Below are 71,680 nucleotides of genomic sequence, written 5' to 3' on the forward strand. Positions count from 1 at the left end.
GGGGGAGCTGTGGGTGCTTGTCTGGGTCTATTATAGTATAGCGCCATGGCCTGATCCATAGAGTCATCGTCCGATGGATCCTCATAAGGGGGCGGTGCAGGACCTCCCTTGGGTTTCCTAGAGGCTTTCTTAGGAGGTTTTATCATAGGCATCTGGAGAGCCGGGGAATCCTTCAGAGTAGTGAGGATTTGGTATACGACCTCAAAAGCCTTTAGGTAGTCCAATTGGCGGGGTCTTTCCTCAAGTAAGTGCTTCTTTAGAGCATTCAAACGATCCTGGTTGAAGGATCCCTCCGGTGGCCAGCGGAGTTCAGATGTCATTTTTTCAGTAAATGATGGCCAGGTGTTTTCGCAGAGTTCTTGCAACTTCTGCCTAGATAATAATTCTGAGCCCGGAATCTCTTTCCAGTGATCTAGTACAAACTCGAGGGGGGAGTCGGGTTCCGGCTGGGCAAAAGAAGGCTTGCAAGAAGCCTTCCTCCCAGCGGAAGTACGACTGGGCTTCGAAGCCTTGGCGCCCATTGTTCCTTGGTTTTAAGAGGAACCTGGGGTTTTGGAAAGAGGGAGGGGAGAGATATCTCAGTAAAACGGGAATTTCACAAAGGGGAGTGGGACAGAGGGGTTTTCTAACAGCAAATAATACACAACGTTGCAATAATCTAGCCTGGTCCCTTGCGTTCACTAGATCGGCTAGCGGGGCGGCTGACCAGGGGGATCTACACTAAACTACCTCTTTCCTTTCCTCTTTTTTTTTCTGGAGCTCCCTTCCTCTTCCTTTCTCTTCCGTGTTCCTCTTTTCACTATTCCTTCTCACTGTTCCTATTTCTCATTTCCCATTTCCACCCGTGCAAAATAACCCCACGCCTGGCAACCTCCTACCTATCATCAACAGCTAAGGAAGGGAGCCCTACTGGACGCCTGCCACTGCAGTGCCAGATCGGGCAGCCCTTTGGATAGAGTTTAAACGGTCCGGAAAAACCTCCCTTGCGTTCGGAAGCGGGCTCACGCACGACCAGCGTGTTTTACATGGCCCGACCGGGGCGGCTGAGGTCTGGGATAGTGCAGAGAAGTCCTTTGCCCCTTGGCAGCTGGCAAAGTAGAAAAAGAGCCCAGTCCCTTGCGTTCGTTAGACCAGCTAACGGGGCGGCTGACTGGGTATTGTAGGAAAAGAGATAGAGCTCAGAACTCCCCTTTTCGAGTCGAGCAGTGGTCCACTGGACAGACCAAGAAACAGTCAAGAATTGATAGGTAAGAAAGCAGAGTTGCGGTTGCCAGGATTTCCTCCCCCCTTCCCACACACACCAGTGCACTGGATTTATACTTACGCGTCTTCCACTGCGATCCGCTGGATCGTTGAAGACGAAGCCGGCTGAGCTTTGCCTTTGCTCCCCGGTTGGCTCCCCTTGGGACCTGCAATTACCGCCCGGAGGATGGCCGGAGGTCCGATGGGGTCTCCACGGGAGAAGAGGGTCCCGATGCCGGCTGAAGACTCGATGGGGTCCCCGGCCACCACGGGAGAACGCAGATCCCGGGTTTCGGCACCAAGACTGTTACGGAAATTACCGGGTCGAGAAGGCTCAGCTCCCGGTCCTACGGAGGAAGCCCGTGGTTCGCTGCGGAGGCAATGGAGACCAGCCGGAGATTGGAGCAAAAGCAAAGGAGTTTATTGCGCAACAAGGTTCAGGAGGATCCGAACCCCGAACAAAGGGTGTCCTGGACTTTTAAAAGTTCCCGCGATAGCCCAGAATACATAGCGAAATACATCACAGAAACGTCAGAGATGGGAGGGGAGAGAGGAGGTTACAGTAAAATTTACATAGGGGAAAAACAAGTTTTGCATATCAGGAAGGATGGCAGGAACCGGTGAATGGATCCAGGGTGGGTGCAATACACATTGAAGGTTTCTTCTGCGTCAGGACAATAGAAAGCTCCTAGGAGGATGTCTGCTGCCATGGTAGCTGATGGATGGGTGCTTGACTGGATTATCGGGAGGGGGCATCTCCTCCTGCGGACGTGACTCGCTGCTTAGGGGATTATGAAAGCCACTAAGTGGAGAGTCCAAAAATTATGCAGTATTGAAATAATATACTTCTGATGATCGGAGGATGGCGGGGACCGAGGGGTTAAAAGGTTATTTTACAAGGAGCAAATAGACACCCGAACCAAGCAAATCGGACACTGCGTTCAGGAGTTGTGGATTTTTACAATAATAAATACTTCGAGCTGTCAAAATTGGGCCACCCAGCGTCTAAATTGTCCATTTGATACATTGTTGCAAGTTATAATTAATAGTTTCCTCAACTGGTTACATTTTGGTTTCGATTCCATTGTTCTCCCAGCAGGGAGCCTGTCAAAACCCACTTAGTGTTCAGTCAAGCGTGAAGGTGATGATTGAATCATAGTAGCTGACCTGAACGTTCCATTTTGCAGGCTGAGCTGGATGCATGCTCCTGATTGGTGGGTTTCCCGTTCATTGAGAAAATGGAGACCAGCGGAGCGCTGTTTGACAGAAGCGCTTTTCCAGAGGCTTTTTCGGAACGCAAATTGGGATTTTGGGGAACCCTTCATCACGAGGGTTTTATGTGGTGCTTGTGCGACATGTGAAGTGTAGGGAGATGGACATAAAAAGGGGGAAAGAATGCCCGCTCATCGTCGGGCTTTTAGTGAGTTCACGAGTCCCGCACTCGCTACCGGGGAGGCATAGCGGTGGGGGAAGGTGGTGGCGGGTAAATTTCCCTATCAGTGGCTTACGTTTTCTAGCTGGATGGGAGCTAGTTTGAGGGGAAACTGCATCCAACAGCAGCATTTCTCAAGAGCCTACTAGATACAGATGGGCTGCAGCTAACATCCCATGTACACGGCAGCAAACACCAGCGTTGGGAGCATGCTGGAACTGCAGTAAGCTGTAGTGTGTACACACCAGTGACTTGCAGGCTGTCTTGGTGGTTTCCCTTAAGGAATTAACCCCTGCCCAAGTGCAAATTGCCTGCTTAACATGGACACCCCAGAAATCCAATCCAACTGGCCTCTTCCAATTTTCCTACAGTTTTTCTTAAGTGCCGAAAACCCAACTGCACTAGTTGTGGACAACCTGTTTGTTAAGCATTCATCCTTACTGGTTTACACAGCAAAGGTTTTAAACTTTTTGGGGTTCCTGGCTCCCTTGACCCAACTACATTATTTCTGTGGCACCCCTATGGGGCTCAGGAGCCCAGTTATGTCATTCCTCACCTGCAGAGTCGGCAGCCCCTCGCCCCCTTTCAAACACCCTCCCTTGTGGAGTGTTCCCTTAGCCTCTGCTCTTCTCCCCTATCCTTGGGAGTCCTCTGGACAGCTGCAGCTGCCACCCTTGTCTCTGAGCTGCCTCCCCCCCCGCCCCAAAGAGAGGTGCCTCCATACACTGCCCCACAGGGGCCTAGGAAGCAGCCCCTGGCCAGCCCCCAGAGGCACCATTCGCCTGGGGAGCTTGTAGCCAGGGCTGCTGCAACAAACAGCTGTGCAAGCCTTTGGAAGCCAGAGGCGAGAGAGGGTATTACAGGAGGAAGGTAAGGAAAGAGAGACAGAGGCCAGTGTTACACCCCTGACCATCATTCAAGGCACCTCAGGGTGCTATGGCACACCTGTTGAAAAGGGAGATTAGATGGTGGTGGCTATTTAATGAGGATTTATTCTGATTTGATGAGGTTAGATGTATCAAAGCAAGTTTTATCCCACACTCTCCCGTGCAATTTTCCTTTCCTTATCACTATAGCTTATCTCTATTGCAGGGGTGGCCAGCTCCCAAGAGACTGCAATCTACTCACAGAGTTAAAAACTGGCAGTGATCTACCCCCCCTTTTTTTGGGGGGGGGTTCAAGTCAAAGTTGTTGAGTTTTTTCAGGGAGGAGGCAAAATGTTGAGCTTTTTTAGGGGAGCCACAGTTGTTCAGCTTCTTTGCGGGGAGCCAATGATCTACCAATGATCTACCGCAGACTTCCAGTGATCTACCGGTAGATCATAATCTACCTGTTGGACATACCTGCTCTATTCCAAACTCAGTTCCAGAGAGGGGCTATTGCCAGTGGAACCAGACCCAGCGTGGCAGAGGGAAGTCAACCTTTAAAACAGAGGTTGTTTGTTTGTTTTTTGGCCACTGTGACTTTCACTGGGTTACTAGGTCACAATACTGAGCTAGATCGAATTTGGAATAGGGGTAGGTTTCCCCCCTGCTCCACTCCACACTCACCATGCCCCTTGCATAGCCTCAGAATGCCCATTTTCCCAGATTTACCCTGGCCTTGCCTGAGCCAGCTTCAGCTCAGCCCTGACTGAGCCAGGATGGAGGGCTTACGCTTGTGTATCTCTGGCTGAACCAGAGACCGCCTTATTCCAAACCCCTCCTCATCCCAGTGGATTTTGGGTCTCTGTGCTGCTCCCTTTGTCTCTCCTGCCCACAAAGCTGTAAATAGCTGGGGCTGAATGGGAGGACTCATATTGCATGACTGAAAACTTGTCTGTTGATCATTATTGTGTAAAGTAAACTGATGTAGATGGTAATATTTGCTTCCTAATGAAAGCAACTGTGAATGAGATCAGACAGGCAAGGGGCTCAGCCAATTTAAGAAATGTGTTGTTGTTTTTTAAATAGTTGCCCCAATTAAACAGCTGCTCTGACCTTTAAAGGTCTTGCACCTTTCTCAACATGCAAAAATCACACCTCAAATAGACTACTGGTACAGGGTACTAAGGCTGCAGTTCTAACCCTGCTTTGCTTGGTACCGGTAAGTCCTGCTGAATTCAAGAGAACGTGCCGGGTAGCCATGGTTAGAATTCAACCATTAGAGATAAATCCCAAATGTTTGTTATGCCTTTTGTTTTATTTCTCAGCCTAGAGGGTGTTCTTCACCTTTCCAGGTCCATTATTTTTTGTATTTAAAATTCAGATTGAGAAACAGTTCTTCGTGTAATGTGCAGAACGGCATGGTAATCAGTCTTGCCCAAGCTTCCCATTTATGGAGCCCAACAAGCAGAATTATAAAAGTCCAAAACATTGCCAGGGCTTTTCAGTCTTGTACATGTACATATTTTCCCCTTCTAGAGGTAAAAATAGTTTGATCGTGATTGTTTGCTTTACCTTTTGAATAAACTGACTCTAAGGAAGGGCATTTGCTGGAATACCAAACAATGACACAGAGCTGAATTTATTTTGTTTAATCTCAATTTTACTATGAATGTTTTTTGCAGTTGGTTAGTTTGTTGCATTTATATGCCACCTTTTTCTCCAAGGAGCCCATGGTTCTCCCCTTCCTAATTTAATCCACACAACACTCTATGAATGACTGTCCCAAGGTCACCCAGTGAGCTCTGTGGCATAGCTGTCAAGTTTCGGATTTGAAAATAAGGGATCAGCAGTCTCACCTATCCCGGGGACAGTCACATGTCAGTGGTGGGCGGAGCCAGAAGCAAAAGTGGGTGGAGCAGCAATGTAAACTCCAAGCGGGCTCGGGCTCGGAGTGGAGCAAAGAGGAGGGCAGCCATGTGCTCCGCGTGATGGAGCCCCATCGTCTTCTTGTCTGATCCCATCAAAACAGGACAGGAAGCAGCAGCTGCTCAAAGGCAGCCAGGCTCCGCCCGCCAGCTAACCCTATTGGCCGGCTGAGGGGCTTGGCAGCAACAGATAGGGGTTGATGCAGGGGGAGGAATACACCCCCCTGTAAGCGCAGGAAACGGCTCCCACTTGCTTTGAGGGCTGAGGCTTTTCTCTCCAAGTAGGCAAGGTCTTCCCACCCAGTCCCTGGCCAGCAGGGGAGGAGCTGCTTCCATTAAAAATGGGAAATTTAAGGGAAATAAAAAATAAGGGAGAGCAGCGGGAAACTGCTTAAAATAAGGGAGAATCCCGGGGGAAATGGGATACTTGACAGCACTGAACCCTGGTCACCCAGATCCCAGTCGAACACACTGGCTCACACTCATTGTCAAAGACAAAATCCAGGTTCATGATGAATTTGGCATATTGGTTCACCTATTTGGTTGGCACTGAATGAACAGATGAATGGGAAAGCTCAGTTAACCTTTGATAAATATGTTCCTGAAAACTACTTTTTCCTAGCTACTTCTAGTTAAGGTTCTTCTACAGGTATAGGACAGTATATAAATTCTAACAACAACAACAACAACAACAACAACAAAAATAGGGATTTTCATAGAATCATAAAATTGTAGAGTTGCAAGAGACCCCAAGGGTCATCTAGTCCAACCCCCTACAACGCAATTCTAATGTATGCAATTTCAATCTAAACATGAAAAAAGTTAATATTTATAATGAGTAATAATTGTGGTAGTGGACAAACATAATACTTTTGAATCACATGCCAACCAATGTTGTCCCCGACTGAGCCACGTTACTGGTCTAGTATGAATCAGGCAAACCATTTCCTGTTGTCTGAGGTACACAAAGGCACCTCAAAACTTCCTTTGACTTACTCACAGCAGAATCCAAGGCTTGTTTACTCTGAAGTAAGTCACACCAGGTCTGTGCACACTATACCTTTAAAGCACATTCAAAGCACATTTCTCCCCTCAAAGAATTCTGGGTACTGTAGTCTGTAAAGGGTTGCTGGGAATTTTAACTATCTGAGGGGTAAACTGCAGTGCCCATAATTCTTTGAGGTGGGGAAATGTGCTTTAAAGTTATAAGCATAAAAACAGGCATCAATTAATTAAAATACATCTTAAAATTAATTCAGACAAATTAAAATCTGGACAAATGGCAGTTATCAGGTTAAGATTGAGAGCGGTTAATACTTGCCAGGACCAACTATTTTCACTGGTCATATAAGGACCTGTGAACAGGCTGGGAGGCCTCCTTCATGCTTGTTCTTATACAAAGGAAAATAGGTCAGACTGCACCCTGGCCAAAGGCCTGGCGGAACAGCTCCGTTTTGCAGGCCCTGTGGAAAGATGTCAAATCCCGCAGGGCCCTGGTCTCTTGTTGGAGAGCATTCCACCAGGCCGGGGCCACAGCCGAAAAGGCCCTGGCTCTGGTCGAGGCCAAACAAGTAATGTGCTTCTGGTAAAGACATTCTCCCCTTCTCTCTGGTGTGTACAGCAATGTGCAAATGCCACATGAAACACAGCAGGGGGGTGGGGATGACAACCTTGCTCAGGTTTTAAGTTGCTAATGTGATGCTGGGCTGCTTTGTAGCAAATCTGCTATATCAGAAACCATGTATTTTATATTTTAAAAAAATTAATTAAAAGCTGTGAGCTCACAGGTAAAGAAAAACCTGCATGCTTACCCGCAACAAACTTCAGTTTCCTGGCTTGGAATGAAACACACATTTGTTAAAAATTCTTTTTGACTGCCGTTATGTGCAAAACTTACTTTTTAAATAAATAAATAAAATTAAAGATGCATGCACAGATAAAACAAATACCTGTGCTCATGCTGACAACAAACCTCAGGTTACTGGAACTTATGGTGAACAGGGAAGTACTAATTGAGGAAAGGGAACAACACACAGTATTAGTACATCCCAGCAAGCACTTCCCACTATTGTGGATGGGAGACATCAAGATGAATTACAGAGGTATAAAACTGAAAGCGTTCATGCGCATAGGCAACCACTTCAATAGTTACTCTCAGTTTTAGAAAAGAGGTGTTAAACATTGAATCTTAATGGCTCAAAATATGAGGCAGCATTTGGAGTTTTGTCAAAAGACCCTACAATAGGTATACAAAGTTTGGCAAACTGGGACTGTGTTGAGGAATTCTTTAAAGAAGAGATAGGGAACTTGGGTCCTCCAGATGTTGTCTGTGCTAGGTGGCCTAGGCAATGATCAGGGATGCTGAATCCAATTAGGTTTTGCTCAGAATAAACCCACAATAATTAATTAGCCTAAGTTAGCCATAGCCATCAATTTCAGTGGATCTGCTCAATCTAGTGTTGGATACAATCCTTGGAATCCAATAATGTTCTGAGAGACATCCCTACTTTAAGATCACTGGTCCATCATAGTTAGCCAAATGTGAGTTGTGTTACCTGGGATTTTCTGCTCACTAAACAGCAGTGGTTGTCCATGCCAAGAACAAAAAGGAATACATGCATGCTTGACACTGAATAACAGTACCGGCAGGCTTGTTTCCAGCATACCAGAGCATAATTCAACAATAGCTGTCTAACTTTTCAAAAATATTATCCCTGTCATGCTGCCAAGGCCATTGTATGGGTTATTTGTGAACCTTTCAGCCAACTTACCCAGGGGCTGTAACTACATAGATATTTGACTTTTCATAAACCTTTCCGTTTTGCTAATGAATCAGTGCATCTTGTTCATTCTGGTTCTTCGCCTTCCCTACCACTCTCTGCCCACCCCCTCCATTCTTCCATCTCTTGTCAAGTTCCATTCCCCCTTCCTTGGGTCACGCCAGATTTCAGCCAAATAATCCATGTTGATGAACACTCATTAACTATAGCCTGCTTGAAAAGGGCCTCATTACAGGGCTGTTTCAAGTTACACCAAAATCCTTGTGCAAACAATGCTCTTGAATGGAGCATTTAGTGATTAACTCTTTCAAGCTAGGATTTGGAATGTCCTAATATTAAGTGTCAAATGACAATGCATTTTGCACAATGCCAATGTGGGGTGTTGGATCAGGATGTTTTGCATTGTGGACCGGTGAATATAAAAGGATGATGGGAATACTTTAGGCAGGATTTCGTGTCACTACTATTGTCACTCTAGAAGTGGTTGGTCTAGTATATAATACTTGGAGCCTTAGTCTGAAATATTTATGATGGTACAGGAGCAGATTGGTTTCTTCCAGTCTAAACACACATTCTGTACATTGGGATATGTGACTACTAACATGTTTGGTGTTGAGAAACAGCTTACAGGACCAATGGAGGGCTTAACTGGGAATCAGGTCCCTGGTTCCAAAACAAAGAGACATACAATGGTTTGGCCCTGGATCAGTTTATTATATGTACTCTGGACAAGACTAGTGTCCTGACCTGACCACAGAGTAGCAGAAATTTCCAGCCCAAGACGTTTGGCTCCATTATAACCAGGAGCTAAGGTACAACTTTAATATTGGTAACTCACAACTCACACCTTTAACTTATGCACATTCAGTTTTACATGCTTGGCAATAAATAAATAGGGGGGCAGAAAGTGGGCAGGCGTCTGGGGGGGGGGGGAAGACTTTGGCAATCCCATCCACCACTGACCCCAATGTGTTTTGACTATATATATGTGATTTTTTTTTTTTTTTTGCTTTACACACTAGCCCCAGAAAGTAACCCCAGCGTAAGTTGAGAGTCGCCTGTTCAGTTGTTTGCACAAACGAATCTCGATAATTACTTATACATGCACGCAAAGAACAAAACCTTGGCTGCAGTTACTTCCTGAATTATCATCCTGTGAGTTTGGGTGTTGTAGAGCAGTTTGTGCCATTGAGATTCCCAGAGGACCATGTTTAATGAAATGCTTACTTTGCTTCATGAACTGAGAGCTTTCTTTGATGGTTTCTTCCTGGGAGGAAACATCCTCAGAGATCCTAGTGGCCGTTAAGGCCAATTGAGGAAGGTGATTCATAGCAGCAGTCTTCAGGACTTAGCTGCTTATCCATTCTAAGGTGGACTATGAGGGTCAGGTAAGAGGCCTAGGCCAACATGTCGAAGATAAGTAAACCAGCAGGTCCATCTGTCCTGCCAACTTGCCATGTCTACAGTAAATGTTGGTTTTCCTTTTCAATGTGGACAGTGGGAAGATTGAAATACTTAAAACCATGCAAACTATTCAAACTAAGTATAAACAGAATGTGCTTTGTTGATGCAAATATTGCTTGTGGATGCAAATATATATATAGATATATTCGTTTAATGAGGGATGCATACAGCATGTAACATTTTCTCTTGCAATATGTTTCCTCCATGGGTCCCTGATATATGAATTTCTATTGCTGCCTAATAACCTCCAGTGACCATAATACTTGTTCACACTTCCACCTGTTCCATGCTTAGAAAACATGGGTCCAAGGGGCTTTCCAACTGTGCTTTCTAGGCACAGTTTCTAGCACTTTCTCCCTTGCCCTGCTCCTTTCCCAAGGAAATCTCCTTCTTTAAGTGCTAAATCGGAGCAGACGTCAATCCAGAGAAAACCGAATTGGTGTTTCCGCTAATTGAAATCAATAGATTTAAATATATGGATGACCAACCTTAGCTATTACCCATGTTCCAGCGGTGGGCTAATATATACCTGTTGACATTTCCCCTTGTAAACAAAAGTCATGTCTTGTATTAGACCTTGCAATCTTAATGTGCATTCTCATGAAACACAAGAGACATAGAAGTTTGTATTCCTAACTCAGCCTGCAAGCTTTGAGCTACACAAAATAGTTGAGACTTAGCTTGTTGGCTATAACACATTCAACTGAGATTTGCCATACCCCCTTGTTTTATAGACAAAAAATCAATTGTGCTGATTCATTAGAGGGGGGAACTCAGAAGCCACAGAAGAGTAATATAATTTATTGCAGGGGTGGAAGAACCAGTTGTTTTCCAGATGTTTCTGCCAACAACTACCACCATCCCTAACAATGGGCCAATTCTGCTGGGGCTGCTATCAGATTGAATCCAAAAAACATCTGAAGGGTTGAGGTTCCACACCTTATGTTTATTAGGACCAACTGCAACACCACAAAGTAGTGAGCAAGCTTTTGAATTCATGGCTTTTATCTTTTCAAAGGATGAATGGTCATTCCTTCTCTGTCCCAGTAGGCTAACCAAAAAAAGAAAAGAAACTGCTTTGCATCTAAAGTGGTTTAACAGAATGTGCAGGACCAATCTTCCACATGTCCATGCAGGAGTAAGCCCCATTGTGTCCAGTGGGAGGCCTTACTCACTTAGGTGTGCTTAGGATTGCAGCTTTACCTGCCTGTCTAACTCTTCCCACATTCCATCTTGTTGCCAACTTCAAAGGTTTCGCTTTGCCATCATGCCTTGAAGCCTCTTTTGCTCTCCACCTTCCTTTGCTGTTTTCACTGAGTTGTGAAGCATTATGGGAGCTGAAAAGCTTGCTCTTTACTCTTGCGATGTTTTAGTTGGTGCTTTGACTGGTCCTGTTCATATATAAAATTAGTAAAAGTAGTGCAACGCTTTTTAGAATTTTCTTGCACTTGGGAGGGAAGGTTGTTCCTTTTGGGCAATTTTTTTTTTTTTAGTGGCACGAGGGTCCTATGATGCTGAGGTGTTTCTCTCCCTGAGCTTCCCACAAGGCGGGTCCTTGTGCGGATGAGTTACCCAGACAACACTTTTAATTGCTCTTTTGTGCTCACAGGCAGCATGGTTGAAGTGTTGTAAAAGACACACCCACACTCTCCATGCCTTATGGGCAAGTGCCATTTAAAACCAGTTTCGTTAGACGGGCTTCAATCAGCTGGACCTTGTACAGCTTCAGCTAACGCACTGATATTAAAAAGTTGAATAAATTAAGGGTCACTCTGAGGGGGCTCGAACCTAGGTGTTAAAACAGCATCAAGCTCCTTCGGTAGGGGTATGCCATACTTTTAAGCAAACGCACAAAAGGATTTGGGATGTAAGTTGTTCATTTGGCCATCAAATCAGCTTTATTTTATGCGTGGCCAGCCCCAGTCCACGGGTCTACTCACTTCTGAGGCGTGCTTTAATACTGTCGACAAGTTTTGTAGGAGACGAAACGACCTTAATCCGAATCTTGTGGCGACCATGTGGAAGATGAAGTGGTCGTGAATTCGGATTAAAGTCGGCGAAACGCGGCGGCGTGGGCTTTCTGTAGGGGCGGGGCGAAGGGAGGAGGGGCGAAGCCCTTCAGTAAACCCTTCGGGGAGAAAAAGATTTCTAGTAATAGGGCGCGCCGTGCCTCTCAGCGTCAAATATATATATAAATAAAAATTATCCTGTTCCTGTCATTTGCACATTGACGTTCTCCTAACGCGAAAGCTACGGCAGCCGCGGTTGAGCCTCCCTTCCTCAGCCTCACTCGGAGAATGACTGAGCAAAGCGCCCCCTCAGCCTCCTCGCCAAAATGGAGCGAGCTGAGGCGGGGGGGAGGATGTCACGCCGCCCTTCCCTTCCCCCCCCCCTCCTTTGACGGAAGGTACCAAGCCCACACTGAAGAAAGAGGAGGAGGGGAGCTGCTACGGGGCGAGTGGAACATTCCAAACGGTTGAAATGACGATCTCAGGGGGGAGGGGTTTTTTCCCCCTCGGCGGTGACCCCGCCCCTTTCCTCTCCTCGGCCGCCTCGGCTCCTCCGCCCGCCCCCTTTCCGTGGCCAGGACAGAACCTCTTCATCCTGGGGGAGGCGGGGGGAAGGATGGGAGGCGTGCCCGGGCGGCGGTGACGTCAGCGCGCCTCTGCGTAAGAGGCGGTCCCCCCGTGTCGGCTGCCGCAGTAGCAGCGGCTTAAGCTCCAGTTCCCAGGTTGCCTCGCGGCTCCATTTGAGCCCCATCTTGAGCGAGGGGAGTGAGCAGTTTGAATTTCAGCTCCTTCGGCACAGCGTTGGAGAGCGCAGCGCGCACGGACTTTAAAGAAGGGGGAGGGGGGAGAGAAAGAAGAGAGTGTGAGGAGGAGGAGGAGGGAAAAGGGCCCGACCGGCTCCTCCTCGCGAGCCGCTCCGTCGTCGGCGCAGAGAGAGCAGAGGGAGCCGCGTCTAGGAGGCCCGCCCGCCTGAGGGGGCCGCTGTGAGCCGGGCTGGTTCCTCCCCCCTTTTCCTTCTCTCCTCCCGAGAAGATGCGTCTGGTGCTGATCTCCAGGTAGACAGCGGAGGCAGGGCGGCCTGCGCCTCACTTGCGTTTGCCGGCTCCGGCTGCCGCCCCTCTTCCCCGAGACCCGACGGACGGACAGCGGACGGACTAGCGGCCTTGGGCCCGCCTCGGGGACCGCGGGTCTCGCCGGAAACCCCCGCGGAGCGAACCAGCGGAGAGTGCCAGCCCGGCCCTCGGAGCCCCACAGCCGGCTGTGTGAAGAGAGCCGCGGCTGTGAAAGGGGGACGGCGGGGCGCTGCTGAGGGAAGAAGGAGAGGAGGAGGAGGAGGAGGTGGCGCCGCCCGCCGAGGGGCCCGCAGCCTTACTCGGGGGGAGGAAGAGGAGGAGCTCGGCCGCCGCCCCCCTTCCATTCTCCTCTGCCTCTCTCTCCCTTTCCCCCCATCGCCAACCCCAGGCCTGGTGGTGGCCGCCTGCTGAGCCGGGGCTGCGTCGCGAGGGCCGGAGGAATGTGCGATACCGCCGGCGACTGCGCTGTAGACAGAACGTGATCCTCTCCGCTGCGCCAGGGCCGGCTCGGACTTCTGCCTTCTCCGCCTAGCCTTTTTAATTTTTTGCTCTTTGCTTTTCTCTTCTCCGCCGGCTCCGGCGAGGGCAGGTGGGCGGAACCCCCCATCCTCATTCTCCCCCCACCCCGACGACTTCTCCTCTTTTATTCTCCCGGGGAAAGCACCATGTCCAAGATGCCGGCCAAGAAGAAGAGCTGCTTCCAGATCACCAGCGTGACGACGGCCCAGGTGGCCAGCAGCATCACCGAGGACACCGAGAGCCTGGACGACCCGGATGAATCCCGCACCGAGGACGTTTCCTCCGAGATCTTCGACGTGTCCCGCGCCACCGACTACGGACCCGAAGATGTCTGCGAGCGCAGCTCCTCCGAGGAGACCCTCAACAACGTGGGCGACGCGGAGACCCCGGGGACAGTCTCTCCCAACCTGCTCCTGGATGGGCAAGTGGCTGCCGCCGCCGTCGCCGCGGCCTCCGGAGGTATACAGCCGCCGCCTTCCCCTGCTGTGCCGACCGCCAACGGAGGAGCTGTTCCCAGGAGCTCCGCGGTGCTCCCAGCGGCTGCCGCCCCGGCCTCTTCAGCGGCAGCAGGAGGCAGCACTGCGCAGGCAACTGCTGGCTCTGGAGCCATGCCTCTAACGGCTGCCGCCGCATGCAGTTCCCGCTTCAGGGTGATTAAGCTGGACCACGGTACAGGAGAGCCCTATAGACGGGGGCGATGGACGTGTATGGAATACTATGACCGGGACTCCGAGGGCGGGGCCGTTTTAGCCAGGACTGGGGATTGCATTAGACACAACAGTACTTTTGAACAAGCTGTTCAAGATAGGGATAGTGGCCTAGGTGCTACTGGTGGCTCTTCAATAGTTTCAGGGGTTGCAACTTCGGCACATGGCCCCGACTCCCTGGCTGACAGCTCTCTTGCTGCTGTGTCACAGCTACTCCAGCCAGAGAAAATAAACCAACCCTCTCCACAGCAACCCAATTTTGTCATTGGGCAGCAGCCCATAGGCGGGGCTGTGCCTCACAGTAATGCTCAGCCAATCTATTCAGGGGCTACAGCAGCGAGCCAGCAAATGATGGGGCCTCCGCTGCAGACCCAGGCACAGGTAAATGCACAGAACATGGGACAGGCTGGACCTAATGGGAAAGGCATGCCACCTTCGAATGTAGCGATAGCCCAGACGAGTTTGCCTATGCCACAACAGCAGGTACAGCAAGCTAATGTACCTGTGGCTCAGACTCAGCAATTTGCTTATTCTCAGTCGCAGATTCCACCAGTGCATCTGGTGCCAGCCCAAACTCCTGCCCAGCCGGAATACATTCAACATATGACAGTAATACAGTCTCAAGGAGCTACTCAACAGGCCGTCTCAGGTTCTGTCCCGGGCACTGGAGCTTCCAGTCTTCCAGCAGCACAAATAGCTGGTCCGAATCCCTCACCCATAGCACCAGTGATGGGAGTTTCTTCGCAAACTGGTGAAAATGTAGGACAGGTATCTGGGCTATTGCAGGGTGGCCTGACAACTCCAATTCAGACTGTCATTCCTCAGCCAGGAGGTGTGGTGCAGCAAGGCATTGGCCATGCGGGGGTTGTGCAACAGAAATCTATGACTCAGCAGCAAATGGGTGGAAGCAGTCAAGTGGCTGGTGCTCCTCACAGTATAGTTTCTGGAGTTCAGAATGTGCCTGCAGCTGTACCGGGTACTAGTGTGCCCAGTGTGTGTACAACTTCTGTTACTATGCCAAATGCCCCTGTTACTTTAGTCCAGTCCCAGCTGACCAGCCATACATCTGTCAGTAGGAGCTCCAGTGTTGTCCAGCAACATGTTGGCCTTCCATTAATGCAAGGCACAACCAATGTACCTGCAAATCTGCCACAATCTAACATTGGACAATTTCCAAATCAACCTTTAGGCCAGATTGATGATACTAGAAGAAAATCTGAACCCCTACCTCAACCACAACTTTCTCTTGCTGAAAATAAACTTCTTGTGAAGCCACCTATTCCGGACACTTTAACAAACCCTCTTAATTTACCTGCAACTACTCCTATGAACAGTCTTGCCAGCTCTGTCTTTGGCATATCTATTCCTGTTGATGGTGATGAAGACAGGTATTTATCTTCTATCTTTTTTTTTATGCAGGTGTCTAGTTGCAGACACTCTTACAGCATTTGTTTATCAAGTTTAAGTGTCTTAATCTCTTCCAAAGATGTGACATAAGATGTGACAAAGGGGATTCACTACTAAACTACTTGTGTAGCAAAAATGTGTAAACCACCGTAAGGAAGAACTTAAGGAAATGAGACTATGAATATTAAGCTGAATACAAAAAGCAAATCACTGTTTCCGTAGTCTTGAAAAAACAGTTACAAGGACTTTCAAGCCCATCACAATTGATAACTTGAAGTAAGGTTACTCTCTTCCATTGTTTAAAGCACAAGTTGAGTATATAGTTAGTCTTTATGCTATACACTTGTTTAACTCAAGCTATGTTAGCTGAATAAATCCAGGCCTATTCTCTGTTAATGTTGAATATACATGACAGCAATGGAAACATAGTTATCAATGGGTGTGTGTAATTCAGTGGGCAGATTTGTAACATGTTTTCTTCAGCAGTTTCAGTGTAATGGCTGCAAAAGCTTACTGACAAAATGTGCTTAATAGGAAAAAGCAAGCAAGTTAACCATGGCTTCACATTACTTGTTTTTAAATAGAACCCTTGCTTTATCATGGTTAGGTGTGGTTATTATAAAGGGGATAAGCTTTGAGAGATTGGTGAATAACAGTATTAACTTGGGATATTTGTTCAGAGGCAAGTCCCATAAAATCAGTGAGACTTGTTTCATGATGTGTATTTAGGATTGTAGCTTTAGCATGCTTAAACTGAAAAGAAGCGAGTTATAAAGCAACTTGTTTGGGTTAAGTTGCAAGTTTACATGTATAGAATTGCATCGTAAAGGGCTTCAGGATTTTCAAGGAAAGTTATGCTGTTCCACAATTCTTGTTAACAACTGCTGCTTTCCCTCTCTTTAGGGAAAGTTGTGTGGGTAACACACTTCATATGGTCTCTGTTTGTTTGGGTAAAGTACCAAATTTGGAAATGTAGCCCTTAAACATTCTATAAATAATTGATAACTTCTTTTTTTAAAAAAAATCAAACACCACTTCATTAAGAATATTATTCTATATGAAAATGTTTATTTGTACAAGCACAGTAGAAGGAAATAAGCAGAACAGTACTGTAGCACGATGAGAGGGGCAGAAGATGCTAATACTTTCCTTGGGAAATGACTGAATTTCTTTCATAGAAGTGAGAGGACTGTCCTATTAACCTCTGGCCTAGCTCTGTAAGAGTTCCTCTTTGTAAATTTAGTAGCATAGGGATAGAAATCCTTCGTCATCTCTTGCCACAATCTTATTATACCTGTTTATCTGAGACTATGCCCCAATTAAGGGTTAATTCTGAGTAGATGTGTATAGGATTGCACTGTTGGTGCTAATTTAAAGTGTAGAGTAACTTTCCCTAAAATGTGGTTATTTCTTGAAGTCTTTCAAATAGCATATGAAATTGCCTTGTGCATCAGAGTATTTCATTACATTTGAGTTGTAAGCATCAAGTATAAATTCTCTACTTGAGGAAATTGTAACCTAGTATAGGTATGATCTCTACTTGTCAACATATCTACTTATGATTAAATACAGAAGAGAACAGGCACCTGCGGCTCTGCAGAAATTGATAGCACAGCATTAGCAATTGGGTATTACATCTAACTTGATTTTGCTATGGTTTACTGAAGTTGAAACCTCTGCTAATGGAGGTATATATTGTATTTTGTCTTATTAAATAAACATCCTCGCCTCAACTTCAAGATAAAGGAAATGGACTTGGTAGGGGGGAAAGCAATAGCTTTGGTATTAAGCCTGATACTAATATTGAGTTGTAGTGCGAGTGAAAAGGGACTTGTGCAGTCCATCTTTCTCTTCTCCCCCTCCCCCTGAGAAACCTCTGGAGAGTTGCCTCTCTCAGACAGTGGGAGCTGTGTTGCATACTATGCAGTGTGAGGAGGAACTAGCCTGAAATTGTGCAGAGGGGTCTGGGGAGTTGCTCTGGTGCACAATTCTTCCTGATTTTAGACAATAGTCTCTGTTGCACTACTACCCCATACAACAGAGTTCCCTCTGAACAGGGTTTTGGAGAGTACAAGAGTTGCAGGGGCAAGGAAGGGAAGCGATAAATTGCTTGCATGGTCTGCCTTCCACTTGTGCAAACGTTGAATACAACCCACTGACATAATACCTTTTAAGTGGGTGTGCTAAATTTGGTTGGATCTGAAGTATTGATATGAAATATTTTAATGTATGTATAGTGCAATCCTAATCACATTTATTGAGAATATTTTTAGTCTTAGTATGCTTGCTTCAAATTTTAGGCTTTGTTCTTCAGTTGGTGGTACTGATTAAAGACTGTATGCAAGTTATGTTTATTATGGTATTGTAGAATAATGTGTGTAAATAATATTACTTGAAGCAAAACTTTTTTGAGCTGATACACATACAGTACATGGATTATTTTATCAATGACCAGTACAGTATAGCAGAATTCCTTGGGCTACACTGAATGCAAATAAACTAGTTCTGTGGGGCATTGCGTACAACTAGAAATGTCTGTTGGACACTTCAGCTGTCTTATGACAATCCTCTTCCAAGAAACAACAGCATGCTTAAGAGGGTGTTCACATACTGTTCAAATATTTCCCCCTTTTATTTCTTCAGCGACAGAAGAGTGGCTTGCTTGTGTGTTGATAATTGAGATAAAATATACAGGAGAAATGTTAGGGAGAAATATTTTGCAGAAAGTTATAAAAAGGGGGAGTTGGCTTGTGTTTGTATTTCAAATTACTTACTGTATGGGTACCGGAGATTAACTCTGGATTTGGCCTCCACGAGGATTCTATCAACATGGAATGTGCAAGAGAAACCCATTATCTCAATGTGAGGCCTCTTTTATTGATGTTCTTGTAGTCCTATTAAATTACTTAGCTGTCAGTTCAGTTAACCTCTGTATGAGTCATAAAAGGTGTTATGTTGAAGTAGCGCTTGTAATGACAATACAGAACATATCAGCAACTTAATATTGGTGAAGACAGTATCAAGTTTTCAAACTATGCTGTTAATGCATGGTGGAGGCTCTTGCTTGTATTAATATTTTTTTTAAAAAATTGTCCAGTAGAACAGATTGTTTCCTTGCTCCAGCACCAGTTCAGGAACTGCTTCTAGGTACTTCTATATAGTAAGCTAATGTATATGGGGATGGGTCAGGAATGTGGTGCAGCTAGGACCTTCAAAAAGTGAATAGTAGTCTTTAACTTCGGAATTGGTATGAAACAGCCCAAGGCCTTGGTCCTGCTGGGAATATTGCTAGATTATGTGACCTGGTAAGCATTATTGGATGTTCTCTTTAAATTACTTGTTTGTAGCCAGTCTCCGATCAAAGTTTTCAAAAGCTACATTTGGAGATGCTGTAATTTGGTGCCTCTGTATTTTAGTTCTCCTTTTTATTCCAGAAATAATTCATAATTAGTTGGTGCCTATGTAGTATATAAATTGCTGGGACAGAGCAACTGGAGCTCACCACCATCATGCTGATTTGAACCACCACCTTAGTATATAAGTAAGAGTTCTAAATTGTTAATATACAAAATATTCTGGCAATATTGTGCATCCAGAAAACCAGACTATGTTTTAAGCTGCAGAGCTGTCACAATATAGAGAGTCTGTTTTCCATGTTGGACTCCGAAACTAATAAGCAATGAATGTGATGTCATATTAATAGAATATATACTGTAGTTAGCAATTTGAGGTTATTTTAGTAAATACGTAATGCATTTCAGATGACAGAATCCTCAGATGTGTTTTAATAACTTAACTGGCATAAATTAAACTGGTAAAAATGAAACCTTAGATCTTTTAATCCTGTTAAATCCAAACATTCGCTAGACTTCTAAAAACATAACTAGCTGATTACTATACTTTTGGCTCTTGAGAAATATGTTGCCACTCTTGAAAGAATACATCACTGGGAAAGCTTGTTTAAGCCTCCTACATGTTTGGCAGATACCCGGTGCAAATATTACCAGACTGGTTAGAAAAGGGATAGATAACTGACCAGTGTGAACTGTGCAGGCTGTAGTCCAGCACTTTAATGAATAGCTGCAATTGTGAAGTCTCCACAGCAGCCGCTGGATTGTTGAAAACCTGATTGTAAGGATTTCTTCATAGAGTATCTTTCTCTGTTCTATGAAAAAGCTTACTTGTATAGCATGCTAATTGTTGCTGATAAAGTATTATAAATGGTAAAACTGAGCTCTTGAGGCCTCTTTCATAATAGAACAAAACCTTGCATTAGCATCAACATTGATAAGGGTTTCTTTATGCATTGCTCTTATATGCTTTACTTGAAGGGAGGGGGAATAAAAGGATTATGCAAATTGAAAACAGTAGGTACTGCTCATATCCTGCTGTTACTGAATTCCATCCTTTAAAGTTGTGTTCTTGAGCATGCTCAGAACAGCTACAGGCTTTCATAATTTCAGCCTCTAAAATAGCAGTTTGCCATGTTGAAGTGATTTGTGGATGCTGACCAGAAACAAATGCAAGTGGGAATCCTGCATAGGCCCGAAGCATTCCCACAAGATGCAGTGCTGCTTCATTCTTCTTTCACAGCTAAAAGTATAGATGTAAAATAGAAACAAAGGTAATAAAATCTGTAGTGGATGACAAATTCTTAATTTTACTATGTAAATTCGGCTCTATAGCAGTTAATGACTGCTTCCTTTATAGTCACCTTCTGATCCGTGCATGCAATTAGTATGAATGCACACTGTGAGCAATGCAATCCTTTAAAAGTCTCACTATTAAAACGGGTGGTCTGAAATGTTCTTATATTAGTATCAGAGGTTCTAGTTCTCAGTTCTGGGGCCTATATGGAGGGAGTGATTAAAGGGAGTGCAATGGAATCAAATAGAAGGGTGCAGAATGATTGCAAGCGTTGAAGTAACCTGGTATAAAATGAAAGTTTAAATTATTATTCTTATCTTGTAATGCCAACTTTCTGGAAGCTTTCCCCCTTTTCTACTTTACAGACTTTAGTGGGCTAATTCTGCATTGAAATGAAAACTGCAAGCAGCAAAACAAGGGAAGTCTTGTAGTATTATGGTTCCTTTGCTAAAGCTGTGTCAAATTTCTTTTTGGCAGGGAGAAATATTATCTTCAGGTTATTAGAATAACATCATCTTGTGCAGCTCAGATGCACACATTGAGCCTTTTATTTTAAGAACATCTAATAACATTTAGTACCAGTGCCACAACTATGTAGCTATTTTCTCCCAGCCATCTATGTCCTAACATAAAGACATAACTAGTGTTTCAATATCAGACAATAGTTAAGACTGTTCTCAGTTTTGTTTTGTTTTTGAGCAAGGGAATATTGCTGTATATTTCAAATACTTTATTTGACTTGGCAGACCAATTTTTCTACCTATATTTTAAAAATGGATCTTGGGAGTCAACATGCATACTTTAAATGAAGCAGGATCTCTTGAAGCAGCATTTTAAAAACTAGTTTCAGGGAAAGCTTTTCTGTTGACTGCTAAGAGCCTACTGCATGTTTGCTATGAAACCAGAGTACATTGTAAAAAAATAATCTGGGGCATATTTTACAGCTCCTAGTTGGTTTTTGTGAGGCATGAGGCAGACCTTGTTATGCCTTGTTGCTGCCCCAGTTGAGTTGAGCGTGACCTAGTAAGTAGGCAGCACATTGCAGTGGACGGTTAGCAATATTGATGGGCCATTATATTTCAGCTATATTTCAAAGCTACTGCTGCTCTTGAAGCATTTTTGAAAAGCTTCCGAGCCAACTCCAGGGTCCTCCCCAAAACAGTTTGAGTATCAGTGGCTTAGTGTTAACCAACATGAGAGCTGTTGTACTTGTGACTAGGAGTGATATTCACACACTAAGGTGTTGTGTATGCCTTCCAGAGTGGAACATTTGGAAAACCAGTCTAGTTTATGAAAGGCAAGCTAGAACACAAAACTGTTTGCAGAAAATGCAGAGCCATATAAACAGCTGAAGGAGGAAATGAAACAGTAACAGCAGCAAAAAGAAATAGGCCTGCTTTCAGACCTTATTCTGTATGATTAGTTAGGAGCAAAAAAGGTCCCTAAAACATCCAGGTTTGCTGAATAAATGCTTTGTGGGTGGGTTTGAGCTTATATGCCTTGGCAAGTAGGCAGTTTGTGTGGATTGCATTGTTGATGTGAATAAATCAAAATGCTGGGGCGGGGGTGCTGTTGGGCAATCCAATGCATGCTTAACATGGGGCAGGTCCCATTAGATGCCGTGGGACTTGGCTATACAGGAGGTTAAAGAGTTGTATAGCAGAATGGCTTCAACCCTTTACTAGAACCCTTCCCTCTTGTATGCTTTTCACGTGTCTCTTTGATTTATGCCAAAGAGCATCATCACCAAATAGATACAAGTGAGACTTGCAACAAAATATTGCAATGATTCATTACTCCACAATAGGAGTGTGCAGTGTCTGTCTCCAGCAGGCCTTTAAGAGGGGAGGTTTTGCACACATGTCCTAAGCTTGTGAGGATATTGTACTTAGGAGCAAGTCACAAGTAAAGACTAATTTCACATTTTCTAGGCCTCCTGTCTCCCAGTACAATTAAAATGCTAGTAATTGGTACTTCAGTTTACCCTCTCTTGATCCTTTGACCTTTTCCTAAATAGATGGATACCATTTATACATGTATGTTCTAGAATGTTAGTACAGCCAGTAGCTTGCTGTGTGTCCTGTCTATTTGGGAGTTGGCAGCTATTCTACAATATTCTGTACTGACCAATTCTTGGGGGGCACACTACATCTGTGGGGTTGTAGGAAAGGCCTGAGCCCATGCCAGGTGCTTGTATCCGTCATGTGTGGAATCAGTTTTAGAGGTAGAGGAATGGAGCCAGTAGTATTTAAAAATCTGTGTGACCGGTAGCTGATTCCAAGGTTTTTAGCTACATGTCTTTTTTTAAAAAAAAACGTATTTTTGTTTCACTGATTTCAGTTGAAGCTCTTCTTAAAGTTCAATCTGTAAGTGTGTTAAGTATCCACAAAGGAGAGGGCCTTCTTGGTGGTGACACCCTGGCTTTGGGATATAAGACCAACATTATAGCTTTCCAGTGCCAGGTTAAGATTTTTTATTTTATCAGACTTTTAATATTTATTTTAGTAGCTGCTTGAATGACTATTATTTTATATTGTACTAGGTTTTAATTTTTATTGTTTTTAACATTGTATGAATACTTGTATTTCGTGTACACCACCTTGAAATCCACGTGTAGTTGAAGTTATGGTTAGACTTTGTAAAAACCAAATAATTTGCAAATTCAGGGTTCCCCTAAGCATGCTGATGCCCTCCCTATTGTTTCTCTGTGGCCAATTCAGTGGGTGCTCACAACCTGAGTTTGCTATTAGAGGGAGCAGTATGGGTTCTCTCCCACCCACCCCATTGGGAAGAAAAAAAGGTCAGACAAGAAAGTCTCCTCCAGACTAACAAAAGAGCTATTGCAGCAGACATGTAGAAAAAGGTGATTATATTTCTGTTTGGTTTAGATATTATTTTTACCTAAACCACCCTGAGGGCTCATGTCAGGTAACTAGTTCATTTTTGAAAGCCACAAGACCAAATGTTTACTTTTGCCACCCTTCTGGAGTTTTAGCTCCTGCTACCACAATGCAGCCCAAAGAAGGGAGATCCAGGCCCTGCTTTTCCCATCTTATAGGTACAGAAATCTCATAACTTGAGGCAGCAACCAATTAGGATTTCCATGCCCTCCCCTCAGTGGGAGAGAAAGAATTAGGACCTCTTCAGTAGTTCTATTACCAAATCATTTATGACTTCAAAAGTAAAAACCAGGACCTTGGGTTCTATGCCATAAACGTTTTTACCATGTGAACTTAATGTTCAGGCACATAATAGCTTATTGAGGGATGCTTACATTATTATGCTTTCTGAACCAGTAGCTCACTGTCCATCTTATTCTGTGAAACAAAACAGTATCAGGCAATGGAGAGTATTTTAGCATGGGAATTTAAAAAGTAAAATAGAACAAAAACTGGTGTGTTAGTGAGATTGATGAGATCTCACTTAATTTAGTGTAGATTTTGTGTAGAACAATTTAGTGTAGAACACTTAATTTAGTGTAGTAATACCATCTCTACTTGATGTGTTTTGCTGATGGCTTATGGAAGTGCAACAAGAAGGAATATGCTTAGGTTTTTCTTCCCCTGATAAATATTGGGTGTGAAACCAAAAGCACAAATAGAATACAAATATAGATAGCCCTTTTCGTTTTAAATTGAGAATGCACACTGAAACGCCATTTTAACTTTCTATGAAAAAGCAGTGAGACACAGATCATCTGGATAGAAACTAAACTTAGTTTGTACTCATACTCGGTTTAGCCATTTCCCATGAATCCCATGATTTTTCTGCTGGAAGGTTAAATGGTCTCTTCCTCTGCTATTTTGGTGAGTAGTTCCCCAGCATTTTCAGTAATCACTGTTAGTAGAATTATTTATGGGGTAAATCCCCCTCCCCAAATCAAGAGATGACAACTATGAACATCTGGCGTCTTGAGTTATGCTTTAATAAAAACAATAAAACAGTCAGCCAGCTGGAAAAGAGACTGCTTTTCCTGATTACAGACACTGGTTGCAGGAAATGAGACATGGACAGAGTACTCACTATCCACCCATAATTAGACTGTAGGATGCTTTGAGCATTTTGAAAGAATAAAGGCATAGTGTCAGTGGAAAAACTGATGGATATGAATGTCTTTGTTCATATGTAACACTAAACTATGGTTTAGCACAGCAGTGTGGAGTTTCTTGCCCAAAGGCCTAGTGTGGCCCAGTAGGAGCCCTAGCTTGGGTCCATGGAGCCTCCCCCCCCCCAAGCTATGCCATCAGCTGTGGGGCTGTACGGGAACAATCAGGAACCTTAAAATTGTTCTTTGCCAAGTGGAACATTTAGTCAGTGCCTATTAAATTTGGCGACAGTTGCAAGCCCTGCTGGGACTTTTCTTCACTCAGGAGCTCCCAGCCGGACCCAGTCCCTGCCAAAACAGTGCTTGAAGTTAGTGCAGTTTGGTGCTTGAAGCCCTTCCTGGGATCTTCCTTTGCATCATGGCTTGAACTCAAGGTGCTTGATGGAAATATGAGGTTGATTAACTTGCATTTTTTCAGCTACGGTATGTGCAAAGACATTCAATTAGTGTTTATACATAATGAGTACCAACAGAATTTAAAGATAATACTGCTATTACAATGTCAGAAAAAACCATTAGAAAGGCATAATTGAAAATCTGGTTCTGTATTATAATGTTAACCAAGGGTATTGTGTTGATGTTGATTGACTCTGATTTTTCTGTAAGCTTTAATAGTCACCCAGGAGGCTTGGAACACAAGGCATCCCACTTTCAAGTATGTTATTTTATAGAAATTACTGTAATATTGCCCTCTTTTCCAAACCCAGATGGCCTATATTTGGAAATACACATTATAGAGTATACAGAGCTGTTCATATACAGTGGATCCTCTGGATATGGATTTAATTTATTCCGGGGGGGGGGTGTGTCCCGTGCACAGCCCAAAAAAATCCGTAACCAGAGGCGCATGCACACGGTGCAATAGAGTGCTTCTGCGCATGTGCGAGTGGCGAAACCCAGAAAAATACTTCCAGGTTTGCTGCTTTCACAATCCAAATATTACATATCCAGAGAGGTACGTAACCCGAGGGTCCACTGTACTGCCTTTCTGCCAAGGCACCCCAAAATGTGTTTTACAAATTAAAACTCTAGATCAAAATAAGGTATGATAAAACGAGAAAAACAATAACCTTGTTAGTAAAACTGTAAAAACAGTCATTTAAAACAGTGAAATAATAAATAAAATCAGCAATAAGCTAAGCACAGTAAACATTCTACGTAACTGGGTAGGCATTGTATGAGAAAAAGATGGCAGCCAACAAGTCTCATGTGTTGTTAAAACTTCCACAGTATCTAAGGTTTTTTCTCTCCCAAACTTAGCATGGTAAAAGCTTACTTTTGTCCTGAACGTAGGTTTCTAGGTATGTGGCTAATTCAGCTATCTAATGAAGGAGTCAAAGAACTGCTTTCTATTCTCTCCAACCAGCAGTTCAATACATCCACAGCTTACCCACATGTATGATCTAAAAAAATTTTTATATGTAGTACAGACAATACTTAAACAGTACCTGGAGTACTTTCCTTGAGTGCTTGGTGAACACAATAACCCCACTCCCACTGTTTCTAATCTCTTCCCCACTTGCTCTTCAGTTCATTATAGTTCATTAATAGAAAAATGAGAATGAACACCAGTGGCATTGCTTGCTTTTAGAATTTGGATTCAAAGAAACTGTAGTCATATTTAAGGTAGAATGTCACATCCATCAGTAGTCTTATCAATATGATGCCTCATTTACCATCTCCACAAATGGCTATTTGCTTTATGCATGACACTTTGTAGTTCAATGGTCTGAACATATCACATAAGAAGGCAGCAGCCAGTGTTTTGACTGCAGAGACTGATAATCCTTCTTTGAATACCATCTGCATCACAGGGGAAACTTACATGTACAAGGGAGAGGTCTTTCCCCATTGTGGTACCCAAGCTATGTAATTCCCTTCCCAGGGAGGTGTATGCCTGTTTGCTATCTTTTAGACGCCAAGCAAAATCCATTTTTATTTACTCAGGCAATTTGAAATGTTGTTAAAACAACTAAATTAATTTAAAACTTTAAAAATCTTGACTATTATCCATTGCTTTCTTTGTATTGTTTTTCTTGTTTTTAATTTAAAACCCCTTTAAATCATAGGTACAAAGTGTTTATATTAAATGTGATCTATCCAGAGAGGTAGCGATAGATCGAAAGTGCTAGCCACTCAAGGCATTCAGAGGAAAATGAAAAGAGAAAAAGCACAGAGGTGGGGAGGAGACGTATAAAACAAGGAAATGGTGTGAAAAGAGGAGACTGAAGCAGGTAAGTTGGTCTAAAGATGGGGGAGGCAAGAAGAAAGGGAAAACAAAGCTGGCTTTATTCCCAACCTGTTGAACATTGACAGTATTGTTTTCTTTTTTAAGGATTGTCAGTAGCAGGTAACCAGCTGTTCAGGGGCATACTTGCACTGCTTTCTGGCTTGTATTCTGAATAAGTTTTTACTAAAACTGTATTAGGAACATGGTATGCTGCACCTATTTTCTAGAATAATTTAAAAAGTAAATATGCCAGTTAACCAGGCCCTTCCTTTAGCTTAATTGCTAGTGCAGTATACTTCAGCTACTTCTTTCATATTCTAAAACTGCCAGCCTTGAAGCACTAAATACAGTATCTCATTAAAAATACAGGTCTCCCAGTTTGAAAAGATAATATTAGGATCCAGGGTCAAAATATTATAAAAAATGTATAACTTGCTACTTGAGTGGGATACGATGGAGGAAATGGTTAAATCTTCAATGATAAATTGGGCCAGGGACGTGGGACGCAATATTGATTTTGCACTATGGGAGCAGCTGGGCAAAGTAAATATAAAGTTTACAGCATGCTAAACACTAAGAGAAACATTTATTAAGAAGCTGCATAGGTGGTACTTGAAACCAAATATACTAGTAAAAATGTCAAAATCAACAAAGGGCAATTGCTGGAAATGTAAGACAGCAGAGGGATCCTTTTACGACATGTGGGGGACATGTACCGGTAGTCTAATTAAAAACTAATGGGAAATGATCCATAATGAACTAAAAAAATGTTTTAAAAATCCTTCTCTAAAAACCCAGAAGCATTGTTAAAAAAAGAGAGAAACTTGTTCCTCTATGCAACAACAGCTACACCATAATATGTGTTTGCATATTTTAATCAAAGTGATCCCAAATGCTACCTGAGTTATATTCAAGGTTTGAGCATGTAGTGGAATTTCCAACTTAAATATGGAGCAACCTGTGCTTCGTGTTGAAAATTTTTCCACTTCTAGAAATGCATCTGACCAGAAATTTTTTAATATCAAGATGAATGAACATTGTGCAACTTAAAAATGGAGAAATGACTTGATACTAAGCAAATCTTAAAGTTATATTTTTTACAAGTGACTATCCCTATGATTTTTTCACACAGCTTCTCAGTAGTGCTAAAGTTTTCAGTGCTTTTATATTTTTTTTCTTACTCCTAAATTAAGTTTAGATTCCAAAAGGAGATATATGCTATTAAGGCTCCATTCCTTAAAAACTGTACAAGTTGTTTTTTAAAAGAAAAATCAAGTAAACATTTGTTTGAATGTGATGTTTAAACAGCTTTATCAATCTTCTCCCTGAAAAATTTATATTCAACTATTTCTGGAAAAACTCATTTATTCTGCACATAAAATTTGCATGACTTCTTTTTCCTTTTACAAGTGTAAGTCAAACACGTTGATCTATGTGGCAGTAGAAAAAGTTCCCTTTCAGAATTTTCTGGAGCAACTTTTTATTTCGTATCCAAAAGCAGTTTACTACATTGCTTGGAGAGTTCCTGTCCAAAAGCTTTATGTCAGGAGGGCTTTGGGCTTGTACAGCTGCTTGTACATTTCTCTGAATTCCATCCATTCTGAAATGCTCTTTAGAGGCAACCCTAATTTAGTTTCTGTGGTTAATATTTTGTTTTTGGATTACTTTATTAGGATAACAGCCCTTCACCTTTCATACATAATAAAAATAATCACATCTGCGTAGCTGAAGAAAAATTGGCAGTTGTAGCTGGTGTTGAGAAAAGAAAAGTTTTATTTTCTGCTTCTGCTGTTAGTTGACAGGAATTTTGGAATGAATTTGAATGTGGATAGTGGACTAGCTCAATTATTAGTAACTCATGAAAACATTTGTCAATTTTGTAGACTAAGAATCAAAAGTTCAGTGACTGAAAATTAATGTCGAGTAATTATTGATATACATTTAGACATTTCTGCGCACTATTGTGCTAAGTGAACATTGTACATTCTCTCATCCCCAACTCTACATACTATCCCTTCCGCTGCCGCCGGCACCGAAGCTTCATAAAATATTGGGGGATGTGGTTAACAACTATCTTGTTACAAGCTAGTTCTTCCTGGGAAAATGTCAGTCTTGTTACAGACGTGACACGAGAGAGTATTTTTGCTTTATTTCAGGAGCTATATGTTAGCTTTTTGTTTTGGGTTTACCTTGAAGCTTTAACCTTGTGTATGTGTGAATTTCGTAGTTGACTCTCTCCTAAGCTATTGCTAAGTTGTTGCATTAGTGGAAGCAAGCACATCAAGCCCTGCTAGTATATGCCCCCCAAGATCTACTTTTTTGGGGAGGGGGGTCTGAAGAATCCCCTCAAACAGCATTCAGGGGGAGGAGAGGGGAGATTGTGCCACCTGGCAAGCTGATGTAACAGTCACCTTTGTATGATATTTAATTCCACTTCTGATGTTCAATTTTTGAGATAACAACTGCATTTTTATATATACAATACCATGATCTAGAGTTATGAAAGTAAGTCTCAGTGGACTTGCATTCATCCTTCCCTCTCCTCTCTCAATATGACTGTAAGAAAAGGAGCTCAGTACTATCATTTTAGTTTAATTACAGTATACTGTGCCACCCACTGCCTAAACTGTGGTTGATATTAACTGTGGCTAGTGGAAACAAGCTAGCTTCATAAAATCTGGTGTGAAATTGACTCGCTTCCTCTAACCATAGTTACAATGAGCATCTGTGTTGACACTGTAGTTAATTTTAAACAGAAGAAAGTGCTTTTGAACTCTCACACCTACTTGTTCTCATAATGCTATTACAGGTACAGTTTTCTCCCCACTTATGCAGGGGTTATGTTCCCGAGTACCACTTGTACATGTGAAATCACGTATAGCGGGGAACACAATATAAAAAAGCCAAACTCTGCCACAAATCTGCAAAACTCCATCATACTTGCTCCCTCCAAACCTCCTTTCTCAAACTCCAACACTCCGCAAACCTCAAATGTTGGTGCAAAGTTTGGCCCCAACCTCCTACAAACCATCAAACAAATATACTCCCAAGCCTCAGCAAAATGCAGAATTAATAATATGGCCTCAGATACCATAGCAATCCAAAGAGGCACAAAACAAGGATGCCTACTATCTCCCTTCCTATTTATCCTGGCGCTGGAACCTCTAGCAATCTAACACCAAGAAAATTAGTGCTAATATAACCTCTTCACCAAAATGCTGGAGAGGGTGCACCTCCACAGGCACATACTTTCACATGTGGTGGGAGTGCCCCAAAATCCAACCATTCTGACAACAACCATACGAGAAATATGTAAAATAAAAAAGCAAGTGCTAGAAACCACCCCAGAGGGAGCCAGTGTGGTGTAGTGGTTAAGAGTGGTAGACTTGTAATCTGGGGAACCTGGTTCATGTCTCCACTCCTCCACATGCAGCTGCTGGGTGACCTTGGGCTAGTCACACTTCTTTGAAGTCTCTCAGCCCCACTCACCTCAGAGTGTTTGTTGTGGGGGAGGAAGGGAAAGGAGAATGTTCGCCGCTTTGAGACTCCTTCGGGTAGTGAAAAGCGGGATATCAAATCCAAACTCCTCCTCTTCTAATCTTCTTCAGAACTGGTCTTACTAAACATCTTCCAAGACAATAATGCCCACTTACAACACAAAGAACCCATAACCCATCTACTCTCAGCAACCAGAAACAACATAACCAGACACTGAAAAGACCTGTCAGGAGTAAACATGGACCAATAGTACCAAGTAGTATGGGAAACAGCCCTACTAGAAAAACTAACCAGTAACCTGAAACTGACACGGGGACAAACACAAGAAGACACCTTCACCCCAGTATGGTTCCCCTTCATCTCACACACAGCCCAACAAGACAATGATAAAAATCTACTGACAGCATACAAATCAATATGGCTAACCTGATCAAAAACATCCACCCACCCCACTCACACAGGAAACCAAAGATCACCACAGCCAACCACAAATGAACAATCACACCCTACACCAATCTCGACCTCTCTCACCGCCAAAGAATGCTGACAACAAACCCCACATATCTTAAGGAAAATAGAAACATCGTCACCCCATCCCACTCACCTCTTTCCCCCTTTTCTCCCTAAACTGATTTGTAAAAATGTTACATGGGGGAAAAAATGAGAGAGACGTTGCACACACTTTTGTAAATCAAGAAAATCTTTAATTAAAAAAATGTTGGTGCAAAGGATCCTGGGATTGCAGTTGCAAAGGCTTCTGGGATTGCTAGCTGTTTTCCCACATTTTTGCCCTTTTAATGCCTTTTTGCAGTTTAAATCAGTTTAATTATTTCCTGGCGCTGCTCATATATGCAGTCACACTCAAGTTTAGCGCCTGTGAGTGGGGAGACGTCTATATATGACTTCGTCTGAAACAGCCCACTGAAAATTTGGATATTGTGAAAAGGTAACGAATTCAGGTGTATCAAAAGTTGTGTGTATTTTGTAGGCTTTATGTCAAGATTAGAGAGGTCCTTTATGGAACACGGAAACTTAAATGAAGCATTTGTTGGCTTGACTCTTAGAAAGATGGATACAGTATACTCCTTTCTCTTGCTATTTTGTGAAATGACTTGTGAAATGTGCAAGTGTGTCTTGCCTTTTAAGACTACAAATATTCTTGGTCAAAAATATTTGACCAATGTGACTGACTTGTTTGTTTCCTAATGAGCGAATATGAATCCTTCAGTTTATGGTTTTGTATTTCACTGCTTGAATTTCCATTGTGTATGTCATCTCAACCTTATAAATTAAAAGTTGTAAAAAGACACCCTTATAAGAAAACATATTAGGAGGAAAAGCCTGCTGTTTGTGAGCTAGAGTATGTTATATGTGAAAGCTAGAAGGGAGTCACTGTGTATGGAGGTTGTATCTTCTTAAACATTAGATGCTAGGTAAAAACAGGAAATGGTATCATTGTGTCCTGCTTGTGAGTGCCCACAGGCATTTGGCTAGCCACATTTGGAAACGGGCTTGCTGTCTGATCCAGCAAGGGAGTTCTTTTCCTATCTATGGAACTCTTATTTTTACACACTTTCTGCTACATGTGTTAGTGAACTCTCTATTTTGTACTACTCTAAACTCTACAAGCTGTTGCAGATCTTTGTGTGGGGAGCTCTACATGTTGAAACCTAAAAACTTAATATTTTCCTTCAAGCAAATTATTATCTGTTCTCAATCTTGTTTCATTTCCTGGCTTTCACAGGAATCCTTCAGCTACTTTCTACCAAGTGTTCCATTCGAACAAGTTACGGGAATCAAAGAACCTCTGGGATAGGTATGAATACTTAAGTATGGAAAAAAGCATACATGCTGAAGTATGCATGAATGGCTTTGCACTGTGCAGGTTTCTCGTCATCAAGTAGTATGTTCACCTCAACATACCTATTCTGCCTACGTCCTTGGCTTAGCTGCTGTGACTTGACTAGAGCAGCCATAGTATTCAAAAATGTCAGTGAAATGGTTATTCACTTCTGGGCCAGGTGGATTCTAGCCCTGTTCCATGCATCACATTCTTTTTCTTCTGTAGTTGGCAGAATAGTAGTAATTGATTTGTTTGTTATATTTGTATGCCACCCAGTAAAAAGAATGGCATACAATAAATAAGTATAAAATAATTTAAATACAAGATAAAACATAAAAGGAAAAGTAGCTTAAAACACAATTTGAAAATAAAACTTGCTGCAACCCCAAAGTTAAAATGCAGATTTAAAATTTGAAAGGACCAGTATGACTAGAAGGCCATGATGAATAGAAAAGTCTTCACTTAGCACCTAAAAGCCTAAGAAATGTTGTTGATCAGCAGCACCAACGTGGCTTTTGTAGACTATCAGTGGCATTTGAATGACTTGAAAGTATTTTTGGAAACTGGTCACTTAAATTGCAGAATAAAAATGCAGTATATGTGGGGAACACTTTGATAGAAAACCATTATAATTTGTGCAGCTATAAATTGGAATATAGATAGGAAAAACCTTTGTAAGGATTTGGGCATAGCTAGACATGTGGCGAGAAACTGCAACAAATACCAACTTCGAGGACATCACTTGTAAAAGTTGCATTACTAATTCAACATCTGCAGTTTGGCGTTCTCACAATATTAATATTATAGATAGAAAGCTTGGTGGCTTTTTTGGCTTGCAGCAAGTTTTCTACTGCTATAGCTTTCTATAGTGTGTTCAGACATTTGTATTTGAACATGAAACACCATCATTTGTTTGCATTTGCCTTACTGAAGCAAAGAAAACATAATGGCTTCCCTAAAGCTTGCTTTTTCACATGCTTGCTCACTTCAGAAGGAATGCATTCTAGTTTGAAGAATTACAGGATTTAAAATCACAATAATCGTCTGAAATGCTGTCATCTTCTGAATTAAGAATAGAAGAACTCAACATTTAAGGGTTTAAGTGCTGTATCTAAACATGTCACTTAAAGAGGGGATTCGGGAACAGCAAAAGTTCATTTATGTATATATCTTTTCTAACTCTATAACATACCTAGAGTTACGGGGTTTGGTTCAGTGGGGCAGGGGAGTTTGGACAGGGGAACCCACAATGTGTAGTGTGCTGTTGTTTGGGGATTGAAATGAAGATTAGTGAAAATAGCCTTTTCTAGCAGGAGCCTCTGCTGAAATTCCACAAATAGAAAGAGACTCTCTGTAAAAGAGCAGCTTTGAATTCAGCCTGTAGATCTCTGATTAAGTTTACCAGCTTAACTAGAAAATGTTTGATTTTTCAGTAGTACTGTACTGGAGTTTCAAGTACCGTATATACTGGTGTATAAGACGACCCCCAACTTTTCCAGTTAAAATATAGAGTTTGAGATATACTCGACCACAGATTTTCCACCCGGCGTATAAGACGACCCCCAACTTTTGAGATTATTTTCCTGGATTAAAAAGTAGTCTTATACGCCAGAATATACTGTATATGAATATTTTATGAAAAGTAATGTTAAGGAATTTTTTTTTAAACTGCATTTAATTCAATGTAGCCATGATCCCAACATTTCCAACGTTTAGGTGTGAGTGATGGTGCTTATTTATCCAAAATGGCACCACCCATGCCCACCCAAGAGAGAGAGAGAGAGAAATCAACAGGCTCAGGAAAACACAAGGTTTGCAGAAGTACAAAAAAAATCTGGTGAGGGGAAAAAGCATAAAGTGAGAGAGTCCTCAAAACAGGCTAGTAAGGACTGACCCCCTCCTTAGTTGCCATAGGATGCTGATAGGACAGGGAATGTAATGTAATGGAACATCCCACAGGAGGGAATGACTGGCCTAACTGGAACAGTAAATCTGTGACACTTTTGCAATATTATTTTCAATACCATTAGATACCTGTTGACCAACATTTATAAGGAACTCTGGAGAGGGCTTTGTCTTGGAAGCAGAGTTTAGGTATTTTCATACCAAAGCTACCCATAGATTCAAGTATACTTTTATGAGTTTCTGCACATTATTGGCAATCAAGAGTATGCTCTACAGTTATAAAGAAAAATAGGTTGCATCCTGTGTTCATTTCCAGTCATTCAGTAACATTTGCGGTGGAGGTAGAGTCCAGGCTTGTATCTTTTGCACAAAGATGTTCTCATGTATGAAAGTTGCCCCATTGGCCAAATCTGTTCTTAGAGCAGTATTGAGCGGAGCTCAGGAACGTGAAAACAGGATGATGTGTTTTGATTGTTCACTTTACTGCCTTGCATGACTTGGAAAGCAATAACTGAATGCATGGCAGAACTGAGTGGTGTATAAGCCCCATAATACTGAAGCTGAATGGCTGCAATCTGCCAAGGTTCTCAGTTGATCTCTTATTTTGTTTCAGTCATCCGATTTGATCTCTTCTGGAATAAATGGAGAACTTTTCTACATAAGTTTGAATGTTAAGAGTGACCAATACATTTGGGATATATTCAAACAAGCTTCTATTTCACAATAACAGCAGGGGACTATTCATATAACATAAAGCTTCTTACCTTGTAACTTCAACTGAAAAGAGGTCACTAGCAGTAGTTCATAAATTAAAACAGGCTACTGCTAGACAATGCTCCCTGTTAAATCACTAATGAAGGCAAGTTGCCATCAGAGGCAGGGCCTGCAACACAATATTCTACAATACAATTCGTTTCCAGTTTGATGCAAGCTAATTCTTAATTCATCTGTAGTGGGCTAAATGGGAGTTGTCCAAAAAACTTGCAGCTTGCCTTGGGGATCTGTTTGGTTACAAGGTTGTTTCGCTCCAGATTGGCCCCCTGGACAATAAGAGATGCCTGCAGGAAAACAGTTTCATCACATGCAAAAATTCCCTGAATTTTAGGGGGAAGGGTATTATGTTTGTTCTTCCACGCTTTAACAGTTCCTTCGCTGCTTGCCAGAAGTTCTGTAGCTGAAACATTATCACTACTTTCCTGAAGCTGTGGTGGTGTGCAGGGGCTAGAGTTGTCCAATTCTTACGACCATTCTGTCGTTATAGCATGATAGTATTCTAGAATCTCCCATTATGGATGTCGAAAGCTATGCAGCATAGGGAACAGTAGAAACAGGCCATCTTTGGTTTGGTAGATTAGGTGGTGACTTTCACAATCTGGTCTCTGCCTAATCGCAGACCTCTATAATAGACCTTTTTCTTTTAGCCTTCCTTTTGAAAAGAGATTTACTGCGGTCGTATTGATGGTTTCCATGAGGGTGTCATTTGAAACTGCTGCTAGAGCTATTTTTCAGGTCTTACAGGTCAGTGGACTAGTACTGAACTTCTTTAAACATGCAAAGTACATTTTCTGTAAAAATGATTGTGCTGCAGTGCAAAGCTTGACGTGTTTATACTTTTAGATGATCGGAGTCACAAAGCAAACTGCCTTGCAGCTACACTTACTAAATGGATAAGGTCTATTCTCTTGTGACTGGCAATTTTCTGGGGAGTATTTTGAAACCCACAAAATTATGAATAGTTATTTGTAAGAGGCTGAAACACCATTCAGCAGAATGAGCATTTTTGAAGAAACTTGTGTTTTCTTTAATCCTTTTATATCAATATTTGCAAGAATACCTGCAATAGCTGCATAGTTCTAATCTTTTTAAAACTGAAGATGATGACTACCGAGCCGTCCTTTGGGAAGCCTCCATGTTTTCTCTGGCTCGCCACTTGAACGCTTGTTGCTAGGTGCATTAGTCTCAGGAGGCTTCCCCATCTTAAATAACTCAAAATAGATCGGGGAGGAGCATAGAGTAGGTGATTTGAAAGCAGACTTCTTGAACATTGTTTTTTTCAAGTTGTATTAAAACCAAGTTTTTTAATTTGGTTACTGGCACTAAAAATCATGGAGGCTACTAGTGCAATGAGGCAGAAGCTTTGGGCCATTGACAGCCCTATATAGAGGCCAAAAATAAGTTTAATTAATAAATTGAAAATTAATCACCGAATTGATATTACTTAGATTTTATTAATAATTTGTCAGAATTTTTGCCAAACTGCTTTTACAAATGTAGTTTGGAAGTGCAACTTAAAGCAGCTCTCTGAAGACAGCTTTCTGATTTTAGTTTGTCCCCGTATTAAATAAGGACATTGCTGCCGTTCTTAGTTCCTGCAGGAACTTTCAACTACAAAAAGAATGTGCAGCAAATGTGCTACTGAAGCTTCTGGAATAGTCCGCAGTCACAAAAGGTACAGACTGATGTCTTACAGGTACTGCGTGACTTAAAATTGTTTTTGGTTTAAGAAATCCCTACATCAATTACAAGCCTTGCATTTGAGATACCTACATGTAACTGAAATACATTTGGGCTCATTAGTATTGCTTTGTATGAAAAATTACACTTGCATTCAGTTATTGAATTTCAATCTTACTTTGTTTCATGTATGGGTGCAACTCTTTTGTTAACACATTCTTAATCAGATCAAACATTGAGAAAACAGTTGACTTAAATTGTCAGCACACTGCATACATACTTGTATGTTGAAAACTCAGTTTTGTGAGTTGCCTAAGATACTTGTCACTAAAGTAGCTTACTCTAGTGACTGTGGAGTGTCTTATTAGGCAGTTAGTATGGAATTTAGTACACTTTTCCCAAAGTGATATTTTGTGATACTTAATGCATTTTTATGCCACCCCTTTAACAAAGTGATTTACATGCAGTACGGAAAATATTACTATTATAAACTGTAGTTAAAAGCATTTTCAGTGGTGAATGGGGATATGATCTGCCCATTCTTGCTTTCCACCTCTTATTACATGTGCCTTTTCATTGCTCTTGATTATTGCAGTACAGTATATTCAGAAACCTCTCAGAGTTATTCACAGAATTTAACTTCCAACTTGGCAGTAAACTAATATGAAGAATAAAATCTTCAATAGTGATTCATATCATCATTTTTGCACTCTACTTTTGTCTAGTGAGGGGCACTATGTTCCCAGAAATTGGAGTGCATTGGTGTGGGCATTCAGGCCTGAGAGAAGTGTTTCTGGTAGCTGATCAAAGCGGAAGGTGGCTAATCTTTACTAGGCCAGCATAAAGCAAAGTCCTCATACTTCCTACAGATAACGTCACAAATGTTAAAACAAATGTGTGCATTTTGGTACGTGTGTGCAGAGTAAGCTGACGAGGTATTGGAGGAGAATGGCAGCTGCTTGGGGTCAAGGAGGAGCACAACTGGAGCCCTCTTAATCTCCCCCAGGGTCTGCGGTGAAAGGCGAAGCCTGTTCTTGCTGCGTTTTCTGCATCCAGGTACAACTGGCTTGGGACTTGCTGCAGCAGAAGAAAATTGGTGGGCAGCAAATGGCTTCCTTCCCCCAGAGCTCATGGACAAGGCTCTGTTTTCTGCACTGAAAAATACATTATGCACTTAGGCATAAGAAAAGCATTATTCCTCTTAATTTGCATAATTCTGACATTTTTTGCTATTTTGCGTAATGTATTCCACCTTTACCAGTCATGGTGGAGAAATAATACTGCAGTCCTGCTCCCAGCGCTGTTTTTTTTAAAGGCATTTCTTATTTATTTATTTATTCAATTTAAAAATAAAGATAATACAATAAATTGCTTAAAAATGAAACACACAAAAGATACAATTTTGGGCTCCTGCCTTCACAATCTCTGGGAACAATGAGCATTGTTTATTGGAGGGTAATAACATGTCCACCTTTTCGTTGATAAAAATCAGGATATTGTCCTCTGCGTCTTACGATATTCTCACATGAAGCTGAAAAGTTACTAAGAATTCCAAATAGCATATTTCACAGGGGGCATTTGAAAATTGTTTTCATCGTTTATATATAAAATAAACTTTTGCCAGGTAGTTAATAATGAATCGTTTTGTTTTGTTTTGTTTATCCCCCAGTATACCTTAATTTTCCAGCAATAGTTATAGACCAGATTTGACTGTAACCACCAATTCTTATTTAATTTTCTAAATATTTCCATTGTCTTAAAATAGCCATCCACAGCTAACAAAAAATATAATTTCAATTCTTTCTCAAATTCTTTATCCAAATCATCTATTCCATATCCCCAATAATGCCAGTGAGGGAGTTGGTGTCATTTCTTGTTTTGTTGTCAAATTAATTTCTAAGAATACTAGCTTCCCCAAAGCTGCCACTTAATGACACTCCCATCATAAGTGGAAATAGTCAGTGCTCTGGTTTGTAGGATTTCAGGAGACAGTAAACACACACACTTTCAAGAATATATTCACTCGGTAAAGCTAGATACTTGCTTTGGAAAGCTGTGGGAGGAGAGAGCTGAATTCAGTTCCTGCTATCACTTTCTGCAGAATTATGACGCATGCAGCCCTTCCTGTGACCTTCCTGTCACATCAACTCTAACACATTAGAGCAGCATAGTAGTATAAAGGTACAAATGATGATAAATAATATTTGAAAAACAGGTTCATGGTGCTATAAAATTGGTACCAGTCCTGAGTATAATTTTTGAGGTTTACTATCTGATCCTATATCTTATGGAATGGTGGAGTAGGGTACAACTTCAGCATCACAAGTTTATAGTGGAATACAAATCAAAGCTAAATAATTCACTTTTAACTTGTTTAGGTTTAAATTTTCCTCTCAAGAGCTGGATATGGTTTGAAATACATTTGTCCAATTTAGTATTGCTTTGTCTTCTACAAAAATGACTTCTATATAGGGCACTCCATCCCATTCTTCAACCAAACAATTTTTCCGTGCCCCCTGCCAACAGGTCACATTATGTGACCACTGAGCATTGGACTGTTTTGGATCCACTGCTTGAGATTCCCCCCCCCCTTTGTATTTCCTCCCTTTTTTTGTATTTCTGCAAATATTTGGGTTCTACTGAAGTTGCTGGTGCCTACATCTTGTACATACCGGTAGATGGTTTTATGTCAGCTGGTCTGTATGCTTGTTGACACTCTCATAAGAACAAAGGTTAGTGAAGCAAGGCTTATCCTTGCAGAAGCCATGCTTGTGCTGCTTCAGCAAGGTTTGTTGTTCTACATGCCTGTTTATTTTATCTTTAACAAAGCTTTGCACCTGTTTTCCTTGGACAGCTGTTAAGCTAACTAGCCTGTAATTTCCAGGATCCTCCCAGGTCTCTCTTTAAAAAATAGGTGTTAACATTGGGCACTTTGCAGTCCTCAAATACAGGGACTGTACTAACAGACAAGTTTAATGTATTTTTTTTAATCTCCAGTTTCACATTTGAGTACTTTGAAAACTCTTGGTGAATGCCATTTGGACCCTGTAATTTGTCCCCCCCCCTGTCTATTAGGTCTAGAACTTCATTTCTCATTACCACTGTTTGCCTCAGTTTCTCACATTCCCTTCCTGCCCAAGTTAGTTCAGGCAGGAAGATGTAAATAATTCATTTAGTTTGGAATCTGCTCCTGCTTTACCACACCTGACTCCCTTGTCATTTCAGGGTTCAACCACCACTGCTACTAATGTTGTCTTTTAATGTTGATGGTTTTTTATGTTTTTAGCAACGTACCCCTCAAATTCTTTTTTAAAGCATCCCTTATTGTCAGCTTGCATTTCTTTTGCCAAAGTTTGCATTCCTCTTTTGTTCTTTTTTGAAGGAATTTCTTGTTTCTAATTGCATTACTGTCTCTGCTAATTAACCATGCTGGCATCTTCTTCATCCTTGTGGTACCTTTCCTGATCTCCATTAGGGCTGGGCGATAACTGGTTTTCAATATCGCGGTATATCACCAGCTAAACATTGTGATATATCAATATATCATGATATCTGAAATAATGAAGGAACTACGCAGAGGCAAACAGGACAATGTCCTGGCTTAGGGGTCTAAAATGGATAAATTGCAATATTATCAATCACCGCACACTCAGTTTCATCAGCAAGCCTGCTAGTAGGCAGAAGTGGCAGCAGCCTGGCAACAGGGGCACAATAATCAGCAGCCTGCAGCAGAAGCATCACCACGGCAGTGGGCAGCTGTAGCAGAAGCGGCGGCAGCCTGCGAGGCCTTGTGGTGGCGGCAATAGTGGTGGCCTATGAGGCTTTGCAGTGGTGGCAGGAGACAGTGGCAGAAGCAGAGGTGGCCTGCAAGGCCTCGCTGGAGCAGGCTGCCACAGCTTCTACCACTGCCGCCTACTACCGCAAGGAGGACTTGCAGGCCACAGTCACTTATTGCCACCATGGCAAGGCCTCGCAAGTCCCATTGCTTGTGTCGCCACAAGGCCACACAGGCTGCCACTACTATTTCCATCTCCCGTCGCTAGTGCAAGGCCTCACAGGATGCCTCTACTGCGATCACCTCTTGTCAGTGATGCGAGTCCCCGCAGGCCACCACTGCTTCTGCTGCCAAACCCTGGCACCACTGCGAGGCATCTCAGGCCAATGCTATTACTGCTGCCACTTCCCATCGCCACTGTGAGTCCTTGCAGTCCACTGTCACTCCCTGTCACTGCTGTGAGGCCTTGCAGGCCGCCACCGCTACTGCTGCCACCTGCCGTCATTGCAAGGTCTTGCAGGCCACTGCTGCTACTGCTGCTGCTTCCCTTGGCTGCTGCAAGTCCTCGCAGGCCGCCGCCACCACTCCCTACCCTATCATCACTCACAGACCACCATTTTTGTACCGTTGCTACTGCTGCCCCCTCCAGTTGCCACCAGAAGGATTCGCAGGCCACCACTGATTGTGCCACCACTGCCAGGCTGTTGCCGCTACTGCCGACATGTATTGTGCTCATGGTAAGCTGTTTCTGCCACTGCTGCTTCTGCCTCCTAGCAGGCCATTTTGACTTGCCTGCTGATGAAACTGAGTGTGTGGTGATTGATAATATTGTCATTTATCCATTTTAGACCGCTAAGTAGTAGCAGTTGCCAGGATGTTGTCCTGTTCGCGTATGTATAATTCCATCCTTATTTTAGTCATTGTGGTAGATAACAACGTTTAGCTGGTGATATTGTGATGTTTAGTTGGTGGTGTTGTGAGGTTTAGCCGCTGATAACATTTGCAATGTTTAGTTGGTGAGTTACTGCGATGTTGAAACCCAGATATCGCTTAGCCCTTACACACATTGTGATTTGCGATATATTGCCAGCTCAAATATTATGAAACAAATACCATGATGTGTACTTCAAACTGGTGTTGGATGATATATTGATATATCGCCCAGCCCTAATCTCCATATGCGCTCCAGTTGAGCTTCTAATGCTGTGTCTCTGAATAACTCTCAAGCAATTTGGAAAGATTCAATCTTCTTGACTTTGCCTTATCGCTTTTGGGGAGGTTTCCTTTTTTGAAATGTTACCATGTTGGATTTTGGAGACAATTAGCTGTTTACATGTGTATTTAATAGCAATATGATCACTTATTCCCAGCTGATTCAATAACATATCTCATGCCAGGTTCTGGGTCACCATCCTTCTGGTCAGTTCCTTGACCAGCTGTTCTAAGGCACATTCATTTGGGATATCTGGATATAAATACTTGTTTATTTAGGTTGATATTATTATTTATTATTAATTTATTACCTACTCTTCACCCTAACGCCTCAGGTTGCCTTTATACTTGTTTCTAAACTGGACTCTCCTTCCTTGGAGGTTTCTAAGCAGAGGTTGGATGGCCACCTTTCATTGATGCTTTAGCTAAGATTCCTGCATTGCACAGGGTTGGACTAGATGACCCTTCCAAATCTACAATTCTATGATTCTATGATTATAATGTTCATATGTTTAAGTCTCTTTGAGTTTCATTTAAAAATAATAGAATAGAAATTTTATGCTTATGCCTTTTTTGTGACTGGAACATGTGTAGTCAGTCTGTCTGAGGATAGTTGAAGTTGGCCATTAGTACAACAGTTCCTCTTTTGGGTGCTTCCTTGATTTCATTCTTCATTGAATATCTTCATGAACATTTTGATCAGGGAGCTGTTAGCATGCCCGCAGAACTATATTATTCTTGGTATCACCACCTATAGCAATTATGTGGAGGGGTCTGCCCTTTGGAGACTTCTTTTTCTTGAACTCAGTGCCTTCTTTGACATAAAGAGCAACACCACCTCCGCTAAGTCCCCTTCTGTCCTTCCTATAGAGTCCATATCCAGTGATAACAGGGTCCTACTGGTTATCCATTGCACCAGCTGTATCAACACTGTCCTCTAAGACCAGGCATTCCAGTTTGCCCACCTAGGCTCAGAGGCTTCCAGCACTAGTGTGTAAACACTACAGTTTCCCTTGTCAAGGGTGTGCGGGACTCTGGAAAAATAAAACACATTTTCAGTATTAAAGCTCCCATTTCTTACAGTATTTATTAAGTGTGCCAACTAATTTTTTTAAAACAAACAAACAAGAATGTAAGGGCCATAGAAGATCTGAGGAATGTTCTCTTGATACGCAAGGTGTGTGAAGACTATTTGAAAATGTAAACATGCAAAATATTAAAAGGCTGCTTTTTAATAGGGTATGAAACCTCTCAAACATAAAAGCCAATTTCCTTTCTTGTCTGCTTTTGAAGGAGGTAAAACTTAGTTTTGCTTCCAAATTGAAATTAGCCCCCTAAATTAGCCTCCTAAAAATAGAAGTCCATATTTAAACATGGATATTTAAACATTATGCTCTTCAGCAATATTTGAGTGTTTATATTAATGAAAAGTTTATTTTAGACATGTTCAGAATAATTGTACCAACTCAAAGTGAAGGACATAGTTATTGGTTCTTCAAGAATCACATATTTTGTGATGAAAACATAGGACTTTTAAGTAAAACTATTCCTCCACTGAAATGGTTCATCTGTTTCCTATATGCGCTTTGTGTATCTATGAACACTGCTACATGACAATACAAAATTGATTTTTGTTTCATCTTTCAACATAGGTAAACATTGCACACTAATTCTAAAATCATACAAGTGATCTTTTAAACTGGCTCATTTTTGAATATCCAAGGAAGACTAATTTCAATGTTTCTCTCATTTATGAGAATAAACATTTAAATGTTTCAGTAAAATATTACATAGAAAAGGTAAAATTAATTTCTGCTGTACACTTATTTTTCACTTTTGAGGTAAGCTAGGAATAGCTAGGAAACTAGCTATTCATATACTGTAATTGTATTTCGCCTTGAAAGGTTGGCCAAGCTCAAAGAACCACACAACTATTTATTTGTGTTTCAGGCTTGTGTGTCTTGTATGCTGTTCTGCCCCAGTGCAGAAGGCAGACTACTTTTGAAATAGATGAGAATGTTAAGAGCAGCTTTTTGAGATGGCACTCTTATTGGAAATGTGCATTTCCTTGGTTTGCTATCTAGTTAAGCTCTCAAAGAGTACAAAATGGCTAGTATCGGTTCCTACATTTACTGAAAACCATTTACGGCTAGCTAATGCTGGCACTTCTAGTTGGAATAACCACTTTTAATAGGGTTATATTAATCTTTAAGAATGGCCAAATTTGGGGGGGGGAACTATTTTCAAATGATAGAGCTTGATTGGAGTGCTGTGACTGGAAAACAGATAGATAGGTTTAGAATAGTTCTTATGCTTCTTCTGTAAGGGCTAGTCCAAAGGTAGAGGGTTTGACCGTAGTCAAACTTTTCTCAAACAGTATTCTAGCATGAGGGGTGAAACAGCCCTGCATGAATAGCAGATGTGTCTCCATGTAGAAGAGCATTTTTTAGATTAGGCCGTAGAACACATAGAACCTTTAAAACTTGCTTCTTTTTTCAGAGTTGGACTCTAGTTATCCCTGTTTAATTGCCTCCTTTTAAACATTATATGAAGGATGTTTAGTAAAACTTTGTGAGTAGCAACCTGTCATTACTTAAATGTAGTAAACTAGCTCTTCTTGCAATACACAAAATGAGTATTTCTACATAACATATTAAATATGTTCTGAACTAAGCACATTTGAGGTTGACCTCTGGTGCTGCAGTGGCGTCATTTGAAAAGAGAAACAAGTTCTCAATGTTGGGGCAGGGTTTGTAATAACATATAATCCATTTATAAGCATTTAAATTTGTCTTCTGCTTGAATGCGGGATTATGAAAAGGGAGCAATCACATGTAAACTTTTTCAACAGGGAAAAGTAGGGTGGGTGTCAGAAATGACAAGTAGATAAAACTTGTTTGAGTTTTTTTGCTGCTGAATACAAAATGCCACATTTTAAAATATGGCAAAATGGAATTTCTCTCCACGGTAAACCTGAGCTTTAAAATTTAAAATTGGCAGTTATTGAATTGCAAATCACTTTACTGAACGCTTAAGATAAAATTTCTTAGTTGGCAAGTAGAAACACTTCTCTTGCAAGGAAGGGCACCCAGTTTCACGGATATCCCCATCCAATCCTCACTGTTCTTTCATGGCAGCCCTCTGCACCACATCCCATAATGTTCAGGAGGACCCTCCTGCCCCTAGGAGCAGCTGGGTGGGGGACTGCAGAGGTAGGGGAAATCCGTGATACCTAGCAGTTCTTCCACTTGCCTAATGCATACATGTAGCCTACTTTATTTATGTAGCATTTAGAACGTATAAATACTCATTTAAAATAGTAAGTTGCAAATCCTCTTCTAACTATAGAAATGTACTTTCATTTATTTTGATCAATAAGGGCCAGGATGATGCACCTCTAATTTAACGCTTGTAGACTTAGTCACAATGTTATAAGCCATTTTGTTTGGTCTTTGTGCAGAATAGTAGCACAGAATTATTTATTTATTTTCTAAACTTAAAATAAATAAATAAATGTGAGCACAGGGTCTCTGGCCAATTCAATTAAATTCCTGTTGATGTATGCTGTTGATGGTATGATATCTCCTGCTTACAAAACTAGGCTGCATTGGACTTTTGAAGAAAGCTCTTTATTGGGCCAACACACTGAGCATCTTGAAATGGATTCAAGAGTCCTCTATTCAAGATGACCTCTAATCTCTTGGGAACTACATGTTTTAAGTTATAGCACATGCTCCAGGTCAACAGTTGTGCCCCATTCGGTGTTATACTGAAAAAAGTTGAAATACAAACATCCAGTAGCTTTTTTTTTTTTAAAAAAAAAAAAGCCCAACAAAATGTGGTCTCATTTTTCTGTGTGCCACATGTTGGAGGTGTCCAAATTACAGTACATCCTGCTTATAGTATCATTTGAATTGAGACATAAATGGTGGCTTTCCGTCATATTGGATAATATCTAGGTAATCTGTATATACTGGCTGTCACAGTGGACAATACAAACATTGCATCCAAATGCCACTTTAACACACACAAAAGCACCAAAGCGGTTGACTTGGTTATAATTGTGAACTATTAAGTTACACAAAAAGGGTGCTCAGGGTACCAAACCATGACAACCAATAGGATAATGACATCACTATCTCATTGTACTCTCTTGAGAGGCCTGTTCACTGCTTAGACAAGGGCCACAGTTTGTGTAGATACACCTTGGGCCCATTCTGGCAAGAACTAGCCATGTCTAAGTCCCATTGAAAGCACTTAAATGCTTAACACCCATTGATTTTGATGGGACTTAAATATGTCTAACTTGCTCTGGAATTGAATCTTTATGATCTGAGGATATAATTCTTTTCCATCTTGTTCCTGAGTATATGGAGATCAGACTGACCATCCTTAAAGGTTTGTATTTATTGCTGAGATACATAAGAAGCAGTTTGAGTACTGAAAAACATTATATATAAATGCTGCATTTTTGTTGTTGTGGGAAACTATAATAAAATGCACAAGGAGCATTTGCCTTTCAATCAGTTTTGCTGAACAACATTCCAGAGGTCACTGGAGTTCATTTACATGTGTTTTGTCTTTTCTTTTAAACAGTGCATCTGGTGCGAGTGTTGTAGCCATTGACAACAAAATAGAACAGGCGATGGTAAGTAGAGAACTGAACTGTTTAATTCTTAAAGAGCGCTGGGTTTGTAGTCTGCTGTCGTCATTTTTGCATAACCTATATTGATGGATTGTATGGCCATATCAGGAAGAGATGTTAAAGGTAGAAAATCATAAAGCAGATACAAGCAATTGTTTGTCTGTTGAGGATTCCATATAGGTGGAAAACAGCAGTTTACATGCTGCTTGCCTGCTGCTTGCCTGCACTGTGCCCTTCTGCCATGCTATATATGCAATTCTATTATGAGCAAAGAAGCACCAATTGTAAAGTCATCTGGGAGTTCATGTAGTGCCATTCCGAATGTGTACATGCACTTTCGGGGTGGGGGGGTGGGAGAATCCATGTGTAAACCGATGTATTACTACAGTGAAGTTAATGTACATCATACCCAGATCCGAAAGTTTTAGCTTACACCAAGACAATGCTAATTCTCTAGTTACTTTAGCACATCATTATTTGGAATGAACAAAAGCGTTGCTTTGCTATCCAAAATCTTTGACATGTTGGCCATTGCTTCAGTACCAAGCTTGTGTAGACCTTGTCTGAGGCCCGGGAGTCTTGTTAGAATAAAGTTTTATGCTCAGACAAAAAACAAAACAAAAAACAGCTGGCTCCTCGCCGGACTCCCCAACTGGATTAGCCCTCTGAGGCCCAGGGCAAGTGTACTTGGCTGCCACTCACCCCCCCCCCTGCGGGCCTGCTCAGTACTGCATCCAGACATTTAAAATAATAACACATGTAAGGATTTTAGTTTACAAAAGGCTTGGTAGCCAGAGAAAGCTGTTACACCTGCATGCTTTCTAGCCATCCAGTTTTGGAGGGGGGGAAAATGAAGGGAGAACAAATTTTACTGAAAAAAATAGTAGAGCAAACCATGGACAGAAAACAGTGTTTGTTTCTGCCCAGAGTCTAAGTGAATATTGGTCCGAATGCATTATTCTATTCCATGAAATGCCACAGTCAGTGGTCTACTTGAATATTCCAAACTAATGTGCTGTTTCCTGTTGTGTTGGCTCCCACCAGTTATGCAAAGTTACTTTTGGGCGCCGGGAACAGCTTCATCTCCAAGTTGCTTGAAATTCTTTATTGAAAACATTTTATAACCTGCCTTTCCTTATAAATGCACATCAGATCACTATAGGAATGGTAAAACTGGTTTGTTTTTACTAGCTTAGCCATAATGGAAAAAGTAAAAAAGCAGCTGCTGCAAAAAGCCCAGGAAATGGAGTGCCTTCCCCTAATATGTGAAAGACAGAAAAATAGATGCTAAGTGGGCTTCTCTCAGGAGAGTGTTGTAAAGATTGAGCCCTGCCAGTGAAAAATGCCCTGTGATCAGTTGCCACCTACTTAATCTCTAAAGGCAGGAACAGGCTCTCTGAAGATAGAACTGAATGGGCAGGTTCATCCAGGGGAATGTGATCCTTCAGTCTTTCCGATAAGAAAAGTGTTGCCACTCAAAACGTATCAGTTCAAGTTGGACAAGCCTAGCGAGCCCCATATTTTTAATCAGTATTTATGGTCATGTGATGGAGAGCTGTTGGGGATCCCTGTGGTGCAAATGGATTAGTTTCCAGAGTACCAGCTCTGTTAGCCTCAGTGTCACTGCTGCAAACAAGAGTAGACAAAGATTTTGTTTGTGCATAATCATAAAGAATGTACAGAATTCAAAGCTAAGCAGTATGACAAACTTGGGGGTTACTTCAGAAGCACACAAAATCACTCTAATCATACATACAAGATAGGTTCTGTAAAAACAACTTGCCTATGGTTGTGATCCTCAGATTTAAAAGAACAGAACTTCTTAAAAATTAGCCAAAATGGGAAGTTTGGGTCACAGCATTTGTTTTCTTACATTTGCCCATGAGAAAAGAGACCATTTTCATCCAGCTTACAACAGTTTACTTGTCACAGATCTGTCCCTGTTTAGCCAGGATGCTGACTTGATGGGCAATAGCAACTATGAGTTACTTCATAGGGATGTTGAAGCTTAAATATAATTGTTTGAGCGCCTCGAGGTGTGAGATATTAATGTAGAGCCTAGGGCTTGCCAATCGGAAGGTCGGCAGTTCGAATCCCTGCGACGGGGTGAGCTCCCGTTGTTCGGCCCCAGTTCCTGCCCACCTAGCAGTTCGAAAGCACGTCAAGTGCAAGTAGATAAATAGGTACCGCTCCGGCAGGAAGGTAAACGGCGTTTCCGTGTGCTGCTCTGGTTCGCCATGCTGGCCACATGACCCGGAAGCTATCTGCAGACAAACGCCGACTCCCTCAGCCTATAGAGCAAGTTGAGCACGCAACCCCAGAGTCGTCCGCAACTGGACCTAATGGTTAGGGGTGCCTTCACCTTTTTAATGTTTATGGGTTTTCAGCCACCATTTTGGAGAGCTCTCTGAACTACAGCATTGCCTATTATCTATTTCTGTTAACAAAAATATTATGGAGCTTTCTGAGAGTAAGAAATCTCTGTATTTAGTTTACCTCCCTGAATGCAATATATAGACATGTAGCATTGGTGTTTTTTGAGTGCTTTGAAAGTTGGCCATAATACAGCAAGTGAATTCAATGCTGGGGAGTTTATGCTGTGTATTTTGATTTCTAGATATTTCTATTTAACTTGTGATGTTAGGATCCAAATTTAACTATCAATGAAGTTACGCCCAAGAATTTGGCGCAAAGTAAAAGTCTGTTTATAGAAATTAATCTAACATTTAATTTGCCGTTTGCAGGATCTGGTGAAAAGCCATTTGATGTACGCAGTCAGAGAAGAAGTGGAAGTACTGAAGGAACAAATAAAAGAATTAGTCGAAAGAAACTCTTTACTTGAACGGGAAAATGCACTGTTAAAATCTCTCTCAAACAACGATCAGTTATCCCAGCTCTCAACCCAACAGGCCAACCCCAGTAGCACTTCTCAACAGCAAACAGTGATAGTACAGCCAACGCAACCTCCGCAGCAGCCGAATGTCTCCTCAGCATAAAGCTTTCTTGCCTCATTAAGAAACTGAAAGCAATCTGTCCTTGTGTGCCACTGGTGTTCTTTCCACTTTATATGAAAGCGAGTAGCCATGCTTCAGTTGTGTGTTTTGGCCTTTTCAGTATTAGACAATCATTCTACAAGAGCTTTCCCTCACTGAGATGTCATGCAGCACAGTTGGTGTTCAATTATGCCATCAGTGCAAAAGGGAAATGATAGAAGGAGTTATAATGCAAAAGTCTGCATTTATTTGGTGCACGAGTGGGGTCTTTAAGAGCTTTGGCGAGGCTCTTCAAGGTTTCCATTACTCATGGATTACCTTGAGCCTTGCTTTTTCACATAGCAACAAACTCATCTTTAGAGCCACTGTTCTTTCAATTATAAGTAACATTTGCCTACATTAGTTTCATTTATTTGTGTTTTTATTTATTACAGGGCTGCTATTCATAATGTACATGAACAATGTCACAGAACTTTTAATTTTTTAAAAAATAAATAAATGTAAGTATCAGTAAAAAATGATATAGGCAGGATTGAGTTTAATAGATAAAATGTTTAGGCAATAATTGAACAAAAGAATCCTGGCATATTTCTAACACTAATGGCAATTTACCTTTTGGTATTTATTTTCAGTAGTTAAGACCCAGCTTGAATGTAAATTTTTGTATATTGTAAGTATGAAGACCATAGTGCGTCTGTACAGGTAGTCGCCAGTCATTGTGAGATAATTGATGGGCTATTTTGATGAAGAAAACTTTGCTCATTTCTGTTTCTACTTTCTAATAGAAAAATTGCCATGATTCCTCTGCTTTTTGACATTTCGTATGATTATTATTATTTTTTGGGTGGGAATAAAAAGCTGTGAAATTGTTCAACCTACTTTGTAACCAAAGAAGCAAAGCTGTGTAATTGAGTTTTTATTTTATAATGCACATTCTTTATGTATTTTTATTTAGTGTTCTCATTCACATTTTTCTTTGCTGTCTAGCATGATCTGCATGACCTATAATCTTTGAACCACTTTCGTACCTCATGTTTTATCCAGCACTCTTATTGTGATATGTAATAGTCTGTGAACAATGTCAAATAAAAAAAAGAAAGAACAGCTAGTGTTGGTGGAGCTGAGCTGGTGTGTTACGCACTAGTTTAAAAAATGAAGTGAGCCATCTTTTGTTCATTTAAAATGGTGTTTTGAATTTCGTATGCAGAAAACGTTTTGTTACATTGCAGATTTTAATGTATTTAATAAATGCAACATGCAGATTAAGTGCAGTGTATACTGAGTATTTAAATTAAAATGTACATTTCATAAATACAGTTTCAAGAGACCATTTGTGTATACTAACGTAGTATGTCAGAAGTTGATGTACAGTATATTTTAACACTTTCTGAAATTAAACTGCAGTTTTGTTGAAAGATTTGCCTTTGCATGTGTTCAGAATGTGACAAGGGCTTAGGTCAGTGATTAGAGTTAGCTTGAAAAGAGCAAATGAAGCACACCAAGGCTGCAATCCTAGACATGCTTACATGGGAGTAAATCCCTTGAATGTAGTGGATTTATTTCTGAATGAACACACATAGGATTGTGCTGCCTGTTTTCTTAGTCCGTTTGGCTGAGAACCAACTTTTCCTCAGCAAAGTAACTGGAATTAGTGTTTCAACTTTATCCTTCATAGTTTATGATTTTATGCCTGGTTCACACAAGCTGAAACCTCATTTTAGAGAAAGTATGCTAGGAATAACCGTCACACACACCTTTCCCTCAATGTGGTCCTAAATAATTCCACTGCTAAAATGCAGGATATCAAAGTGAGTTTAGGAACATACAAAGCGTCACTTAAACCAAAGCAGTTTACCACTGCACAATTCTGAAACATTATAGAGCGGGTGGTTTGAAGTTTAGTGTGAATCTAGTCAAAAGCTAGTTTTTTATTTTAAGGGATATAGAAGAGAGTCACATATATGGCAGCATAGATTTTTAGGGTAATTGGTGTAGAATGGGTGGAATCCAGTGGGTGTCTCCATTGACAGAAGGTAGCTATCAACAGAATGGAAGGGGAGGCAATTTTTGGCAACCTCTCCAGAGCAGATTTTTATTGGGGAGGGGGCAGCTGCAGGGGGCAGAAGGGATTTTCAAAAGTTGCCTCCCTGTCCCATTGCAGATGCCTTCTGTCAGTGGAATGATTCTCATTGGATTCCACCCAACTTCACGCTCTTTTTAGTTTTCATGCAAGAACAAGGTTTCATTCTGCAAAGTGCTAAACCAGACTGCTTTGCAACTTAACGTGGTCTTTCACTTTACTAGCTCTTGGGGGTATAAAATGGAATCTTGTTATGCATTTTACACCACCATGCTGTTGCAAATGCTCCCGTTAAAAGTGTTTGGATGTGGATCATCCCCAGCAAACGTCCCGATGCACTTCTGTGGTACAACATTGCCCTTGTTTATAATACCAAAGACCACCCAAGCACACTCTGGCTTTAGTAGGACACAGACGTCTCATAAAATAGCACCAATAAACTCCCTGTAGCCTGCTGCATTTCTTAGGGAAAAGAATATGATGATTATGTGTCTCTTGCAGTGTATTACTTAAATTGGCCTAGCAGAACTGGCAAGCGTTATTCCCAGTTGACCACAACACAAAGTGATGATGTTGCACTGTGTTGCCACCCAGTGATCTATTTGACCAAGCCCTGGAGAGTGTACTATTTCCCCCCTCTTAAACGTTATTTCGGGCACTATTTCAGTAAACAGATATACTTAAAATGTATTGGGTCAAAGAGGAAGTCTCTTGAAAACCCCACACTTCATTCCTGTAAGCAACAGTGGTGATTATAATATTTTAACAAGCCAACTAAGCCCATGGCCTACAAAATATATCACTATGACTCTATTCCCTTAACAAGGGCCCATAGCTGTGGTAGCATATAGAGTGGTATATATAGAGCCTTAGGATCTGAACTATAATGGCTTCTGCATTCTGGACAGCATAAAATGACCACAGTGAAGCAACTTTATAATTTTATGTGTGAGTTATTTAGTTCTGGATAGGCAACAAGACACGTGGCCCAAGTCTGGCTTGCCAAAGGATTTTGTTTGTTTGTGTCAGAAATTACCATTCATGTGAATTCAAGGACAAATTACAGGAAGCCTCACTGGCTTAACTATATTTGGTCTGTGTGCTGTGTATTGCCAACTGACATTCATATCGAAGCCATCATAGTAGCGATTGACAACCTTAACCTCTACGAGTAATTATGGCGATCTGGAGTGTTTGATAGGGTTAAACCTGCTAGATTTCTAAGCATGCAAATGCTACCATTTTCATCACAGCTTAGTGTATGAAGAATTGGTGTATCTACCCCTGGATGAGAATACAGTGGTACCTTGGGTTAAGTACGCTTCAGGTTAAGAACTCTGCTTAAGAACAGAAATCGTGCTCTGGCAGCGCAGCAGCAGCAGGAGGTCCCATTAGCTAAAGTGGTGCTTCAGGTTAAGTACGCTTCAGGTTAAGAATGGACCTCCGGAATGAATTAAGTACGTCACCTGAGGTACCACTGTAGTGTGGAGGGGAACGACTTTAGGGTTAAGTATAAGTATATGAAAAGGTGGACCCAGGTGGCACTGTGTGTTAAACCACAGAGTCTAGGGCTTGCTGATCAGAAGGTCGGCGGTTCGAATCCCTGCCACGGGGTGAGCTCCCGTTGCTCGGTCCCAGCTCCTGCCCACCTAGCAGTTCGAAAGCACGTCATAGTGCAAGTAGATAAATAGGGACCGCTCCAGCGGGAAGGTAAATGGCATTTCCGTGCGCTGCTCTGGTTCGCCAGAAGTGGCTTTGTCATGCTGGCCACATGACCCGGAAGCTGTCTGCGGACAAACGCTGGCTCCCTCGCCCTATAGAGCGAGATGAGCGCCGCAACCCCAGAGTCGGACACGACTAGACCTGATGGTCAGGGGTCCCTTTACCTTTACCTTTTATATGAGAAGGTTTAAGCCATGTAGAAGAATAGGAGTTACTGGCATGGCTCCTCTCCTCTCCTGCCTATTGCTAAGAGCACATTAAACAAAAAAGAACTGAAATCCTGGAAAATCAAACAAACAACAATACATAGTAGTATTTCTTCCTGGTGGAACTTTTGAAAGGTAACTCATCTTTATAGTGTAATTATTTAGTGGATTTTTTTTAAAAAAACCAGATCCTCAAAGTTCATCCAAACAAGGGTTTTAGATTAAAGATGACATCCCAAGTTTCACAGAAAACTTCCTGCACATTAGAATTGCTAACATGTATTGTATGTTGCACAGCAGATTTTAATAGAAGGGGAGTGTGTGTGTGTGTGTGTGGACATAACCCATTTTAGGGATAATCATTTTTAGCCCATCTGTATAATGGAAGATTCAGAAAGGAAATGAGGATAGCAGAACAGCTTCTGTAGGTCAAAGGCATTGCTGAGATCGCCCAGGAAAAGGAACACATTGAAAACAAGCACGATGGCATGAAATGGCAGATGATAACATTTAAAATACTCCCGTCATTTTATTTTCACAGTTGGGTGAAACTCTGACAGATCTGGCAAGTAGTTTAGCTTGTCATGCTGCAATATGACAATTAGCTGGAATTACCAGTTTTCTTCTGCCAAAAACCAAGGGTTGCATCCAGCTAGGTTCTACTCCGAGTACGATTAATTTAGATCCATTAATTTCAATGAGTCTTCTCTGAGTAGAACGATCATTGCCTACAACTCAAAGTGAGCAACATCTGACTGATTTAGTGAGACTCCAAAGATGTTTGGGGAAATCAATCATAAAAATTGAAAATACACGTTTTGATTATTTAGCCTAATCATTGGTCTGTACTGTGCAGCTCCTCCTCAAGTTTTTCAGGTTGCCATAAAGATTTATTCCTTGGAATTCCCATTGTGTTTAGGAGTCTAGGAAGTTGCCTTATACCGAATCAGAATTGGTCAATCTTGGCCAGTTTCGTTGACACTGACCAGCAGCATCTCTTCATGGGCTTCGTATGGGATATTCCCAGCCTGAAGATGCCTAGGATTGAACCTGGAATCTTTTGAAAACATTGCAGGTACTCTACAACTGAGCTACAGTCTTTCCCCAAATGCAGCCTTTCCATTGTTTTGCTCTATTTCTTAGGCAGCTCGAAAAGCCATTTATTATAGCCAGTGACTGAAGAATAGGGCTTGGTCCATAAAAACGAGGAGTTCAAGCTGGGTTTGGATTGTGGAACATTCACATTTCACAGCCAACCGATTATGATGGCCAACTTAATCCCTCCAGATGTTGTGCATTTGAGTCCCACTTATTTTCAGGCCAGCTGCTGCCTTTTCATCCAGCAGCAGATAGAAGATAGGTGCTTCCAATAAGTTTGAAGAACTTAGGCAGCTGGTGACATCAGCGGCTCAGATTACAGACACTAGGGCTTCTGAATCTGGAATTGTATCTTAAAACCCTCCCCTGTGCTCTTGGATCATCGGATGGGCCTGTGCTCCAAGAGTGCTTCAACCATCTGAGATCCAGCTGGTGGCAACAAAGAGAAGCACATTTTCAGTTTTGGCACTCATTCTGGAATGCCTTCCTTTCTAGAGGCCTGCATGGTCCACGTTCTGTAAGCATTTATGAAAGCTACAAAGCCTCTTTTTTGTGAGATGCTGCAGGGGTCCATTTTGTGGATGAACGGCTGATGGGAATACAAACAATGGAGTTGTCACTGAGTTGCCGGGACTTTGTACGACTTTGCCTGTGTCCCATCCCATCCCCTTGCTCTTTTCCTGTTCTCATTTCTTCCATGCTACTGCAACTCCTTAAGATCAGGCAGAAATTGCTTCTGAGTCCTCGTCAACCCAGCAAAAGTGGAGGTTGGAGACAGGAATAAGAGAAATAAAAAATCGAAGATTTACATCGCAGGCCAGGAATGTTTGTAAAGTTTCTTTGCTTGGGTCTGTCGGTGAGAGTGGAGTTAGGGGACGGGGGCCAAACACCATTGTTTGTTTATATGTGCTGTTGCTAGTCTTTACGGGTTCTATCAGCCAGCAGCTCCCTATCCTATCCTGCAAAGCCTCCTCTTTGTTTTCTGTGTGACAGCACCAGCTTAGTCAATCAACTGCTGCAGTCCGTGTTTGCATCACATGATAGCAGCTAACAAAGAAAACAAAACCCTTTGAACACGGGGGTGGAGGAGGGTTTTCAACGCTATGAATGCTTGCAGAGGAGCCATGCCAGCTGCTCCCTGCTTATTGGGTCTGCCTGCCAGTTGGGTCTTTTTTTAGCACTATTCAGCAATACCACATAGGTGCCTGAGCATGCAAGAAAGGAGCCAAACCAAACCAAAAGAGAGGAGAGAGAGAGAGAGCGGGCACACTAGGATTAGGCAGATAGGCCTCATCCCAGGCAAATGCATTAGAGGTTCTGTTTCACTGCTATTTCCCCGCTTCTTCCTGAATTGTTTCCCCAATTCAAATTTTGATGATTATTGGAACGCTCACAGGTGGGGGAGCCTAGGATCCTCCACTGGAATTGAATGGGCAAGTATTTAATAAAGGCAAAAGTACTTTTGAGTCAACGGCATCCCCACTGCAGAAACTTTTAAGACATGGGTGAAGGATAAATTAAACCCAGCATTGCTTCTCAAGTTAATGTACCGTGTAGGCCTTTAAAAAACCCCTTCAGTATTGTGTTAGAATCTGAGCGAATCTCACTGCTTACACATCACATGTATGTTGCCCGCCCCCTTGAGCTCAGAGCATCAATTTAGTCTCACAGCAACCCTATGAGGAGTAAGGTGGGTGGAGAGTGACTTTTGCTTTTTCACGGTCAAGCAGGAATTGGAACTTGAGTTCCCCCCACATCTGCTGCTATAATGCATCTAATTCACCCAGCTCACCAAAACAGTGGAAAAGTTCAGCAGCCTTGTAAAAAATTAATGTGAAAATAGAAGAATAGTTTATTAAACATACTGATGAACGTTTGCAATTGTCAACAATGATACCCGTTTTTTCACCAATGTCAACAGATGAAGCACTAGCATAATAAAACTGACAAATCCACAGGTGCCATGATCTGATACAAGATTGCACCAGGGAGTGGAGAAGAACACTGCTGGAATAGTGTTTAGACCCACACAGTCCAGGGATGGGGAAGCCAGTGATCAGAGATGTTGGGAGTCTTGACAAAATCCGGAAGAACACAGCTCCCCTTTCCCAATTTAGTTCATCCTGCTTTTCACAGTGACCCACCAGATGGTTCTGGGATGCCTACAAACAGGGCACAGAGTCAATAGTCCTCTCCTCCTCCTGCTTCCCAGCAACTGTGATTTACAGTAGTGGCATAAATACCTTTGGACACAGCATTTCCATATATCCATCATGGCTAATAGCCATTAATAGCCCCACAACCCCCCAGTTAAGTACAGCAGCGATTTCCAGAACTTAGAGATCTGAGTCATATCGATGTTGTTGCCATTTCATATAGACCATTTTTAAAAAATGGTACAAAATGCACAAATCTAATTCCAGAGCCTTGCAGTATACCCGGTAATGGGTTCTTGTGAAACTTTTCCTTTCTGAGAATGATTAACTTGGGAACACTGCCTTGTGCTGTATCTCCACCTGCTGGCCAGAAGGGTTTAAAACAAGCAGTTTTTTAAACACGTCATTATGGCATCTATTACCTTCGCCTCGAATGTTCAGCAGGATAAAACTGTTGGGCTAGGATGAGAGAGTCGCAAAGTCAAATCCCCACTATGTCATGGGTCTTACTGGCTGGGTTTGAAAAAGCCAGTATCTTCTTAATGCATAGAGGAGCTGCATGTTAAAAATGAGATAGGGCAGTGCCTCCAGTTCCTTCAAGGAAGTGCAAAGTACAATGGCAGTACCCAACCAAGTAAGTGCATTAGTGCAAGGATTTGCACTTGCACAATGATACTTCCCCTCCCTCTCATTGCCTCCCATGTCCTCTCCAAATTTGCTCCAGAGAGTTGGGGAAAACCCCTGAACAGATTTAGGGGCTGTGGGGACACAGCCCAAAGAACAACTTTGTGGGATATCACTTGATGGGATTAACCAAATGCTTGCCCTAGAACAACCTTTTACTGTAATATGTAAACAAAATAGAAAATTCTTTTCAGTAGCACCTTAGAGACCAACTGTGTTTGTTCTTGGTATGAGCTTTCGTGTGCATGCACACTTCTTCAGATACACGAAAGCTCATACCAAGAACAAACACAGTTGGTCTCTAAGGTGCTACTGAAAAGAATTTTCTATTTTGTTTTGACTATGGCAGACCAACACGGCTACCCACCTGTAACTGTAATATGTAAGACAGGCAGGCCAGCTCCATTCTTTTCCCTTGGTGTCACTTTTCACAACACAAGTGAAAAGGAGAAAGCTGGTATGAGTTTGTTGAACTGGATCCGCCTTATTGGAAAAAAAGTAGCAAATGTTATTCACTTCCATGCCATTCAAAAAACCCTCGAATGATCTTTATCCGACGCTGCCTTTCACGCCTGCGGGTTCTTGCATCAATTTTCTGAGAAACTGTATTTGCACTTCCTCTGTACTTCCCCACACTCTTAATTTAAATATAGCTGCAACAGGATCCAGTAATGCACAGGTTCGTTGGGTTAAGCTGATTCTTGAACGTTCCCTCTTGTGTAATCAGTCCTCCTCCTCCTCCTCCTCCTCTCTCAGTGCCAAGACCTTCAGTTACTTGGTCAGAGCTGCTGGTTGAGAGAAACCTGGTGAAATGCACACTCTACGACAACCTATTGGGTCATGTTCTGTACTCACAGAACAAGTGCCTGCAAATACGGTATCTACTTAACTTCAGGGGTTGCATCTCAGCCTGTTCTGCTTGCCAGCCTCCTGTCTCCCAGTCTCAAATTCCCTCTCCTAGAATTTACCTCTCTGTGACATCTCCCCTCTCCCTGCTTCAATTTCCCCCCCCCCAAGACCACATGTTCCACCTTCCTCAGCTTCCAAAAGGGTAACAATATCTCCTCCCTCCCCTGACAGAAAAAGACTCCCTTGGGGTCAGGGTGAAAGAAAAAAAAGGGAGGAGAGTTTCTCCTGCAAGTCATGGTGGTGCCTCCCCCTTCTGAGATGACTCATTCAGGCTCTGAGTTGTGTTTCTGGCTCAGTTTGTGTGCCTCTTCCACCTCCTAGTGGCTCAGTCTGTCATGGCGGACCAGTATAAATATTATAGAGATTGAGGGCACTTTCTTAGTTACTTAATAAATAAATAACCATTTCTCTATAACCAGATCTTTGGCCGATTAACATCCTAGGGCCTTCTAAGTGTCTTTGACGGAGCAGAGTTATTGGCTTGTTTTTGTTTTATTCTGTATGTTGTGTTTTTATGTTGTGATCTCCGGAGGAAGGGCAGTATACAAATTGAAATAAATAAACAAACAAAATGAGTTTTAAGTCAATTAACCAACTGATCAACTGAACACCGCACTGCTATCAAGAGCATTGCAGCATGGCTGGTACCTGTTTTTGAGGTGCCCTTCTTGGTGCTTTCAAAACCTGAAAGAAGAATGCAAACTAGACCGATCTTACTTACTATTGGACATACGCACATGATGTGGCCAAAGTGGCAATTGTTTCATCTCTGTCCACCCCTGCTCCATCACCAGTGAATTGTCAGTGCAGTGCAAGCTCCCTAGGGAAAGAGATTCAGGTCTTATTTGAGCTCAAATGCTATACACATCCCCCACCCCAAAGGGAACAGTGATGGACATGGGTACTATGGCACACTGAGCCAGGCCAAAATTTGGGGCTCCTCTCCTAGCCTTCCCCAAGGCAGGAAAGGAGGAACCTGGCTTTGGGAAGGAGGGGCATGGACTCTGCTGGAGTTGTAAAGCTCTCCTGATGTTGTTGTTGAGTCATTTAGTCGTGTCTGACTCTTTGTGACCCCATGGAGCAGAGCACACCAGGCACTCCTGTCTTCAACTGCCTCCAGCAGTTTGGTCAGACTCATGTTAGTAGCTTCGAGAACACTGTCCAACCATCTCGTCCTCTGTCGCCCCCTTCTCCTTGTGCCCTCCATCTTTCCCAACATCAGGGTCTTTCCCAGGGAGCCTTTTCTTCTCATGAGGTGGCCAAAGTACTGGAGCCTCCGCTTCAGGATCTGTCCTTCCAGTGAGCACTCATGGCTGATTTCCTTCAGAATGAATAGGTTTCATCTTCTTGCAGTCCATGGGACTCTCAAGTCTCCTCCAGCATTTGCCTGTTGTCTTTGTCCATGGAGTTTTCCTACCAGTGTGGTGTAGTGGTTAAGAGCGGTAGACTCGTAATCTGGTGAACCAGGTTCGCGTCTCCGCTCCTCCACATTCAGCTGCTGGGTGACCTTGGGCTAGTCACACTTTGAAGTCTCTCAGCCCCACTCACCTCACTGAGTGTTTGTTGTGGGGGAGGAAGGGAAAGGAGAATGTTAGCCGCTTTGAGACTCCTTCAGGTAGTGATAAAGCGGGATATCAAATCCAAACTCCTCCTCCTCTTCTTCTTCTACCTCCTTCCAAAAGCTGGGAAAGCATTCACTAGGGCCTATGGCATGTGAAACAGGCAGGAGGACTCCAAGACCCCATCAGAGCCCAGCACCTCACTTACTGGGTTTTGAGATGGCACCCCCTTGTGTGCACCACCCCCACAGTCCCAAATCCACCCCAAGGGATACATTCCATGGGTAGGCTCTGCGTTATACAGAAGCAATGCAGCTGAAATTCTATGCTGTCAAACTTAAACACAAGCGTTAACATTATTTTGATTGTCTGAAATTTTAGCTGTTCTAGTTGCTGCTTTGCCAGAGCTTGACAGCAATATTTATCTACCTGCTTCAACTCCCCAAGCACCAGAGACAAATCTGTAAGCATCAGTTGTGCAAAGAGCTGAAAAGGTTGCAGCAGTTAAGATTTGTGTAGCCTTGGATATTTATTCTTCCGATTATGCTGCATAATTTGTGTCCCCATTATGTAGCTGGTCTAGCCAGCAGGGGGCACTGTTAGTCAACATAAATTTTGTTCAGAGTCTGCGTTACCGTGGCTCCGACCTAAGTAAGAGTTTGGGATTTTGTTGTACAGCTCCCAGACTGCACCCTGGTGGATGTTAAACGATTAAACACTAGTCCCTATCAGGATTTCAGTGTGATTTTAGGGGCTTGTATCAAGAGCCACAAGTCTTTATCTAAACCTAATAATTAGGTTCAAATGGATGTGAGGGTGATCTGATCGTAACATCTGCCACCCCATTGATCACCAGGGTTGATTTGGCTGGCTAGGCGGGTGCCGGCCGTCCCTCCCAAACCTGCATTCTCAGTGGAAGAGGCCGATCATCCCACATAGAAGGACTGTATCGTTCTTCAGATAGAATATAGCTGCACTCCCAATAGAAGCTCCAAACAAGCTCAAGGTCCATAATTAGGCTCAAGTAGTAAATCAGAATACACCATGATGGGAGTGCCCAAGCTGGTCCACAAGCTTGATTCAGGTGGTCCACCGCATTTCTGTGGATTTCTGGTTGAAGATGGCCCATCCATCTCATTGATTTTTGATTGCATTTTCATTGCTTCTTTTATTTCTTATATTGTATTTATTGCACTGCCATTTGAATTCTATGGAACCTTAACCAGTTGATTATATACATGTCTGCACATAAGTAAACCTCACCAAGTTCAACTGGGCTTACTCTCAGGTAATGCTTTAAGGTTCACAGTCTTAAAAAAGCTCCTGTAAACTTTTCCACTCCCCAATTGGTAATGCACATGCTTCAGGAAAAACATCTTATTCAAACCAAGCCTTGGTTCTTGTTTTGTAGTCTAGCAAAGAGGTGTGTGTGTGTGTGTGTGTGTGTGTGTGAATAACCTGTTTGAATGATTTCTCCTTGCGATGGTAAGCATTTATAAGAGAGGTTCGAAAAGCAAACAACCAGGAACACACACACACACACACACACACACACACACACACACCGTCTCCTTTTGTGGCAACATTTAATTTAAATAATTTAAACAAACATGCATATGGGGAAAATAGAATAAGAGAGGGATAGAATTAAGGGCATCAGATTCTCTTTGACTGACTGACTTGCCACTGTCCTCACTCCCAAAGTAAACAAGGGCAGAATACACCCATTTCTTCTCAGTTACTATTTCTTCTCACTCTGCTATCCTGCTGGTCTTGTTTCTTATCCTGATCCTGCTGGAGGGAAGAAATAAACCACCCACAGCTTCCTTCTCTCACTGCTAAAGACAAGCACTGCCTGAGGTTTTTTTTCAAGAAGCAGGAGCCACTAGCAAGGAAAATGCTGGTGAGCAGGCTGGGGCTTCGAATGCAAACGGGAAGCATTCAGCTGTTATGTGCTGTGGCCATTTCCACTCACAAATTACCAACCGTAACATGCTATGCCCAAAGCGGACACTGAATGCTGAATAATTGGATGGTGAGCAGGCTCAAATATGAGAGCTGGAAAGTGCAGTAACTACTGGGGTTGGGGAGGGCTTGTTCCATTGTCTTCCAAGTGCCCACAACCTGCTTGTAGTCTCCCTCAGCCCTTATGCCAGCAGGAGCAAAGTAGGGGTCTAAGGCACTGTGTCAAATGTCTCATAATACTAGAAATCAGAAGCATTCAATGAAGATCCGGACAAAGAAAGTACTTCTTCACATTAGGGCTGGGCAAAATATTGATATATCATCCAAAACCAGTTTGAAGTCCATATCATGATATCAGTTTCATAGTTTTTGACCCGGCAATATAATGCGAATCATGATGTGTGCGTGTGCATGCTATGCAAAAATCACAATGTGGGAAACACTGTGAAGCCAGCTAATGCCTCTACATAGATCCATCCTTGTTTTAGACATTGTGATATATCAGTATATCACAATGTTTAGCTCAGGGGTCAGCAAACTTACCATGCCTCGGGTCGGTGTCTCCACCACCGATTGCGCAGAGGGCTGGAAGAGCGCACGCCCATACGCGTGCGCACACGCTATTTCCGGTGCACTTTGAAGGAACACTGGAAATAATTTGTGCGCATGTGCACAGGCCTCCTCCAACCCGGATGTGCACCGGAAATAATGCTTGCACATGTGCACAAGCTATTTCCGGTGCTCTCTGACCCAGAAGTGGGCAGCCGCACCGCGCCACACTGGTAAGAGCGGGCGGCAGCAGTCACTCCGGGCCAAATAAATGAGTCCCTCGGGCCTTATCCGGCCCGCGGGCCTGAGTTTGGAGACCTCCGGTTTAGCTGCTGATATATCACAGTGTTGGAAACCAGGTATTTCCTAGCCCTACTTCACACAGCATTGTTAAACTATGGAATCTGCATCCACAAGAAGCAGTAATGGACAGCAACCTTGGTGACTATAAAAGAAAAGTCAACATCTCCATGGAGAATCAGGCAACCAATGGTTCCTAACCCTGCTGGCTCATGTCAAGGTAGTATGCTTCTGAATACCAGTTACTGGAAACCACATGAGAATCACACTAATTCATTACAAATCATTCGATGGCATTTTTGACTTTGAAACTTAACAGGTGCATACGTGCAAAGCTGTTTGCATCTTTTCAGGATAGATTGTACTTTGCTTCACTGCCTATTGGTTTATTTAATTAGTTATGATTGAGGCTTTTAAATTGGTATTAGGAATTTCTACCTGAAGGCAAGTATCAGTGGAACAAGGTCATGTACTTGCTAGGCTACCTAATAAACATAAAAATCAATATTGGGCATGAAATTTAACAGCGACCCTCAATAAATTTGGGATTTTAAAAATACTAGCTCTATATTGATATGAAAACAGTTTAATATTTCAACAGAAGTAAAAGGCAAAGATTTCTATAGTGTGGGACATATTTCTGCCAATTCAATACTGAACTACAATATAAAATGCTCTACCTGTTTAATCAAAATATGGTTCTGATTTATCAGCCATCAGGGTATATCTTGGTATTAACTGATGCAACAAGTTACTATCCCTTAATACTTGCATGTCATGCATTTGATACTGACAATGTTTGACACTGTATGGAACAGAAATGTAACAGTGCCTTACTCAGTTGAAAAGGAATGCTGGAGAAGCTTGCTTAAAATATTTCATCTCACTTGGAAAGGGCAAGTTTAAACAAATATTACTTTAAATGTTTAGAGGGGGTGACATTGTCCAATCAAAATAACTATTCTAGCTCAACTGGTTTGCTTATCAGGTTGGAGCCATTGCTGGCTAGCGTAACTGCATGTTTTTTCCTAAATATTTTGTTTGCTGGGGCAGAATATGATTGAGTTTATTTTTTTTTATTGATTTACTGGGATGCAGAAAAAAACAGTATGATTTACACTTGAGCCCTCTTCCTTCAAGTTCAGAGTAGCTCAAATAGTCTCTCGTCCAAGGCTCATAAAACCTGTATCTGATCATATACAGTCGTACCTTGGCTTTCGAACCCTTGCAACTCAAACGTTTTGGTTCCTGAACCCCACAAACCCGGGAGTGTTTTGGTTTGCGAACTTTTTTAGGAGCCGAATGTCAGGCGTGGCTTCCAACTGAGTACAGGAAGCTTCTGCAGCCAATTAGAAGCCGCACCTTGGTTTTTGAATACTTTCGGAAGTCGCAGAGTTCCAGAACAGATTCCGTTCGAGAACCAAGGTACGACTATACTTTCAAGACTATTCATTGACTGTGAGCAATCTCAGTAACAAAATCCCCCGTATCATTCAACAGACATAGCAGAAAACTAAAAGAGGACTTTATCTTAAGTGAACCTGCTTTACTGAGATCAGACATAAAACCAACAGACCCTTCGGTTTCTGGTTGTAGTTTTTCTCCTTCAGTGTTTGAATATGATCCAAGATCACAATGCCAATAGTCCTGCAGACAGATGAGACACCCACTCTTAGGATTTCATAAGCCTTAATGCTCACTTTTGTTACATGCTTCAAGGCATGCAATAAATCTTTTGGGACAAGGTGCTTATTACGCCCCAGCATGTTTCTGAGCACAATTCAAAGTATTGCTATTAACCTTTAAAGCCCTAAATGGCCCCATTGTTCAGCCCAGGTACCGAGGTCCAGCTCTGAGGGCCTTCTGGTGGTTCCCTCATTGCAAGATGTGACGTTACAGGGAACCAGGCAGTGGCGCCTGTCCCGTGGGACGTCCTCCCATCCGATGTCAAAGGGCTAAACAACTATCTGACCTTCCGTAGACATCTGAAGACAGCCCTGTATCAGGAAGTTTTTAATATCTGATGTTTCACTGTTTTTATTTTTTAACAGAGTTTATTAGCGTTTTCATAATATAACACAAACCCAAACCCACACCTACAAATACAAAAACAAATACAGATACACATAATGCCAGAATTCTTCTTCTTGTTTGTATACCTTACATAAAAAAAAAATTCTAGTTCTGAATCTTGACTTTTGACTTCCCCCGCCTTTTCACCTTCGGTTTTAAATCGATATACTACTTTCCTAACATCTTTTCTCTATATATAAAAAAAAACTTTAACTTTAATTAAAGATAGCACAATTATCTTGATCTTTCTATTATAACAAAAATCTTAACCAAATATTCTTGTAAAGACTAAACTTATTTCTTCTATCCTTTATCATGCTGCTTTTAACTTAAAATTCAATCTCTCCCTACTTGTTTAAAATAAACTTATAATTAACAGACTTCACTCTCCGATTTCAGATACCATGACAGACCATTTGGAATATACATTTAATACTTCAACCCACTCCCCCTCTGTCCATTGTCTTTCTCTGTCTTTCACCAGAACCGGATCTCCAATTCTCTTCTTCTAAATGTCCACAGATCCAGGCAGCATTCACAACAGACCTTGCATCGGGCTTCAGGGTGTCCATCACTTCTTTTTTGGGCTCCTCCGTTTCTTTGTACCATACTTCTTCTTCTTGTAGAAATCTTAATTCCATGTCCCTTGCCCCCGAGCTCCCACCTCGGGGTCTGGATATTATAAATTTTCCCGTTCCGGGGCTGCCACCCCCAGGAATCGGTTCCTTTTCCCGGAGTTGCCCAGCCATTTCAAACCATCCTTCAAGCACCCCTCCCAGCTCTTTGCCAAAGTTCGATTCCATTGTATAAAACTTTTGAAAAGCCTCCTCTGTGGAAGTTAAGTCCATTTTCTTTAAAATCCCACACAAGACTTGTAATTTCCGATCAAGCAGTTCCAGCTTCAAGACAGTGAGCATTTCCTCATCTTTTAAACCAGAGTTCAATACAAGTGCGAGCACAAAGTCCAGCATTTTGAAAGGGAGGGTGGGTATCAAATTTCAGCTCCTGTCTCTTCCTTCGTTTCAATTTTTTCCCACGACAGTCCAAATCGTCGCCATTTTTCCGAAGCCGGAGTGTAAAGACCAAAACTTCAAATGGAGATATTTTTTCCCCAATTAATCCCCAAAGGGAAATCTCGGCAGTCTCAGTTTTCAAATTCCAGATACTTTCTATCGATTATTGTAGCAGCAATCACTTAAACTGGTTAGTTTCTTTCATCTCCCGAAGGGAAGGGAGGCGGGCTGCCTTTCCTCTTTCCCCCAGATCGTTCCAAGATTAAAAAAAAAGTTAGTCAAGTACTCACAACCACTGGGTTCTTATCAGCTCGTTAAAGACAGGTAGAACTTAGACGCTCATCACAGGCTTTGTCGCCGCATTTACATCCCGGTTGGGGCATGTCCCCTATAGCCCGGCTCCGTCGTCCCTTCACCCCCACTCCCCCTTTACAGGGGGAGCGGGGGAAGGGTTCGGAGCCACAACGGGCACAGCCGGGGAGCCCAGGGTGCGGGACGCTCTTCCCGCACCCCAACCGGAGCCCCGCTTTGCGGTGGCGGGGCTCCTAACCCCCGGGATGGACTGGGCGCTTCGCAGCCGAAGCAGCCCACGACCACCCGCAATGGCGTCGCCGCCGGAAGTTTCACTGTTTTTTATAAGCTGCTCAGAGTGGCTGGGGCAACGTAGCCAGATGGGTGGAGTACCAGTAATAAAAATTTCCAGAGACACAGTTGATGGAATCTTTCGAGGAGTTGGAGATGGCGTTTGTAAGTGGTCCATGTTTCACAAGAGAGCTTACCTGAATGTGATGGTTCACAGGTCCCAATGTGCCTCCTTCTACACAGTACGTTCTCACCATGTGATGGTGTCACCGGTTGTTGAGGATTAGCCAATACACCGCTGAACACTGAAACGGACAGAGGGTGGAAAGTGGAAGAGAGACATGGGAGATATCTGTAGCAGCCATACTTTAAAGCTCAAGTCAAGCTCCCCCCTGTACCCCCATCTACTTACCTGTGGAGTGGTACAGGAGTTCTTGCTGGGTGTCCTGAGGGTCTTCACAAGTTTTATTCTTAAACAGTTCTCAACATCAACATTCCCTTTGGTGTGCAGGGTGCAAGACCAGAGATAAAAGCTGCATGTGCTGGCATCTGAGAAACGGACTCCATGTTAAGGGTTTCTACACTATTCTATGCATGCTGTGATTGGCCAGTCTGAATCCTATGCTTCACTGCAGTGATGTGAGTAGAGTGGCAGGAAGACTTTTCTGACTCTCCACTAATAGGAATGTTTTGATTTTCATGATCTCTTTTTTTGGTGTAACTTAATTTGTCGGTACTCAAGGGTAGAATCTGAGGGACCTGTTTGATTCACACTAAGCCTGCTCCTCCCCCAGTGACACTCACCTTTGACAGCTGTGCCAGCAACATTGAGTCAACATCAGCAAAACTTTGATGCTGACATTACATCACTAGCATGGGCTATGCAGAAAATTCTAGAGGGCTCAAAAGTTGGTATAAATTGACCACGGTGCCGAGCCCTTAATATAACTGTTTTCCCATAAGAATCGCAGGGTCATTCTTACCTAAATAAAGACTTAAGTTAAGGACTTACAAGAAATTAACGCACCTCAGATTTTAAAGTAATTTATTGGAAATAGTTCTTAGATTACAAACAAGCATTTCTCATTTACAGAATGTGCTGACAGCTAATGGTAAGAAATGTAGCCTTCCAGTCACCTGCCCATCAGCAATGCAACCCTGCAAAATTACAGAGTAATTTACCTAGTTAACTTTCCCCTCACGTAGCCCTTTATGTAGTTTATTTGTGGTCCAATTACCTGTTTGTGAAGGCATTCCCTGGAAGAGTGCCCAACCTCATATTTACCTCACTATGTTCTGCAACAACATTGATACTTCAGTTGTGTCTACCAGCCTGTGAAAATATAACCCACTTACTCTTACATTGTTTTGATTTCTATGAAATTAAAATGCTGCAGGATTCTTTTTAAAAAAAAAAAAAGATTTAAATCACAGCAATATAAAACTCTGGATTGGTTAACTTATTCAGCTGAACTGGGGAACTATTCAGGATGCAGGCATGTTAGTGCTCTTTTGGTGGGCTATCAAGAACATTATAGTATCGTGGAACAAGTCACCATGTGATGTTTTACACTTAAGTTTCAGTTGCTCCCAAGAAGATTAACCACCCCGAAGAAAGGAATGATGACATGAGAAACATTGACACTCAAGTACAGCATAACAACAATTAAGCATTTTGTAAAACTTCTGGTGCTTTTTAAGACTGAAGAGGTTTGTTCATTTATGTATATGGTCAATTAAACCATTGGTTTTAACTACATTGTTTTATTAAAACAATATTCCAAGAAGCATAGGGTAAAGTCTTCTATCAGAACAATTTGAGATTTATTAAGTTGCCACATGCTAAGGTCAAACTAAGCTACCACATACAGATGTTCTTTTTAGATAAGCAAAAACCACAGCACACATCCACTGACCGAGTTGCTTGAGTGTGCTTTGAACTAGTCATACAATCACTGTTTGATAAGCTTAACCTCCATTTTAAATAAAACAACTTCCATTTATACAGAAGAAACATAAGAAAGATCGGTGTTTACATATAATGCAGTCACTAAGTATCTACACTGCTTACACTTTAATATACTAACATAAAGCATGGGTTTGATTCACAGAATAAGTAGGTCCACGATTGTAAGTTAACAATAACTCTTTATTGCTTTATACATGTGGTGCTTTTTCAAGGCACTGTGGCATGGACTAAAAAACTTGGAATGACTTGTGAAGGAACCTGGAATGACATATGGTCAACATGGAAAGTTCTTCAGAAGCAAGACGACAGCTAATTTAAATTCCAAGTTGTCAAACATCAGGAATGAGAGTTCATAGTTCACAGGAGAAATATAACAATCTTGTTTAAGGATCAGCTCCTTCACATGCCCATTCTGATACTCTGAATAATCTGGAAGATAGCTGCAAAAGGAAACAGGTTTAGATGTTGCTATGTTAGAATATATCAAATGACGCACCATTTTAAAGAGTTATGTACATTGGCATTGTTATATACACCGAGTAAAACAGATTTCAGAAAACCTTTGAACAAGTTCAACTTGATTTTACTAATCTGTGTAAGACAGAACATTTTACTACTCCCAATTTTATATAAATATCTTCCAAAAAAGCCACATTAGAAAGACCAAGTGAAGTGTGAAACTATACCATATGGCACAAAATTTTGCCTGTTTTATCAGCTGAAATCAACCTATTTAAATTAGCAGTTTTGATTTCAGTAATATGACTTCCCACTCAATCCTACACATAACTCATAAGTCAACTGATCCAAGGTAAGTGTGGATAGGAAGGCTGTTTTAAAAGAAAGCAATGGTTGCCAATGTAAATCTTCCTGTTTTCAGCATAGTGTATAAAATTGCTATTAACAGCACACTTATAAAATATTAGTTTAGACCACTGCTTGCTACATCAACAACTAAGTAGCCACAATAAGGGGTATAAGCATGACATTTAAAAACAGCTATGAACCCACAATAAGATACCAGTCTCCTCCATTTGTGAAGTAGGCAAACTTCAGACATGTGAATAAAGCCCCTCATTTAAGTAATAATAACTATTACTCTCCTTATCTTATTTGTAACCATCAACACAATTCCTATGGATATAAAAATTGGAGCCGATAAGCTTATAGAACTAGGTGAACCATCACATATTATTAACAGTGTTCCCTGACAGTGTTCAGGAAATCTGTTTTGCATACCCTTTCTTTCTTTTTGTGAAGCTCTGTCCCGAGCCACCTGGTATACCAGAAAAATTACCTTACTTGCAATTTGGCTATTTAAACAGGTAAGTCTCAAATAGCAAATTCCAAAAGACCAGCTATATTAGTCTGCTGTGCAAACCTGAACACAGGTGTATTAGGCAGACAATACCACTGGGATTTGTGGGTCACTTCTGGGAAAACAAGCTTAAGACAGCATTGAGAAACTAAAATTCTAAGGATGCCTTTATCTTTTGCATGTCCTCATTGCTACAGATGTACATAAAGATCAGTTTGTGTGGGTGGGTGGGGGGGTTATTCAGAAAAAGTGGACAAATATCACTAACCCAATCAAGTCAGGCAACGTATGTGTATGTGTAGAGGGATTCCAATATATTGTCTAGTAATTTTAAGCAGTTTTTTTTTTAAACAAACCAGCATAGCTATGATGAAAAAGTACCAATGTGAGAACCTAAGGGCTAAACTGGTAACTCCCGGTAACTGAATAAGGTCCAATGGTAGAGTTGCCCATATGACAGAGTTGCCCATATTGGCACTCAATGCCAGCAGCAGCCCTAGGGGTCCACCTTGCGCAGCAAATCCACTACACCTCTCCAGATGTTTCCGAACACCTGCTCCGCCACTCAAAAAAGAAAAAAAAGATGCCTCTTCTAAGAGGAGAACCGCCTCCTTCTCCCCATCATGTCTTGGCAAATATAATCAACAATTTAAGGACCACAAACTATGGGACACCAGAGAAGCACAGGGGAACATCTGTGGGAAGCAAACAAGTGTAGCCACCAACCAAAAAACTTCTTGAGACCAAAAGCAGCTTGTTCGCCTTTGCTAACCAAAGACCTTTTTTGGCTGGAAGGGGTTTCCCTCCTGAAAAGCACCCCAAATCCCCCTAAACAAATCCAATTCCCTTGAGGGAGATGGTGGACAAGCGGCCCAATCCCGCCCAGCTGTCAGCGCTTACCCGATCCGCACACCACGAAGATGAACAAGGCCAGCAGCCAGGGCCCCACCGACGCCTTCTCCTCGGGGGCGTTTCTCTGTGGGAAGAGCCAGCGCGTCAGGACGGCTCGGGTGAGGAGGAAGAAGAAGAGGAAGAAGAAAAGGAAGAGGAGGAGGGGGGGTGTTCTTTCGGGGGCCGGGGCGGGGGGGGGAGGCCACGATCCCCGCAGTCCCACCCATCCTCCTCTTCCTCCTCGGCCCCTCAGGAACCGGTTAAAGGCGAAGCCCCCCCCCCTCCCACACAGCCACCCGCGTTTCCCCCGGGAAATTCACTTCAGAGGCTGCTTCCCGCGCGAGGGGCAAACCGGCAGGGGGAGACGGACGGACCGCCGCCGCCCCGGTCGCAGGAGGGCGCTAAGGGGAAGGGGGAGAAGAGGCTTCCGAAGCCTCCTCCGCGAAGGGGCCCCTACCGAGGTCTTGGCCACGTTCCCGCGCTGCGTGATGTTCTTGCTGTGCTTCTCGTTGGCCATCCGGATCCGCTGCTTCGCCACCATCTTGGCCGCTGCCGAAGCTGCTGCTGCTGCTGCTGCTGCCTGACAGACAGACGCCGCGACTGAGCTGTGGCCGCGCTGCTTGTGTGAGGAGGAAGAGGAGGAGGAGGAGGAGGATGAAGCGCGTGAAGGGGAGGGAGGGGGGGAATAGACTGAACTGCCTGACGCGCTCCCTCCGGCCGAGCCGCCGCGTAAGCAGCAAACTGCCCCTCGCGCAGGCCCCGCCCTCCAGAAGCGGGGAGGCGGGGTCGCCGCCGACAACCCGGAAGCGACCGCCTCTCTCTCCTCAGGTTTTTTTTTTTTTCCTGCTTTCGTCTCGCCGTCTAACGCTAAAGGTGGCCGGGAGAAATGGGCGGAGGCCTCATGACGTGCGAAACTCCCCGCCCCTCCCTTCTCGAGAGGTTGCTACACGTCACCCCGGAAAGAGGCGTCCGCTCTTGAGCTGGCGGAGACGTGTACTGTCCTGAGCCGTGACCTCTCTTTTCCCCAGCGACCCGGAAGGAGAAAAGGTTGGGCCTGGCTCAAGATGGCGCCACCCACGCCGCTTCTGGCAGGTGGGTTGAGGGCGAATCCATAAGTTGGCTGTTTTTAAAAAAAATCTTTTAATTTTTTTTCGTTGTAGCGCCGCGTCCATTATGGCGGCTGCTCTGGGGCGCTGCTTTGTTGTCCCCGTGTCCCCTTTCGGCTGGCCGGGCTGCATTCTCGTTGCGCGAGCGAAGTCCTGCGCATTGCGCAGGGCGATCCTAAAGGTCTCCTGGGGAAGCGCCGTTCCTCAGTAGAGGAGCGCATCCATACTCAAGCGGGCGGCTGCTGCTCCGTGTGGAATAGGCAGGCAGGGCAAGACTTCGGGACGGAAGCCCAGGGCCCCCCTAAGCTAAGCAGAAAGAGCGCGCAAGCCTTCCAAGGCGACAGCGCTAGCTTACTGAACTTTGAAGCAAGTTAAACATGACACGTTGTCAGTTAAAGGAATTTCTCCCCCCCCCCCCCAATCGTTGTCCAGAGCCGTGAAAGTCCCTGACTTGATCATTGAAGACAGTAACTGAGCTTGATGGGCTAATGGCATGCCTTGGTCTAATGCAGATTCTTATTAATTTACTTAGATGCAAAGACCTAAAGAGCTTCTTGGGGCTTCTTGGAATGCAAGCGTGTATGAGTGTATCGCCTTACTCAGATGTAATAGGCAAGGCACCCAGTGTGGCATTACTAGGATCACGCTCTAAGACATTTTACCTGGGACTGACGGCCAATGAGTTTCTTAGGGCTTCTCTACCAACGAGTAAAGCTGCAAGCGATTTTTCTAATGAGGAAATATGCATAAGATCAGGCTTTATAGCAAT

General features: G+C 42.5%; 3 protein-coding genes across 6 annotated transcripts in view; 2 read left to right on the forward strand and 1 right to left on the reverse strand.

Moving 5' to 3' along the window:
- Window positions 1-13,020: 13,020 nt before the first annotated feature.
- Window positions 13,021-50,146, forward strand: TSC22D2 (TSC22 domain family member 2). 4 transcript variants are annotated; one of them, XM_033150432.1, is made up of 4 exons: window positions 13,023-15,405; window positions 31,649-31,720; window positions 45,690-45,741; window positions 48,483-50,146. In XM_033150432.1, the coding sequence occupies exons 1-4, from the start codon at window positions 13,457-13,459 to the stop codon at window positions 48,732-48,734; spliced, it is 2,325 nt and encodes a 774-aa protein (XP_033006323.1). In that variant the 5' UTR covers window positions 13,023-13,456; the 3' UTR covers window positions 48,735-50,146. The 4 variants fall into 4 exon arrangements, 2 of the variants coding, with proteins under 2 accessions (XP_033006323.1, XP_033006324.1); XR_004426676.1 differs by lacking the exons at window positions 31,649-31,720; window positions 48,483-50,146 and adding an exon at window positions 26,246-26,410 and having other exon boundaries at window positions 13,021-15,405; window positions 45,690-45,732; XR_004426677.1 differs by lacking the exons at window positions 45,690-45,741; window positions 48,483-50,146 and adding an exon at window positions 26,246-26,410 and having other exon boundaries at window positions 13,021-15,405.
- Window positions 50,147-66,655: 16,509 nt separating this feature from the next.
- SERP1 (stress associated endoplasmic reticulum protein 1) lies at window positions 66,656-70,411 on the reverse strand. Its single transcript, XM_033150434.1, has 3 exons — window positions 70,263-70,411; window positions 69,815-69,890; window positions 66,656-68,036 (listed from the first exon to the last, which is right to left on the reverse strand). The coding sequence occupies exons 1-3, from the start codon at window positions 70,344-70,346 to the stop codon at window positions 67,996-67,998; spliced, it is 201 nt and encodes a 66-aa protein (XP_033006325.1). The 5' UTR covers window positions 70,347-70,411; the 3' UTR covers window positions 66,656-67,995.
- Window positions 70,412-70,741: 330 nt separating this feature from the next.
- EIF2A (eukaryotic translation initiation factor 2A) overlaps window positions 70,742-71,680 on the forward strand; it is a 19,817-nt gene continuing 18,878 nt past the window's right edge. The window contains exon 1 of the mRNA XM_033150435.1: window positions 70,742-70,897. Coding sequence (XP_033006326.1) covers window positions 70,870-70,897 — 28 coding nt within the window. The 5' untranslated portion in view covers window positions 70,742-70,869. The remainder of the gene's footprint in view (window positions 70,898-71,680) is intronic.

This window comes from Lacerta agilis, chromosome 5, assembly GCF_009819535.1.
Source record: "Lacerta agilis isolate rLacAgi1 chromosome 5, rLacAgi1.pri, whole genome shotgun sequence".
NCBI lineage: Eukaryota > Metazoa > Chordata > Lepidosauria > Squamata > Lacertidae > Lacerta > Lacerta agilis.

Excerpts from the sequence above, each read along its gene's own strand:
- TSC22D2 (XM_033150432.1), top strand. The coding sequence starts at position 13,457 with ATGTCCAAGATGCCGGCCAAGAAGAAGAGCTGCTTCCAGATCACCAGC. Across the intron at positions 15,406-31,648 it reads GTTGATGGTGATGAAGACAG|GAATCCTTCAGCTACTTTCT; the intron begins GTATTTATCTTC and ends TGGCTTTCACAG. Across the intron at positions 31,721-45,689 it reads TCAAAGAACCTCTGGGATAG|TGCATCTGGTGCGAGTGTTG; the intron begins GTATGAATACTT and ends TCTTTTAAACAG.
- SERP1 (XM_033150434.1), bottom strand. The coding sequence starts at position 70,346 with ATGGTGGCGAAGCAGCGGATCCGGATGGCCAACGAGAAGCACAGCAAG. Across the intron at positions 69,891-70,262 it reads GGAACGTGGCCAAGACCTCG|AGAAACGCCCCCGAGGAGAA; the intron begins GTAGGGGCCCCT and ends CTCTTCCCACAG. Across the intron at positions 68,037-69,814 it reads CTTCGTGGTGTGCGGATCGG|CTATCTTCCAGATTATTCAG; the intron begins GTAAGCGCTGAC and ends TTCCTTTTGCAG.